Source organism: Oncorhynchus tshawytscha, linkage group LG24, assembly GCF_018296145.1.
Source record: "Oncorhynchus tshawytscha isolate Ot180627B linkage group LG24, Otsh_v2.0, whole genome shotgun sequence".
Lineage (NCBI taxonomy): Eukaryota > Metazoa > Chordata > Actinopteri > Salmoniformes > Salmonidae > Oncorhynchus > Oncorhynchus tshawytscha.
Window position 1 is genome coordinate 7,225,764 of NC_056452.1, and position 72,089 is coordinate 7,297,852.

At 42.7% G+C, this 72,089-nt stretch overlaps 3 protein-coding genes across 7 annotated transcripts; 1 reads left to right on the forward strand and 2 right to left on the reverse strand.

Moving 5' to 3' along the window:
* The first annotated feature begins 4,630 nt into the window (after positions 1-4,630).
* On the forward strand, positions 4,631-23,986 carry LOC112223791 (myosin light chain kinase, smooth muscle). 2 transcript variants are annotated; one of them, XM_024386998.2, is made up of 15 exons: positions 4,631-5,068; positions 5,617-5,807; positions 11,483-11,518; positions 11,744-11,874; positions 12,101-12,257; positions 13,054-13,365; positions 13,568-13,664; positions 14,018-14,221; positions 14,636-14,853; positions 20,834-20,957; positions 21,366-21,518; positions 21,932-22,061; positions 22,370-22,451; positions 22,619-22,759; positions 23,295-23,986. In XM_024386998.2, exons 2-15 carry the CDS (start codon positions 5,642-5,644, stop codon positions 23,492-23,494), a joined length of 2,151 nt encoding a protein of 716 aa, XP_024242766.1. In that variant the 5' UTR covers positions 4,631-5,068; positions 5,617-5,641; the 3' UTR covers positions 23,495-23,986. The 2 variants fall into 2 exon arrangements, with proteins under 2 accessions (XP_024242766.1, XP_024242767.1); XM_024386999.2 differs by lacking the exon at positions 4,631-5,068 and having other exon boundaries at positions 5,254-5,807.
* A 5,087-nt stretch (positions 23,987-29,073) lies between these two features.
* Positions 29,074-47,010, reverse strand: coasy (CoA synthase). Of its 4 annotated transcripts, none has more exons than XM_024386997.2 (10): positions 46,856-47,010; positions 43,906-44,662; positions 42,827-43,041; positions 42,202-42,333; positions 40,920-41,109; positions 40,714-40,778; positions 34,529-34,613; positions 34,181-34,278; positions 32,465-32,611; positions 29,074-30,835 (listed from the first exon to the last, which is right to left on the reverse strand). In XM_024386997.2, the coding sequence occupies exons 2-10, from the start codon at positions 44,612-44,614 to the stop codon at positions 30,764-30,766; spliced, it is 1,713 nt and encodes a 570-aa protein (XP_024242765.1). In that variant the 5' UTR covers positions 44,615-44,662; positions 46,856-47,010; the 3' UTR covers positions 29,074-30,763. The 4 variants fall into 4 exon arrangements, with proteins under 4 accessions (XP_024242765.1, XP_024242763.1, XP_024242764.1 ...); XM_024386995.2 differs by having other exon boundaries at positions 40,914-41,109; XM_024386996.2 differs by having other exon boundaries at positions 40,920-41,112.
* Positions 47,011-63,444: 16,434 nt separating this feature from the next.
* On the reverse strand, positions 63,445-71,023 carry LOC112223788 (zinc finger protein 239). Its single transcript, XM_024386993.2, has 3 exons — positions 70,698-71,023; positions 70,430-70,517; positions 63,445-64,899 (listed from the first exon to the last, which is right to left on the reverse strand). The coding sequence occupies exons 1-3, from the start codon at positions 70,707-70,709 to the stop codon at positions 63,941-63,943; spliced, it is 1,059 nt and encodes a 352-aa protein (XP_024242761.1). The 5' UTR covers positions 70,710-71,023; the 3' UTR covers positions 63,445-63,940.
* Between the last annotated feature and the right edge of the window lie 1,066 nt (positions 71,024-72,089).

Here is a 72,089-nt window from a genome sequence, read left to right on the forward strand (position 1 = left end):
TTCCTGCTGCCTCCATTGTTGGAGTCAGTATTCTGTAACGGAGACAGAGTCAAGAAGCAGGTGAAACAACAAACATTTACCAAGATAACATTAGCACCTACACATAACCACAGGAACAATACTGACTGAGGAAAGAACCTAAGGGAGAGACAGATATAGGGGAGGTAATAAGTGAGGTAATGGAGTCCATGTGTGCCTCATGATGACGTGCAGGTGCGCGTAATTATCGATGCCAGGTGTGCGTAATGATGGATCCCAGGAACTGTGGTTAGTACACCAGCAATGTTGAATGCCGAAGGGGAGGAGTGGGTGTAGATGTGACATGTAGCCTATCATGTCAGCCCACAATGGAATTTTATGAGACCCACCATTTGTAAAGCAAGCCTTTGCTTTAGCTTTATTAGTCCTGATTCCTGTGACTAATAAATCTGGATGTTTAAGCTCTGAATATCGGCTACCCAACTTTATCAGGAGTAGCCGATAACATCTTTTAGTGATGGGTCGTTCACGAATGAGTCGGCTCTAAGAGCTGGCTCTTTTAGGTAAACGTTGGGAGCCGACTCGCATATCAGAAGAGCCGAATCTATTTATAAAAATATTGGAATACTTCCACAGGAGCACAGTAGGTGCTGAGAAACTAAAGTCTACACAACGCCAGATGGGGATGCCTAAGCTGAGGCTTAAACAAAACTGCACTACAAGGTGGAATTCAACATTTTATATGTTGAAGCGGTTTCTTGAGTCAAAGGATGCCATCATCTCTACCCTGGCCATTGTCAATGCACCTGTTGATGCTCTGACCCAAGAGGAATGGGAGGTGGTGGAGGAGGTGTGCAGAGTCCTGGAACCCTTCGAGCAGGTCACTGTGGAGATCAGTGGAGAGAGGTACAGTAAGCAGTTATTACTACATCATTATTTAATCCAGTATTATACATGTATATGAGCAGCAGATGGGAATGTAGTAGACAAAACATGAACCTGAACTAATAAGTTACTGAACACCCTATGTTCATCAATGGACAGAAAGTTCCACAGAATGGAATATAATCATGTGCTATCAGAAACTGCTGCACTTGACCCCAGGTTTAAGAAGTTAGCCTTCAGTGATGCCAGAGCGATTGATGAGGCTCTTAAAAATAATAACCTCAGCAGCAGGGAGGGACAGCCCCAGCAGCCAGCTGGCTCAAGCACCAGGGCAACAGGAAGAAGAGGGATCAGATGGAGCAGAAGCACCAGCAGTAGTGCCACAAACGTCTGCTGTTTAGATGCTGTTTGAAGAGAGAGCAACTGGGGATGCGCACAAAGGAATCCCTCAGCAGATGCCATAATGGAGGTCCGATCCTATTTGGAGGAGCCCCTCCTCCAAAGATCTGCAGATCCTCTGAGCTGGTGGAAGAACAAGGCCTCTGTCTACCCACGGCTTACTAAAGTCATGACAGGGAGACTCTGCATAGTGGCCACATCCGTTCCCTCTGAGAGGGTCTCCTCGAAAACGGGACAAATAATTACTGAGAGAAGAAACCACATCAGCCCTTCGAAAGTGAGGCAGTTTGCATTTCTGAATGCAAATCTCTCATAAAAGCAACATATGTTCACCATTGCTGTATGCTGCTGGTAATAACATGGCAATAAAGAAGAGAGAGAAAAGAGGGACCAGTTTAATGTTTAAAGTGAGATGCCACAGTTTTGCATCATTGTTTTTTATTTTTATTTGATATGGTGCAATATTCTATTATTATGTTGTTCAGATTGTATTCGTTTTGAATTGTTACATTTATATGCACTTTATATACATTTTATATAAATACGTTTATATACATTAAAAAAGTTATACTTTAAATGCACATGTGTAATAGCATCCTTCTTTTTTTACATTTTTTTCAATTTGTGGGATGCTGCAGTTTTACAAATGGTTATTTATTTTTCTTTGATATGGTGCAATATTCTATTATGCTTTTCAGATTGTATTCATTTAAATTGGTTAGATTTCTATGCACTTTGTTTATATACATTAGAAAGTTATACTTTACATGCAAATGTTTAATAGCATTCTTTTTCATAACAAACCAATGAATTTTTAAATACATTGTGGTTAAGGTAGACTATGATTTCATTTAATAATTTAATTTGAATTGTTCTAACACCAATCATAGTCAAACTATCGCAAACGGTTTGACTTGAAAAAATACTTTTTTTAAAGAGACGTTTGGGAGCCAAAAGAGCCAGAATGCCCATCACTAGACTCTATTTGCAATATGTCTACACAGCAGGAAATGCAGATGTATTTTCTTCTTCGCTATGATCAGCTTGTCAAAAACTGACAGATACAAACTTGAAACCACTAATCATGACAATGGGGTGACAACAGTTGTGATTGTCCATTCCATATTGTCCATTTCACTTTGACCTGTCCTGTTTTTAGGATATGTTGTTAAGATAACAATGCATTGTTTTATTTGATTGGGCGCAATTTAGGTTAGGCTATTAGATCGGTGAAACCTGCATGAGGTAAAAAAAAGTGTCTTAGGTAAGGCTATTTGATCGGTGAAACCTGCATGATTTAAAAAGTATCTGTCTCATTACTGTCACACCCTGATCTGTTTTCACCTGTCCTTTGTGATTGTCTCCACCCCCTCCAGGTGTCACTTATTTTCCCCAATGTACAGTTTTATATCTTTATGTTTGAAGCCTGAAATGTGGCAAAAGGTCGCAAAGTTCAAGGGGGCCGAATACTTTCGCAAGGCACTGTATTTATCCCTGTGTTTCCTGTCTCTCTGTGCAGGTTTGTCCTGTATGTTTGTCAAGTCAACCAGCATGTTTTTTTCCTGTACTCCTTTTTCTTCTTCTCTTTGCTAGTCCTCCCGGTTTTGACCCTTGCCTGTTTTCTGGACTCCATTCCCACCTGCCCTGACCTCGAGCCTGCCTGCCCTTCGGTACCTACTGGACTCTGAACTGGTTTTGACCTTTTGCCTGTACACGACTATTCTCTTGCATACCCCTTTTTGGATTAATAAACATCTAAGACTCCAACTATCTGCCCCCTGTGTCTGCATGTGGCTCTCGCCTTGTGCCCTTATACATTACATTGTCATACATTTTATCTTCAGCGTGTAGGCTACAGAAAAGGCCACATACTCTTTCTACCATATCCTCTATCTGCTACATGAATTACGTTAGATATATATATTTTTAACGGAACGTTGGTGGAGCGCCGCAGAGATGCGTTTCTCTGACAGCACCCTGGAGCGGCGCCCCTGCCTTTGACAAAGTGGGCGCTGCTTATCACAGGGCGGCATCAACACTCACCGAACTAAAAATCCCTTATGCCACTGGTTGAGAGAACTTGCCATTGGTTTAGGGCAGAATTGTGAGGTTTTACATGTTGTTGGAGGTGCATATTGGTCAGTTTAGCTCAGAAAAGGCCGCCCTCGTCAATCTGCCGCCGCCTAATCCTGCCTAATGAGCGGGCCTGCCATGAATCAGACTCTCATGTAATTTGTTTTGATAATCTGATATCAAAACCTAAACCTCGATCAGGCCTCCCCTGCCAAAATAACCACAGCAAGTTGGGGTATACAGTACCTTCAGGCTATGGACAGCCTCTCCACACAGCTCACATACATGAGCTAGAAGATAACAGGTACAGGTACATATATACAGATGCCCCCTCCCTGTGGACCATACCCCATGGAGCTCTATTCACCCAAATGTACATATCCCGGCTAAGTAGACATTTAAAACGTTCCTGGCTCAATCTCAAAACAGGAACACTTTTAACAAATGAATATACGCTTCACAATAGTTCTGCAGGTCAACAGGCCGAAAAATGTAGGCGTATTACTAATGAGCCGAGCACCTGCGCACACTAACGAATGACGTGCATGGGACTAGAGCAAGTGCCCATTTGCACCTGCACATCCCATGGACTTGGAGGATTGCAAATGGGTAGACCTAAATTACTGCACTCAAATATGAAACTGAAATGGCCAAAATGTGACTTGACCAAACATTAAAGGGGCAATATGTTTTCGGGCAACCTGACCAAATTCACATTGAAATGTGTGTTATAGATCTGTAATTGTCATTTAACATCTACAAATGGTTAGATCTCTTCTATGGGTGGTATTTCTATGCTCCCTGTTCTTCAATTTAGTTTGGGCTTTTACTTTCGGTTTTGTGCACCAGCTTCAAACAGCTGAAAATAAAATATTTTTGGTTATGTAAAAGGTATTTCAGAGCGGTTTTGATTGTACAATGATTCTCTACACTATACTTGCTTATTTTGTCACAAAAACTAAATCTAAAATATGAACGCTCCAAACCATTTTTAAGGGGAAGTAAACAATGTGCCTTCCAATGATAAGAGTGGCAAGTCGGCTTCTTCACACAGTCCTTTATATATGCATGAGAGAAGATGGACCTAGCAATGGCCCCAGCTAGCAGGCAGAGGGACATTCTGTACTACAACTGTGAACCAGTGTTGCCAGACACTATTGACACTTTCCTGCCCAATGCACAAAAAAGTAAAACAAATTTGCCAGCCCAATGACAAAACAAATGTTTGTAAAAACTGCCCAATTGTTTGTAAAACTGCCCAATCTGGCGAAACTGCTGTAAACCCTGGAACCATGGAACACACCGTGAACGACAGACACAACAAGACACTCTCGGAAACAGCAAGCCTGCATTGGGATTTCCAAAAGCAAGTGAACATATTCAAGTGAACGTATATCACCTGTACCTCAATTCTATCCACAACGTTCTATCGCTGTGAGAAATCCCTAACTGTAAGATTCCTTCAGCTAGAGTGGAGATTGTTATTTGTAGTGTAGTTTGACACAGTGGGTTAGACAAATATAAAAAGCTGTCCTACTTGCTCTCCTAGATTCCTGTGATGTCATTAGTGGCGTAGAGATTGCCAAACAACATGCCACAGAGGAGCACAGCGAGGCTGTTTTTTTTGTTTGTTGTGTTGTGTGTTCTGTGTGTATGTGATTTATTGTGACAGTTGGCTCGGTGTGCTTGGCAGAGGCGTTTGGTGACCGTGTTTGGTGAAGGACATAACCAAGTAGGTGAACTCTCTCTGTTAATTTCTCTCCATGTCTCCCCTTTCTCTTGGTCTCTCTCTATCTCTCTTTGTTTTTGCTGTATGTGTGTGTGTGTGTGTGTGTGTGTGTGTGTGTGTGTGTGTGTGTGTGTGTGTGTGTGTGTGTGTGTGTGTTGTGTGTGTGTGTGTGTGTGTGTGTGAGTCTGTTCTCTCTCTGTCTGTTGTGTTGTGGGAGGGGGAGGCGGTCCACTGGCTAGCCATATAATTGAACCTGATAAATATAGTGGTTTCCTGTGTTGGGGTTGAGAGCTAGCCAGTGGGCTGTAGCCAGTGTGAAAGCAATGCCAGATGAGGTGTGAATTGTGAACCAAAGGGAACATAAGAGAGTTTCACACATCGCTTTGCAGAGAGATGGAAAGTGAAAGAGATAAGAGTGGGAGAGAGAGAAATCAAGAAGAAATAAAAGGAGACAGCCAATAGGAGGAGATTGCGAAAAAGGGGTTGTTGACAGACAGCGAATCGGAAACCTTGTTGTGTATATGCTTAACATTGACTGGTTGCCTCTTCAGATTTGGCTATTTTCACCTGGCAAAGATGGACAAAGGCAGCATGGGCCCCAAGAAGACTTTCGTGTCCACTTTTCGGATGGATTTTAAGCCTGCCGCCCCTCAGCAGTTTGTGTTGAAGGGGATCAAGAATGAGCTGGAGGACAGGGACACTGCTCGGGGGGGTAGCAGCAAGCAGGGAACCATATCAACAGGTAAGGAATCAGTTTGAACTATTTTTAATAGTTTACTGTTGTCATCAATCAAATATTTCTGTCTCTTGAAGAACGGGATTCAGACCTTCTTTAAAAATAGCATAGTGCTTTATCGTGGCAATGGTAGTAATTATTTTAGTCATCATTTTGTAGTTATGTGGACGCTTTTGGGCATTGGTCCTATGTGAATCTCAGTGATTGAACTCAAGCATCTGACCCTCAATGATCATCCGAAACCTAATTAGCATATGATTCCGAGGTGTTTGCCTGACTCTGAGGTAAGCAAGCCCCTAGACTAGTGCTGGATGTTTGTTGTTATTATCCTACCTTGCTGTATGGCCAGAAGGCTCTTTTTTGTTTTGTTGATTTGACAATATCAACATGTTCAAAGGCATTTGTGTATCTATACAACTGAACCACTTATAAAATGTTCTAATAATTCCAGTTATAATTATTACATGTTTGAATGCATGAGCCTATTGCCAAAACATTGGTGACGTAAAATAAATAACACCTCTTTAGAGGTTCAAGCCAGCAAAGCTGCCTTATATTTAAATCTAAAAAGGTGTCACGTCCTGGCCTTAGTTCCTTTTTTTATGTTTCTATTTTAGGTTGGTCAGGGTATGAGTTGGGGTGGGCATTCTATGTTTTGTTCTATGTTTGTATTTTTATGTGTTTGGCCTGGTATGGTCTCCAATCAGAGGCAGCTGTCAATCGTTGTCTCTGATTGAGAACCATACTTAGGCAGCCTGGTTTCGCCCTTGAGTTGTGGGTAGTTGTTTTCTGTCTCTGTACCAGACAGGACTGTTTCGTTTGTTCCGTTTTTGTTATTTTTGTTCTAGTGTTCAGTGTAATTAAAAGATCATGAACACGTACCACGCTGCACCTTGGTCCTCTCCTTCTTCCACCTACGATGATCGTTACAGAGCTACCCACCACAACCGGACCAAGCAGCGTGGTAACCAGGAGCAGAGGGTTCTGGACTCCTGGACATGTGAGGAGATTTTGGATGGTAAGGGACCCTGGGCACAGGCTGGGGAATATCGCCGCCCCAGGGAAGAGCTGGAGGCAGCTTAAGCGGAGCGGCGGCGATATGAGGAGTTGGCACGGCAGCGCAACAGGCACGAGAGGCAGCCCCAAAACTTTCTTGGGGGAGGGCACACGGGGAGTGTGTCTAAGTCAGGTAGGAGACCTGAGCCAACTCCCCGTGATTACCATGGCAAGAGGTTGACCGGGCAGGCACCGTGTTATGCCGTGAGGCGCACGGTGTCCCCAGTGCGCAGGCATAGCCCGGTGCGCTACATCGCAGCTCCTCGTATCGGCCGGGCTAGAGTGGGCATCAAGCCAGGAGTAATTAAGCCGGCTCAGTGCATCTGGTCTCCAGTGCGTCTCCTCGGCCCGGGTTATATGGCACCAGCCCTACACATGTTGTCCCCGGTTCGCCAGCACAGCCCAGTGCGTTCTGTTCCACCCCGCCGCACTTCCCGGGCTACAGGGAGTATCTAGCCAGGACAGGTTGTGCAGGCTCGGTGCTCGAGACCTCCAGTGCGCCTCCACGGTCCAGTCCATCTGGTGCCTCCTCCACGCACCAGGCCTCCTGTGGCAGCCACACGCACCAGGCTGTCTCTACGTCTCCTCCCTCCAGAGTCTCCCTCCTGTCCGGAGCTGCCAGAGTCTCCCTCCTGTCCGGAGCTGCCAGAGTCTCCCTCCCTCCAAAGGCGCCGCCTAAATGGGCCCAGACTAAGGTGGAGTGGGGTCCACGTCCCGCGCCAGAGCCGCCACCGCGGACAGATGCCCACCCAGACACTCCCCTATGGGTTTAGGTTTTGCGGCCAGAGTCCGCACCTTTGGGGGGGAGGTTCCTTTTTTTATGTCTCTATTTTAGGTTGGTCAGTGCGTGAGTTGGGGTGGGCATTCTATGTTTTGTTCTATGTTTGTATTTCTATGTATTTGGCCTGGTATGGTTCCCAATCAGAGGCAGCTGTCAATCGTTGTCTCTGATTGAGAACCATACTTAGGCAGCCTGGTTTCGCCCTTGAGTTGTGGGTAGTTGTTTTCTGTCTCTACCAGACAGGACTGTTTCGTTTGTTCCGTTTTTGTTCTAGTGTTCAGTGTAATTAAAAGATCATGAACATGTACCACGCTGCACCTTGGTCCTCTCCTTCTTCCACCTATGACGATCGTTACAAAAGGATTACATTTGTTTGTTTTTCCCAGCTGATCTACCCAACAAACAAAGAAAAATGATAGACATTTCCTAATATTTATCAAAAAGCATGACTTCTGCCGCGTTCAAAATGCCTGGGAAATCTCTGACTTCAGGGGGGGACAAAGACCGCCGCGCCACCTTCCTGTTCAAATGACCACAGCACAACAAGGTTGTACAAAAATGTAGCTAAGAAATAAATACTAAGTGTATGTTGTGTAGTAAGCAGTTAGTAGCCAAATTAGTCACCCTAATAATTTGGTCCCTTTTCCCCTCATAACTTAGCCTACTGTTCTGACCATTGGTCATGTGAGTACCTTCTGTATGCGGTGTCTCAGCCTGTTCTGCGAGGTTTACCCTCGCTCTTTTGTTTGGGTACATCCCAGTGTTTTGTATATGTGTTTGTTTTGGGTCTATTAAAAACCCAGATGTATTCCAGCGCCTGTCTCCAAATCCTTTATACCAGCGTGACAGGTATATTTTCACCTCTTAATTTCACCGACTTGGTGGTGCACATTTAGCCTATAGCCTATTTTAGAGAAATGTCATCAAATATATTAAAAGCTTCTGACTTGGTGTACAGGGAGAATACTGTAAGAACGGCCCACGTTCAGAATTCTGTGGTTGCACATTTAAAAAGTGCTGAACAAATAGTTCTATTGACCATGTCTGTCCTAGCTCGCTCATTAATGTCTTAATCAAAATTACGGATTGCCTCTTATCCACTCATCGTCCCCTTAAGCCATAGTTTGTACATCTCAATTATCAGTAAAAAACATTTGTTTAAGCCAAGTCAGCCATATCAGCTATGTTTTTTTAAAGGCAGTAAATGAGGCTGAATGAATTGTTTCGCTGCCAGACAAGGCTCAGCTGATAGCCAGGTGTAGCAGTGGTAAGGTGTTGAGACTACTGTTGGGACTTTATGTAGGCCCTAACAGTTTGTGGGCACCGTTTGTCACCTTTATAGTGCAATTAATGTATTGTTTACTGTTGTGTTGTGTAGTGGCTTTGATGGCAATCATCACAATTTTTGGGGGAGTTGGCCCCATCAAAAAGGACTTGCTAAAATCACCACTGGATAGATCCCAAATTAATACAATCACTAGCATCAAAAAACATTTTAAGAAATGAGGCTGAGACAACAGATAAGAACGTTTAGCTTAAAATGTTGATAAACTATTAGGCTATTTTTTCACATTAGCACAGCAATGCGCACAGGGCAATAGGCTATAAGCGCAAATGGAACATTTGCAGGTATAAACACCATTCTCAAAAGTGACCACAAATGTAAATGCTTTTATTTTAAAGGTGCATTTTTATGGTGAAAATGATCTTCCCCAAACTTGAAACTCACGCGCTGTGTATGTATGTCAGTTAGGCTCTACACCCCTTGTAAAACGGATTAATGTCCTTCATTTTAAGAAGTTGATTAGCCGCTTTAGATGTGATATGGGCCGGCAGGTAGCCTAGTGGTTAGACTTGGACTTGTAACCGAAAGGTTGCAAGATCGAATCCCGAATCCCCGAGCTGACAAGGTAAAAATCTGTCATTCTGCCCCTGAACAAGGCAGTTAACCCACTGTTCCTAGGCCGTCATTGAAAATAAGAATTTGTTCTTAACTGACGTGGTAAAGGTAAAATTAAAATAAATAACAAATACAAACCTCATCAAAAAAATATAGTCCTACGGGCTAGGCTACATGAGTGTGTGACTTTGATTTGAAAAAGTTGAGATAAAAAGCATGCGCTGTCTCGTGCTTTAAGCTGAGCACTAAGACGGCACTCAGCGAGCTGTATAAGGCCATAAGCAAACAAGAAAATGCTCATCCAGAGGTGGCGCTCCTAGTGGCCGGGGACGTTAATGCAGGGAAACTTAAATCTGTTTTACCTCATTTCTACAAGCATGTTAAATGTGTAACCATAGGGAAAAAAACTCTATACCACCTTACTCCACAAACAGAGACGCGTACAAAGCTCTCCCTCGCCCTCCATTTGGCAAATCTGACCATGACTCGTGAGCTGCCCAGTGACATGAGCCTACCAGACGAGTTAAATAACTTCTATGCTCGCTTCGAATCAAGCAACACTGAAGCATGCATGAGAGCATCAGCTGTTCCAGATGACTGTGTGATCACGCTCTCTGTAGCCGATGTAAGATCAGACGGATTACCAGGATGTGTGCTCCGAGCATGAGCTGACCAACTGGCAAGTGTCTTCAACCTGTCCCTGACCAAGTCAACCTGTCCCTGACCAAGTCTGTAATACCAACATGTTTCGAGCAGACCACCATAGTCTCTGAGCACAAGAACATCAAGGTAACCTGCCTAAATTACTACCGACACATAGCACTCACGTCTGTAGCCTTGAAGTGCTTTGAAAGGCTGGTCATGGCTCACATCAACACCATTATCCCAGAAACTCTAGACCCACTCCAATTTGCATACCACCCCAACAGATCCATAGATGATGGAATCTCTATTGCACTCCACACTGCCCTTTCCCACCTGGACAAAAGGAACACCTACTTTAAAAAAATTTTTTACTTCAGTTTATTTTAGTAAATACTTCAACTTTTTTTTCCTTAAAACTGCATTGTTGGTTAAGGGCTTGTAAGTAAGCATTTCACTGTAAGGTGTTACATTTGATTTGATTCGCAAGTGAAGGCTAATATTGTCACCCATCAGACTATTCTTGATGTAATCTTGTCTTTACATATACTAAATAATATATGTGTGAAATTAGTTTTGATTTAGAATGGACCATTATCATTCACCTGTCTCAAAACAGGGGCAGAAGAAACATTTTTACTTAATCTATGCACTTAAATAGTGAATAGAGGACGCTTTTCCCATGGTTCATTTTCATGCCAGCCATGTAGGCTATACTCCTGTTGTAAAGAGAAGCAATGTGCTTAATATTAGGAAAGTTGTGAAATAAATATAGTAGGCCTAGCCTATAGAAAGCTGATGGGATCCTCCTCTTTTTAATAGAGGCCTTCAGTCTGTTTTCTCACGCAATTGCATAGCCTATTGAATTGCTGCGCAACGTGTTTGATGAGATGCTCAATTGCATTTGCCTTGATGTCAGAGTGATTAGAGGGACAATAGAGTGCTGAGTACCATGCAGATCGCACGTTTGTTAGGCTACTAATGACCATCGGTAGCATCAGAGCTTGGAGAAGCCTAGTTACCGTGACTAAACGGTCACGTGGAATTTGACTGCCGGCATGACCACCGGTGTGACAGTAATAAGTCACCGTAACAGCCCTGGATGTGTGCACCCAAAAGTTGGATGCGATCCGCCAAACAAATCCCAAAGAAGAAGAAGGAGAGGATGAGACAGGAGAGAGGATGCGAGAAGTAGGCAATTGCGATCTTCCACCCCCACCCCCCCACCCAAAAAAAGTTTGAATATTAATTGCTATCTTCCCATAGTCAATCACCCATGTAATGTGACACTTTTCTTTTCAGATATCACCTCAAAGAGAAGAGTCTCCACTGAAAAGGGTGAGTTGGGACATTGACAACTGCTTGTCTTCCAGTCAGATTTAGAATAACAAGTATCAAGACAAAGGCCCTCCTATTCGTATGTGAACACTTAAAGTACCAAGAACAAGTCAAACTTTACCCAACTTGAAATATGCTTCAAACCGGCAGTTTGCATGCTTTGCAAAAAAAGAGTTGAGCTCAGTGATGTAATGTTAACCAACTCGTTGTCTCTGCCTCTTCCAGGTCCCCTGCTGGAGTTTCTTGACCCCCAAGAGCAGTTGGAGGTGCGGGTGGGAGGGCAGGCCAGACTCCACTGTGCATTCAGGAGCTGCAGTGTTCCTGTGGCTTCCTGCTGGATCTACAACAGAGAGCAGGTCTGGGTTGAATTGGTTTGGGGTCAGAAATAAGGCTGTATGCCTTTCCCATATCTATTGTTGATACTTTAAATAAATGTACAACTTTCACAGATTAAGTTAAATGTCAAAACATCTGGGACCAGTTTACCGGACTCAGATTAAGTCTAGTCCTGGATTAAACACCAATCTCAAGTGCATTTTAGTCCAAGAATAGGTTTATTCTTCCTCTTCTCCCTCTATGCAGGTGGTTTCAGGCGGGCCGAGGACTCGTGTAGAGAGCAGTGACACTGACAGCAGTGTGGAGATATCTCAGGCTTGTCCGGGCGATGCGGGTACATACACTATATTGGTGCGGAATCGCAGGGGCTTGGCTCAGCACACAGTCACCCTCAGTGTTATCGGTGAGTATCCTGGAGCGTGTTCATGATCACTAAAGTTTCAACCGTTCCTTAAACTAGCGTCATATTCACTAGGCACCAAATGAAAGAAAACGTACTGAAACAGAGAGGGACTAGCTGAAATCCAGTTTGTCCCTCTCTATTTAAGGTTTTTGTTGCAAAACATTTTGCTACAATGTACACTAATGAATACGACCCTGCCTTATCCCAATTGACAATTATTGCTGATAGATTGCATTACCACAACATAATACCAATGAGCCTCGATTCTGCTCCTGGAGAACCACAGAACAAGACGAGATGGTTACTCACATGTAACAATTCCAAGAATAGTCCTGCTAGTAAACTCAATGTCAACGAACCCTACGGGTCGGGGAATGTGTCTTCATCTTGAATAGTCTTGTTCAGGGTGAAGTAGGAAAAGTTCACAGCTGCTGACCTCGACTACGTCAAAAGAGGTTATGTATTTGGTCTCTCGGAGCTCAATTGCTTCCATCTAAAGTTGACCATGGGCCCTCTTCCTATAGTTTTAAATGGCTTCCTTCCTTCTTTCCTACATTGAGGTATCATCACTGCTCTAACATGACTGAACTAATGAGTTAAGTCAAGTATTAGGAAACCACATCTAACTTGGGCCCTGTTCAAATTCTATACCACATCTACCTTGGATCCTGTTCCAATGCTTTCAAATGGCATCCTTCCTTCGGAATCCAAATCCACCACACTAGTCATGTCAGATCAGTGCTTTCAAAAGGAAGCAAATGTAATCTCACAGGTGTTTGTCTCCCTGTCTTCTCAGACCGGCCTCACCCTCCGGCATCTAGTCCCGTGGTCTCCCAGCTCTCCTCCTGCTCCCTGGTCCTGTCATGGTCAGGGCCCAGCTACGACGGGGGCACTGCCATCACAGGCTACGTGGTGGAGGTGAGACGAGAAGGCACTGAGAAACCTGAGGACTGGACTGAGGTGACGACCCGCTGCAAGAACACCTCATACCGGATCCGCTCGGTCCTGGAGCCCCTGGGGGAGTACCGCTTTCGCATTCGGGCCTACAATTTGGCAGGTGTCAGTGAGCCGAGTGAGGTGTCAGACTGTGTCAAGATGGACACCAGAGGTTGGTGGATAATGATTTTCTCCAAACAGTGACTTTGATGATTACTACAAGTTTAGATCTTAAAACAGTTGCTGATCTGATTGGTTGTCTCTGTCTATTGGTTTTTCCTTTAAATGTCTCGTATCTACATTCTGTTGAATTCAACTACACATATACTGTACAGTAGTTCTTGTTGACTAATCTTGATTCTGTGCTTTTGAAGGAGAGCCAAAAGAGGAATCCCAATCGTATGTGACTGTCACCATTGACACCACGCACAAAGTCAAGGATCATTACAATGTGCATGAGAAGCTGGGAGTGTAAGCATTAGATGGTCACTCACTCAGTATATTGACTCATTGCTGAACTATGTTGTGTTCAGTTGGCATGAAACGGAACAAAACTGTCCGAAACTGAAGTACTATCTGGGTTGTATTAATTTGTGCTCATCATAGCAAACAAAAAGTGACAATGAGTGTTCTCATTGGACAAGTTCAGGTATTCCCTCCCAGTTTTGTTTAGTTTTCTTCTGTTTGGCGTCTAGTGAATATGACCATGAACTTGTCGATAATTCATTTTCTGTGGCGACCCATTTTAAAACACTTGAAAACGTTTTGCTACTGTGTGTCCTAATGAACACAACCCTGCTAACTGCCTATTGGAACCTCAACAGGGGGAAGTTTGGCCAGGTGTTCAGGCTGAGTCACAAGGAGACAGGTCAGGTGTGTGCAGGGAAGTTCTACCGGGCCCATAGCTCCAAGGCGAAGGCTATGGCGCGCAGGGAGATCGAGCTGATGAACTGTCTCCACCACCCCAAGCTGGTGCAGTGCCTTGGGGCCTATGACACCCGCTCCGAAATCATCATGGTGATGGAGTAGTAAGCACAGGCAGTTCCAATCATTAAGATTATTCTAGGAGTACAATTGCATTGATGTCTTTACTGAGTTTCCATTACAATATATTGTGTGCATGTTTATAGTGTGTTTCTCTTCTTTTCTGCACTTTCCTGGAGATAGGATTGAGGGCCACTGCTTGTAGCCTGGTACCTAGATCTCCTATGGTTGTTGTCATTGCCAAGTTTGGACTTGGCAAAACCACACAAACAGATCTGGGACCAGGCTACACGGCTGTTGAGAGATCTACATAGTTTACATTGAACGTGCATATGCAAGGGATCAGTCTAATAATGGGCTTGTATCATTGAGGCCTATCCAATCCTCTAGAGCTACAGGATCTATGGATTGGTTTGACATGAGGACCTTGGTCTTCCTTATACCATCTATATCTCTAGCATTGCCGGCGGGGAACTGTTTGAGCGCATCGCGGACGACAACTTTGAGCACACAGAGCCTACCAGCGCACGCTACATGCATCAGCTCCTGGAGGGCATGCAGTACATCCACCGGCAGAACATTGTCCATTTGGACCTCAAGCCAGAAAACATTGTGTGCGTGGACACCACGGGCACGCGGATTAAGATCATCGACTTTGGCCTGGCAGCCAAACTGGGTGAGTGGGTTTGGAGAAGAGACTAATAGCATTTTCAAACTATCGTGCTGACCCAAACGTTATTTTGCTACTTTCCTGGCTCAGATATTTTGTTTGCACAGTACAGCTTGGCTGAAGCTCAACCCAGTAGTGTAAAAAGGGTCTTCATAGTGTCCTGCAGATACAAGGGCCATGTGCCAGTAAGGCACAGCGTTGTGGAACATTCAGAATCAGGTCAAAATAAATATTGCGTAGAACAGACCTACAGTGCCTTCAGGAAGTATCACACCCCTTGACTTTTTCCATATTTTGTTGTCTTACAGTCTGAATTTAAAATGGATTACATGGTGTTGTTTGTCACTGGCCTACATACAATACCCCATAATGTCAAAGTGGAATTATGTTTTAAAAAATGACACTAAACCAAAATATTAACATCACATGTACAGTGTTGGTCCCATGTTTCATGAGCTGAAATAAAACATCCCAGAAAGGTTCCATATGCACAAAAAGCTTCTTTCTTTTTTTGTGCACAATTTGTTAACATCCCTGTTAGTGAGCATTTCTCCTTTGCCAAGATATTCCACCCACCTGACAGGTGTGGCATATCACAAAGTTGATTAAACAACATAATCATTACACAGGTGCACCTTGCAGTGAGGACAATATAAGGTCACTCTAAAATGTGCAGTTTTGCCACGCATCACAATGCCACAGATGTATCAAGATTTGAGGGAGCGTGCAACTGGCATGCTAACTGAAGGAATGTCCACTAGAGCTGTTGCCAGATAATTGAATGTTAATTTCTCTACCATAAGCCGCTTCCAACGTTGTTTTAGAGAATTTGGCAGTACATCTAACCGGCCTCATAACCGCAGACCACATGTAACCATACCAGCCCAGGACCTCCACATCTGGCTTCTTCATCAGCGGGATCATCTGAGACCAGGCAATCCGGACAGCTGCTGAAACTTAGGGTTTGCACAACTGAAGAATTTCTGCACAACCTGTCAGAAACAGCCTCAGGGAAGCTCATCTGCGTGCTCGTCGTCCTCAATAGGGTCTTGACCTGACTGCAGTTCGGCATCGTAACTGACTTGAGTGTGCAAATGCTCACCTTCAATGTCCACTGGCACACTGGAGAAGTGTGCTCTGTCAACTGTACCGGGTAGATGGCAGACGTGTGGGCGAGCAGTTTGCTGATGTCAACATTGTGAAAAGAGTGTTCCATGGTGGCGGTGGGGTTATGGCAAAGGCAGGCATAAACTACGGACAACGAACGCAATTCCGTTTTATAAATGTCAATACCGTGACGAGATCCTGAGGCCAATTGTCGTGCCATTCATCCATCGCCATCACCTCATGTTTCAGCATGATAATGCACAGCCCCATGTCGCAAAGATCTGTCGCATGCTGAAAATGTCATAGTTCTTCCATGGCCTGCATACTTACCAGACATGTCACCAATTGAGCATGTTTGGGATGTTCTGGATCAAGATGTACGACAGCATGTTCCAGTTCGCGCCAATATCCAGCAACTTCACACAGCCATTGAAGAGGAGTGGGACACCAGATACTGACTGGTTTTCTGATCCATGCCCCTACATTTTTAACATATCTGTGACCATCAGATGCATATTTATATTCTCAGTCATGTGAAATCCATAGATTAGGGCCTAATGAATGTATTTCAATTGACTTATTTCCTTATATGAACTGTAACTCAGTAAAATCTTTAAAATTGTTCCATGTTGCATTTATATTTGTTCAGTGTCATTAAAAAATGAAAAGCTGAAATGTCTTGAGTCAAAGTATGAATGTCTTGAGTCAAAGTATTCAACCCCTTTCTAATGGCAAGCAGGAGTAAAAATTTGCTTAACAAGTCACATAATGCGTTGCATGGACTCACTCTGTGTGCAATAATAGTGTTCAACAGGACTTTTTTAAAGACTACCTCATCTCTGTACATTACACATTCAATTATCTATAAGGTCCCTCAGTCGAGCAGTGAATTTCAAACACAGATTTAACCAGGTAGGGCACACTTATTGGTAGATGGGTAAAAATGTTTAAATATGACATTGACTATCCCTTTGAGCATGGTGAAGTTATTAATTACACTTTGGATGGTGTGTCAATACACCCAGTCACTACAAACATGCAGGCATCCTTCCTAACTCAGTTGCCAGAGAGGAAGGAAACTGCACAGGGAAGAGTCTTGGTGGTTCTAAACGTATTACAATAAAGAATGGAGGCCACTGTGTTCTTGGGGACCGTCAATGTTGCAAAAATTTTTTGGTACCCTTCCCCAGATCTGTGCAGCATCACAATCCTGTCTCGGATTTCTACGGTCAGTTCCTTCGATCTCGTGACTTGGTTTTTCCTCTGACACGCACTGTCAACTGTGGGACCTTTACATAGACAGGTGTGTGCCGCTCCAAATTATGTCCAATCAATTCAATTTAGCACAGATGGATTTGTAGAAACAGCTCAAGGATGATCAATGGAAATAGGATGCACCTGAGCTCAATTTCAAGTCTCATAGCAAAGGGTCTGAGTACTTATGCAAATGAAGTTTTTCTGTTTTAATTTGAAATAAATTTGCAAACATTCCCCAAAACCTGTTTTCACTTTGCTCTCACTCTGTTTTCCTTATGGGGTATTGTGTGTGGATTGAGGAACATTTGTTTTATTTAAACCATTTTAATAATAAGGATGTAATGTAACAAAATGTGGATAAAGTGAAGGGGTCTGAATGCTTTCTGAATGCACTGTATCTAGATTTGTAAAATAGCTGGACAGCTATTTTTTGACAACAGCTTGGACACACGCAGAGGAGGCTGGTGGGAGGAGATATGTGACAGACTCATTGTAATGGCTGGAATGAAATTAATGGAAATGTGTCAAAGTTGGTTTCCGGCCTCCCGGGTGGCGCAGTGCTTTAAGGGCGCTGTACTGCAGCGCCAGCTGTGCCATCAGAGACTCTGGGTTCGCACCCAGGCTCTGTCGTAACCGGCCGCGACCGGGAGGTCCATGGGGCGACGCACAATTGGCCTAGCGTCGTCCGGGTTAGGGAGGGCTTGGTCGGTAGGGATGTCCTTGTCTCATCGCGCACCAGCGACTCCTGTGGCGGGCTGGGCGCAGTGCGCGCTAACCAAGGTTGCCAGGTGCACGGTGTTTCCTCCGACACATTGGTGCGGCTGGCTTCCGGGTTGGATGCGCGCTGTGTTAAGAAGCAGTGCGGCTAGGTTGGGTTGTGTATCGGAGGACGCATGACTTTCAACCTTCGTCTCTCCCGAGCCCGTACGGGAGTTGTAGTGATGAGACAAGATAGTAGCTACTACAACAATTGGACACCACGAAATTGGGGAGAAAAAGGGGTAAAAAAATGTTTTTTAAATACATTTAAAAAATGTTTTTTTTAAATAAAAAAGGTGGTTTCCATAAGTTTGTGTTTGATACACTCCATTTATTCCATTCCAGCCATTACAATGAGCCTGTCCTTCTATAGCTCCTTCCATTAGCATCCATTGGGCATGTGAGAGCATGTGAGAGCATGTGAGCAGAGTTGAGCGGTTGGAAACTCCTATCCTAGCTCATGGAGCGGTGCTTGCACACCACTTCGCCGCTGACATTTAATCCTAGTAAAAATGTCCTGTTTTAGGTCAATTAGGATCACCACTTTAATTTAAGAATGTGAAATGTCAGAATAATTAGTAGAGGGAATGATTTATTTCAGCTTTTATTTCTTTCAACACCTTCCCAGTGGGTCAGAAGTTTACATACACTCAATTAGTATTATTTGGTAGCATTACCATTAAATTGTTTAACTTGGGTCAAAAGTGTTGGGTGGCCGTCCACAAGCTTCCCACAATAAGTTGGTTGAATTTTGGCCAATTCCTCCTGACAGAGCTGGTGTAACTGAGTTAGGTTTGTAGGCCTCCTTGCTCGCACACGCTTTTTCAGTTCTGCCCACAAATTTTCTATGGGATTGAGGTCAGGGCTTTGTGATGGCCACTCCAATAGCTTGACTTTGTTGTCCTTAAGCCATTTTGCCACAACTTTGGAAGTATGCTTGGGGTCATTGTCCATTTGGAAGACCCAATTGCGACTAAGCTTTAACTGATGTCTTGAGATGTTGCTTCAATATATCCACATAATTTTCCTACCTCATGATGCCATCTATTTTGTGAAGTGCACCAGTCCCTCCTGCAGCAAAGCACCCCCACAACATGATGCTCCCACCCCCATGCTTCACGGTTGGAATGGTGTTCTTCAGCTTGCAAACGTTTCCTCCAAACATAATCCCTCCTGCAGCAAAGCACCCCCACAACATGATGCTCCCACCCCCATGCTTCATGGTTGGAATGGTGTTCTTCAGCTTGCAAACAGTTCTATTTTTGTTTCATCAGACCAGAGGACATTTCTCCACAAAGTACGATCTTTCTCCCCATGTGCAGTTGCAAACCGTAGTCGGGCTTTTTTTATTTGTTTTTATTTTTTATTTTACCCCCTTTTTTCTCCCCAATTTCATGGTATCCAATTGTTAGTAGCTACTATCTTGTCTCATCGCTACAACTCCCATACGGGCTCGGGAGAGACGAAGGTTGAAAGTCATGCGTCCTCCGATACACAACCCAACCAAGCCGCACTGCTTCTTAACACAGCGCGCATCCAACCCGGAAGCCAGCCGCACCAATGTGTCGGAGGAAACACTCCGATTTGACACACTGAACTCTGAGAAGTAGTTGGTGAACCAGGTGAGGCAGTCATTTGAGAAACCAAGGAGACAGAGTTGAAAGCCTTGGCCAGGTTGATGAAGATGGCTACACAGTACTGTCTTTTATCAATGGCGGTTATGATATCTATTAGGACCTTGAGCGTGGCTGAGGTGCACCCATGACCAGCTCGGAAACGAGATTGCATAGCAGAGAAGGTACGGTGGGATTCGAAATGGTCGGAGATCTGTTTGTAAACTTGGCTTTCGAGAACTTGGCTTTTTTAGAAAGGCAGGGCAGGATGGATATAGGTGTGTAACAATTTGGGTCTAGAGTATCTCCCCTTTGAAGAGGGGGATGATCGCGGCAGCTTTCCAATCTTTAGGGATCTCAGATGATACGAGAGGTTGAACAGGCTAGTAATAGGGGTTGCAACAATTGTGGCAGATATTTGGTCCTCATCTTAGTAAGTCACCTTGATTTAGCATCTGTGTGTTTCGATCAATTTCTTTATGAAACTCCATGACAGTAGCTAAAGCAAGCGGCTATTAGCAGCACACAAGTAGACTACAAATGCATGCTGGGTCGGGCAGGCCCTGAGCTCAGTTGTGAAGTGAGGCTGGAGCGGGAAAAAAAGCCTACGCACCAGCCTTTGGTCATCTCGCTCCATGCTCCAGTCAAATTGGGCACGATCCGCTCCTCGCTCACATACTCTGCTGGGCACACACTATCAGCAGGGGGGACAGAGGTTAGTAAACAGGAAAGGGCAGTCCACATATCCTGCAGCTGCACTGGCTAGCATCGCTTGTCAGCAGATGCATGCATGGGACCTACACTACCTGCTATCCAATACCAACTACCCTTTTTCGTTTTTGCATTCTGAGATCCACTACCCATTTTTATTTTTGTATTTGACTACTGGACATTGGGAGAGCATAACTCTTGAGACGCTTGCTGCCATCCTTTAACGTATTATTGTCGATGTATTTTATTGTTTTACTGTAAAGTATACTGTATTTAGATGTGAAATTCACTTTGAGTTTGGTCCATTGTGATTTCATCTGCTCTGTACAGAGATGGATGAAAAATCTTGAACACAATGGGCACGTTACAGGTCATCTTTATTACAGGCTTGCTGCGCAATTGACCAGATCTCACAATACCACATTAACGTGACACAGCAGTCTTCTGAGACTGCATTAAAGGGAACCTGGAATGTGGCCGGTATCAATGTAATAACCTTGACCAGCATGTTTTTCAACTGTCTTCCTCTCTAATGCCAGAGCCTGGTACTCCACTGATGGTGATGCATGGGACACCTGATTTTGTGGCCCCTGAGGTGATCAGCTACGAGCCGGTAGGGCTGGCCACTGACATGTGGAGCATCGGAGTCATCTGTTTCATCTTGTGAGTTATGAACAGGCCCACCGACTTGCTTCTATTCAAGTACACCAGGGTCCGGTGTTCAGTAGGGCGCACTGTGGAATAAAATGTCTAGGTTGCGTTCACACTGGTGCAACATGCTTAACCTTTCAGATAGAAATACCATGAATAGAGCAGTTTTATTTGCTGACTCTACATGTCACAGAGACATGGCTGTTGTACACCATATATTTATATCAGACAGTTTGCTACATTGTGCATTATTGAACATGGTCAAGCGTAAGTTATTTTGTGGCAATGGGTGTAAAGCTTGCCTTTACTGCCATCTGCTGGCTATAAAAATATAACAAACAGTGCCCCATAGGAACTGTCGAATGGTTCAATAAACACAAACAATGGGCAATGTGACCCTGCTTCTCTGCTGCCTCCCAGGTTGAGCGGTGAGTTGCCCTTCCAAGGTAACAGTGACGCAGAGACCCTGAGCCTGGTGACGGCCGCCCGCTATGAGTTTGACCAGGAAAGCTTCGAGGACATCTCGGACCAGGCTAAAGACTTCATCACCTCTCTGCTCAAGAAGGACACAAGGTTTGTGTCTCCTACTGTCAAGATGTTGGCTGACTGGATGGCTGCTTGCTGGCATCCATATTGTCTTATGCACTGGGGACACGTGTACATGCATGCCTGCATGTTTAGTCTGTCAGGCTAGATTTTATACTCCACCAAAATGTTCTCCTTAGCGAAACATTACTGACACTTGCTTAGTTACGACCTCTGACACGCACCCAAATTCTGTGTGGAGACCTGCGGCGTGTGGTGAAGTCACAGAGCCTCTATGTAGTACATCTAGTGGAGTATAAATCCAAAGAAATGGCTAACAATATACTACTGGAGTTGGAGCAGGTTATTCTGTGTTGTGCTTGCAACTGAATGTGAAACCAAGCGAGAAATCGTATAAGGGTGTGCTCTTGCCCCTCCCCAAAACCTGACCCCGTCTTCAGGTGTAGGCTGTTGTGTGACGAGGCCCTTGCCCACCCCTGGATGGCCTCTTTTACCCTTCTGGTCCGCCGGCCCACCAAGTCCCTCAAGAAGGACAAGATTCGACGTTTCTTGGCCAAGCGCAGATGGAAGGTATATTACCTTACACAAATCAATTCTACATCACATTCCATTTCAAACGTTTTCTGCCCTAATGAACACATCCCTGGCCCCATACGGTATGTGCTGAAGCCAACTCTTCAGTCGTTATGTCCAGCCATACAAACATCTTTGGCACGACTATGAACAGAGAGGAGTGAGCTAAAGCACAAACAGACTGGGCCAGCAGGCTAACTCAGTGAATGAACCAACAAGGGGTGTGTTAATAGCGTCTCATTGATTCAAATGGCAGATGCCTGGTTCTCAGTGATGTGGTGTTTTATCTCTCTCCATAACTATAGAAAACAGGCAAGGCTGTCCTGGCACTGCAGAGGATGGCCAACCTCACCAACGGACCTGACTCTCCTGGCAGCCCTGGGGAGGGTAAGAGACACATCCATTGACCATCCAGGGCTCAATGTCAGTGTTTTGCCTTTTTAATGTTAAATCAACTTCTGCAAAGTAGTACGCTCCATGGTAGTGTGCTCCTGTTTACTAACCATTGTTGGAAGATGACAGTATTATTTTCCCTCTCTCCTCCCCCCACCCAGAGGCTAGCTGGAGCCCGGCAGCAGAGCAGGCCATCCAGACCCTGGATCAGGAGCTGCAGAGCGAACCCCGCTTCCAGCAGGTCCTAAGGGACACCAGCCAGCCCCGGGGATCATCTGCCCGCCTGGCCTGCCGCGTCCAGGGTACGTTTGGTTGGAAGCTTAATCAAGAGCAGTGGTTGGGGCCAATTCAAATTGAAGTCAATTCAGGAAGTAAACACATTTGATAATTGAACAAAACATGTAATCTATTTCCAATGACTTCTCAATAAATGGAATAGGAGAAGCTATTTTTAAAAGTGTTTCCATTTTGGAATTTTCAATTCAAATCATTCCAATTTGAGTGACTTCAGTTAGATTTGACCTCAATCAACCCTGCTCGAAACCCATTTGCTACACACGATCAATGAGAGCACTCTGTTGCCAGTGAAGCAGTCTTCCCATCGGCGTGCTCACGGTGACCCTTGTGAACTTCAAGTTTAATTTTAACCCTGGTCTCATGTTGCTTGTTATTGTAACCTTAGTTTTCCGTCGCTCGTCATTTGAACCCGTCACTCACCATTTTAAACGCTATCCCCGTCACTTGCCCTTTGCACCATTGACAAGCCACAGGGCGAGACATTTCAACCCTTCTCGCCCTTTCACTCATCATTTTAACCCTGGTCTCTCCCCATCACAGGCTACCCTGAGCCGGAGGTGGTGTGGTTTAAGGATGAGGTGACCGTGGAGTCATCGTCGAGGGTCACCGTGGAGTACAACGGCATGTGTGAGCTGGTCCTGACTGACCTGGGACCTGCCGACACTGGGGTTTACAAGTGCAGAGCTACCAACGACCTAGGGGAGGCGCTGTGCTCAGCCAAACTTACCGTGGAACTGTAGCCTGAAAACACAAAACAACTACATCTGGATCCCTAATCTCCACCCATTTCCCCAAAGTGTGCACTTTCCGTGGATGGGTAAATTCACTATTGCATGTTGATTTTTGTCATGACTTCCAGACAGTAAACTGTTCCTCAATGGTGCCTCTCACAGCTAGACGCACAAGGAGGTTGTAGAAAGGTCAAACCACACCACTTTCCATTCACTTTGATTCAGTTGTGACACTTCATTTGATACACTAACTTTCAATACCAGCAAAGTACAACACTTTACCAAACCCCTCGACTTTTTCCACATTTTGTCACAGCCCAAATTTAAAATGGATTAAAATGTAGATTTTTTTTGTCGTCACTGGCCTACACACAATACCCCATAATGTCAGTGGAATTATGTTTTTATAAACGTTAACAAATGAATGAAATGCTGAAATGTCTTAAGTACTCAACCCCAAGCCTAAATAAGTTCAGGAATAAAACTTTGCTTAACAAGTTTCATGGACTCTCACTGTGTGCAATTATAGTGTTTATAACTTCTTTGGGATAGGGAGTGGTATTTTGAAAAGCGTGCCCAAAGTAAACTGCCTGTTACTCAGGCCCAGAAGCTAGGATATGCATATAATTGGTAGATTTGGATAGAAAACACTCTAAAGTTTCTGAAACTGTTGAAATAATTGTCTGTGAGTATAACAAAACGGAAATGGCAGGCGAAACCCCGAGGACAAACCATCCCCCCAAAAAAGAATTTCGTCCTACCACTGATTTCAATGGCTGGCACTTTTATAATAGGGCGAAATCATGCCCGATTGCAGTTCCCAGGGCTTCCACTAGATGTCAACAGTCTTTAGAGTTTCAGGCTGGTTTTTGGAAAAATAAGGTGGCTCTAGGTGGCTCCCATTTTGGCTGTCGTGTTTCCAAGCACGTGAATGAGGGCGCGTTCTTTTGTATTTTTCTCCGTTAAAGACAATAACGATTCTCCGTCTTAAATTTTATCATTTATTGGTAACGTTTGGGATTCATTTTTGTATGCATTTTGAATGAGGGAAAACGAGTGGATTAATGACTGAAGCGTGTCAGCTAAACTGAGTTTCTACGGATATAAAGGAATTTATCGAACAAAAAGGACCATTTGTAATGTAACTGGGACCTTTTGAAGTGCCAACAGAAGAAGATCTTCAAAGGTAAGGCATATATTATATCGCTATTTCTGACTTTAATGTCGCAACTCCCTGGTTGAAAATGATTTGTTATGCATGTGTGTGCTGGGCGATGTCCTCAGATAATCACATGGTTTACTTTCGCCGTAAAGCATTTTTGAAATCTGACATGGCAGCTGGAATAACAATAAGTTAAGCTTTATTTTTATGTATTGCACTTGTGATTTCATGAAAGTTTAATATTTATAGTACCCAGTCACGACAAAGATACAGGTGTCCTTCCTAACTAAGTTGCCAGAGAGGAAGGAAACCCCTCAGGGATTTCACCATGAGGCCAATAGTGACTTTAAAACAGTTACAAAATAATGGCTGCGATAAGATGGAAAACTGAGGATGGATGAACAACATTGTAGTTACTCCAAAATACTAACCTAATTGACAGTGAAAAAGGAAGCATGTACAGAATAAAAAATATTCAAAATCATTGCAACTAGTTACTAAAGTAATACTGCAAAAAAAAAAGTGTTAATGCAATTCACTTTTTGTCCTGAATACAAAGTGTTAGTAGTATTGGATTTTCCCAACATATGAGTACCATTTTCAAGCATTGTGTTGGCTGCATTATGTTATGGGTTTGCTTGTAATAATTTAAAACGGGAGAGTTTCAGTATAAAAAAAAGAAAATGGGGCTAAGCAGGCAAAATCCTAGAGCAAAAGCTGGTTCAGTCTGCTTTCCACCATACACTGGGAGATGAATTCACCTTTCAGCAGTAATAATCTAAAACTTAAGGCCAAATCTATACTGGAGTGGCTTACTAAGAAGAAAGTGAATGTTCCCGAGTGGCCGAGTTACAGTTTTGACTTATATCTGCTTGAAAATCTGTGGCAAGACATGAAAATGGTTGTCTAGCAATGATCAACAACCAATTTGAAAATGATAAAAATGGGGAAATGTTGGACAATCCAGGTGTGAAAAGTGCTTAGAGACTTACCCAGAAAAACTCTCAGCTGTAATCTTTGCCAAAGGTGATTCTAACACACTCAGGGGTGTGAATACTTACAGTAATAGTCAAAAGTTTGGACACGTTCAAGGGTTTTTTATTTTTAATATTTTCTACATTGTAAAATAATAGTGAAGACATCACAACAATCTAATGTTTACATGATTCCATGTGTGTTAAACAAATCAAGATATTTTTTTATACTTGAGATTCTTCAAAGTAGCAACACTTTGCCTTGATGACAGCTTTGCACACTCTAGGCATTCTCTCAACCAGCTAACACAAGATCAGGAATAAGTTGAGGGGTATGAATACTTTGAAGGCACTGTATCTACGCTCTCCTAAACTGGTCCCAGATCTGTTTGTCCTGTCATGTTTAATCTATCTTTTCTCAATCTAGAAACAGCACAAAATTACTGCTACATTTTTATTCCACAATTCCTTATAAATATCCCAAACATTATTTTTCACTATACTCAACACTTTAAGTTTATTTTTTACTTAAAGCTATATTAATAAATACTTGATTGACCCTAAGCCCTACAAAAGAAACCGTAGTCAAAATGCCCACCGCTATTTGACTCGATTTATGCATTCTCGTGTCTGAAATATTCGTATTTACAGTACAGTTTGGTCTTTAGAGTATATTATACCTAGGATTGTCTGATGTCCGGTGATCCATTTAAACATCCATATAAAACCAGGTCGCAAGGGACTTTTATTTGTTCGGTAAAACAGCAAATCTTCAAACTTATTCACTAAGTAGTAACATTAAGAGCTCGATTCAATCCATATCACGGAGGATCTGAGGTATAGCGCATTTTAAATGGTAAGGCAATGTTTTTTCCTGCGTTCGCAGAGACTGCATTCACAGTAAATGCTGCATATGTCGGCACAATCGGAAATTATCTTTAAATTTAAATTGCGTTACACCGCAGATCTTCTGCGATACGGATTGAAATCGAGTCCTAATTCTCTGGCCATGTTTCGTCTCCCACTATATCCACCCAAATGACAAAGAAACAACTATTTCTAAATGAGTGTGTGAAAAGTCAATCAGACTGGGGCCATACTTACGAACATTAGAAACAGAAAATCGTAGATGACAGAACATTGCATTGTAGCTAGTCGCATCAGATAACCTGGTACACCAGATGACAGTGATTATTTCCTGGAACAAGTTCTGCATCAGCCAATTGCAAATGTTGACCTAGATGGACGTGAACAAATACTTCTCCATGAGAGCGTCCTTAACAAAGTCTCTCGTTATCATCCCACAGATGACAGTATTGCGGCAATGTTGTTATTTTCAAGATGTATCGCGAGTCCGGACTCGAACTCACGTTAGCAAGCATCCACACTAGAGGAAAGGTTAATTGTTTATCGTTCTACAGCACACCTGTCAATCGTCTGATCAACACATCCTACTGCACGGGGTAGACATATTAATAAGGTCATAAGACAATTCAGTGCTTTCAGAGTGTGTTTGTTGTCATAGCGACAACCGCAAATAATACTTCATTGTACATACATTGAAAAATATAAAAACGTATATTTAAAAATGTACCAATTCAACAGCAAACACCGTTTAGCCTGCATATCTTTTACAGCATGTCATTGCTTGCCTCGTTGCTCAAAGCTCCCCTAATGATTCTACAACACAAAGCAATGAGGAATGTATTATTGTTATCAAGCGAGTAATCTGTGGTCTATAGATCAAATTTTAATAACCGCTCAAATGTCCTGTTTTGTTTTAGCCGAAATAACTGCATAAGACCTAGGCCTGATTATGCAACCATTTGGAACAGTTATGGGTATATTCTAGACAGTTTAGGAGGTCCAGAAAAGGAGTACATTAGCAAGCCACTCATAAGTTGTATTTTGTCAGGATGTATTGGTGCTAAGATAATATGGGCTTCTTCTGACACAAATGTCTCTCTCACCTTTCCAACTCCTATATATATACACACATACATACATACATACATACATACACACACATACACACTGCTCAAAAAAATAAAGGGAACACTTAAACAACACAATGTAACTAAGTCAATCACACTTCTGTGAAATCAAACTGGCCACATAGGAAGCAACACTGATTGACAATAAATGTGTTGTGCAAATGGAAGACAACAGGTGGAAATTATAGGCAATTAGCAAGACACCCCCAATAAAGGAGTGGTTCTGCAGGTGGGGACCACAGACCACTTCTCAGTTCCAATGCTTCCTGGCTGATGTTTTGGTCACTTTTGAATGCTGGCGGTGCTTTCACTCTAGTGGTAGCATGAGACGGAGTCTACAACCCACACAAGTGGCTCAGGTAGTGCAGCTCATCCAGGATGGAACATCAATGCGAGCTGTGGCAAGAAGGTTTGCTGTGTCTGTCAGCGTAGTGTCCAGAGCATGGAGGCGCTACCAGGAGACAGGCCAGTACATCAGGAGACGTGGAGGAGGCCGTAGGAGGGCAACAACCCAGCAGCAGGACCGCTACCTCCGCCTTTGTGCAAGGAGGAGCAGGAGGAGCACTGCCAGAGCCCTGCAAAATGACCTCCAGCAGGCCACAAATATGCATGTCTGCTCAAACGGTCAGAAACAGACTCCATGAGGGTGGTATAAGGGCCCGACGTCCACAGGTGGGGGTTGTGCTTATAGCCCAACACCGTGCAGGATGTTTTTCATTTGCCAGAAAACACCAAGATTGGCAAATTCGCCACTGGCGCCCTGTGCTCTTCACAGATGAAAGCAGGTTCACACTGAGCACATGTGACAGACGTGACAGAGTCTGGAGACGCCGTGGAGAACATTCTGCTGCCTGCAACATCCTCCAGCATGACCGGTTTGGCGGTGGGTCAGTCATGGTGTGGGGTGGCATTTCTTTGGGGGGCCGCACAGCCTTCCATGTGATCGCCAGAGGTAGCCTGACTGCCATTAGGTACTGAGATGAGATACTCATGTGGCTGGAGTGTGTCAGCAGTTCCTGCAAGAGGAAGGCATTGATGCTATGGACTGGCCCGCCCATTCCCCAGACCTGAATTCAATTGAGCACATCTGGGACATCATGTCTCGCTCCATCCACCAACGCCACGTTGCACCACAGATCCCTCAGGAGACCATCCGCCACCTCATCAGGAGCATGCCCAGGCATTGTAGGGAGGTCATACAGGCACTTGGAGGCCACACACACTACTGAGCCTCATTTTGACTTGTTTTAAGGACATTACATCAAAGTTGGATCAGCCTATAGTGTGGTTTTCCACTTTAATTTTGAGTGTGACTCCAAATCCAGACCTCCATGGGTTGATACATTTGATTTCCATTGATCATTTGTGTGTGATTTTGTTGTCAGCACATTCAACTATGTAAAGAAAAAAGTATTTAATAAGAATATTTAATTCATTCAGATCTAGGATGTGTTATTTTAATGTTCCCTTTATTTTTTTGAGCAGTGTATATATATATATATTTTTATTTATTTTATTCAGCAAGCGAGCATCTCTCCTCCAATAGGCTATTATTAAATAATATAAAGTCAAAACAAGTGTCCAACAAGCAATTGTAATTTTGCTTTACCTGGAAATCCACACGATTTAAGACGAATAGCCGAGGCAGCGAAGATGCCAGGTGCATAATTGAGCAACAAAACCACGAACACAGACCGTCTCGAAATGTGTAGCCTAAGTTATAAGTGTATGCATATTAGGCCATAATTCATTAGCTCAATGCTAGGCTTAATACTGCAGTGAATATATCCAGTGAATTTACACACACAAAATTTTAAAAAACGTTAACGAAATCAGATAACGAAATCACAGGTAGCCTACACTTTGAAAAGCTAACCTATTGATTATATTTTATATTCATTTTTATAAATCTACTTTGTCACATATGCGTTATTTGACTCGAGGCCCAACAGTGGAGCGTTTTTTCCCCTTCAATAAAAACCTTGCCCTGAGGGGGATTCGAACTCATGGCCTTCATACCTTGCAGTCTCTGGGCTTACAGCCTTAAGAGGATCACACCACCAAATAGTCAGTGTCTTTACTTTACAAAATATATTTTTCACGATATATGAATATAAAACATACATGTTGTATAATCCTCCTACATCTTTACTGTTGTGAAAGCACATGAATGTGTGAGAAATGGACAGGCCAAATTTGGGATTTTGTCATATTTGAAAATTGAACATTTTGTCTAACGTTAGTACTAGTAGCCTAGTCAAGGATGCATCACTGCAATATTGGCACACAACATTGTTACAGACCAACGGGAACAAAAGTAAACCTTACATTTGTAGGTTTAAAATATCCCTTTAGTGACCTGGGTTGACCTATTTTAAGAAATGCCAAAGACGGGTTCCCTTCCAACGTCACGAAAACAACGCACACTTCAATGGAGCAGAAGTCGGTGTTGTTGTGATTCTGGATGGCCAGATATCTAGCAACAATGACACGAAGCTGCCATGTGGGGAATTGTAGGTGGCTCGTTTCATCTAGTTTTTATCTTGTTCTTGATACAATGTCTTGTTTTGAGATGTTGACTGATGTAACGTCTATGCTAATATGGATCAAAGTTGTGCAAATGTATTAATGTCTTCAATAAATATTGGAGACAAAATGAGTTTACATGTTGTCAACAATCTAAGTTTTGCCCCATAATTGCATACTTGTCGGTTTTGTTGCAAAACAACCAACATGTCTATTGGTTGGTGGAAATAAAGTCTAAAGATCTTTGATAGGCTGATGAGGGATTTTGTTCCAGGAAATAATCACTGTCATCTGGTGAGGTTAGCATAGGGCTAACGTGTGCCAGGTTATCTGATGGAACCAGCTACAATGTAGCGTTCTATTCATTTTAACTGGCTGATGCTCATTGAGACGGAGAAACTGTTTAAATTTAAACTGTTTCTAATGTTCACAAGTATGGCTCCAGCATCTTTTGCAGGCACACCAAAGCAACCACTGTGGTGCTCTTTTTAAGGCAGACACGTCCCTAACAAAACTGCACCCTGGCAGTTTTGGAGCCACCCTCGTCCCTTGCAGGGCTTACAGTCGGTATGTGTGCAGTTCACTGTTGTTGTTGTGGTGTGTATGTACGCGGAGGTCTGACTCAGGACAGTGGCTTGGCTCCTTCCCGACTCTGTTGGATCCGCTTCTGAAGAAGATCCCAGGCCTTCCGTACCTGGGATTTAAATGCAGGGGAAGACGTGAGAAAGGGTTTGTTTACACAATGCATTGACTGGTATCTATATCCTCCCTGAAAGCCATAATGAAAATACTTGATTGTTAAACATTAATGTGTAAGCTGCGTTCAGATTCTTCACTTTTCCCCCAAAGTGTTCACTTCCACACTTCCTGTCATGGATTTAACAATGGTGGAAACTAGGGATGTGCCGAACTTGCCATACTCTTATTTGTAGCCGTAAATTCACAGGGATAATACTCGTAATTGGAAAAACTGCTTTGAAACGCCTAAATAGAGGTTGGCAATACCTAATCGTCTCTCTGCATTTTCATTTAAACCAAGGAAGCTGCAGATCAGGAGCAGCGGGTAGATGCGTTTGCTGTCACTCCGTCAGAACGCAGGGGTTAAAGCAAAAAATAATTTAAAAAATACTAAAATAAAACGTGCCATCTCGATCTCAGATCGATTGTCTGCAGGGCCAAGATAACCTCCCATGTAAAAATGTCATGACCATCATGCTTTTAAGGAAAGACGATAATTTTGTACATTAAACTGCAAGTTTGACCAATTCCAATCTTTTTGAATAATGTAAAACACAAAATCATTGACGGAGAACTTTAACCCCTGAGAACGTGCGTCAGCCTTTCATCTTTTTTCCTACCCTCCCTCCGCTTGTTAGATATTTTTTTAAATCCATGTTTTTCCCAATCATGGAAAATAACAACAACAAAAATACATCCGTTACGATACTCGTTTTGTCCGAGTAGTCACCCCCGAAAGGCGTGCGCATACTAGGTTCGTTTTTCTCCTAGCAGAACTCGGCTACGCGAAGCGAGCATCAGTGCCTCGCATACTGCCTTAAAAATACATTTGCTCTAAAAACAAGGAGAGCAGAAAAATTTGTTTTTCCCCTTGAGACGCCGTAGCAACAACATACAGTAACACTTCCTCAAAATAGCCAGAATCAATCTAAAGATAAATCAAGAACTCTGTCATATTTTTTTTTTTTACTGAGGTCTTAGCCGCAATTTTACATCTAAGTGCAGTATTTTTAAGGTGACAAAATGTGCATGAAAGTTGTCATTCAACAACAGATGACTAGTTAACACTTAATTGAAGAAACCCTACTGTCGACCACTCACCGACGAAGGGATGTAGGGTATCGAACTTGGGCTTGCCTCAAGAAATACATTTGTGTGCTCGAACAGCTGTAAGAAAATAAAAACTGCCGAACACCAAAAAGTCATAGAATTGAGTCATAATTCAAACTGTTTTGACTGGGAAGCATACGGTAAGCTTTAGTGGAAACTCTCCAGCCAATGTTTACACCAATCCAATACTTTTAAATCCATGATTGGAAGTGTGCAAGTGGCATGCCCACTGTGGAGAGTTCCTATAAAAATGCAAGAAGCCTTTATGTGTGGATGGTAAAGGTTTCAGGACTTTTCAAATGTGCTTTATCAAGCCATTTTCCCCCGTCAGTGTGTCTGGCTTCGCCCTGGGTCATGTTCATTAGGGAATACCGTAACAAAATGTTTTTCAATGGGAAAATGGACCAGTCCCTCCTTGTTTTCTTCCTTTTGGTTCCTAATGAACAAGAACCTGGACTCCCTCTCCCTTCCTTACCTGTTTCTGGGTGATCTCAGGCTCCCACAGAGTGCAGAGCACCACGTTGGCCTGCTCCACCTGCTGCGTGTTGGGCCACTGGCTCTGCAGCCGGCGCACAGCATCCTCTTGGCTGACACCGTCCCTCACCATGATCCGAGACACCGCCTGGGGGGGGTAGGAGTGTTGGGGTGGATAATAAATGTAAAAAAAAAATGTTTTTAAGTGTCTGTATCAGTGTTGTGTCTTCAAATCAAATCAAATTTTATTTGTCACATACACATGGTTAGCAGATATTAATGCGAGTGTAGCGAAATGCTTGTGCTTCTAGTTCCGACAATGCAGTAATAACCAACAAGTAATCTAACTAACAATTCCATAACTACTGTCTTATACACAGTGTAAGGGGATAAAGAATATGTACATAAGGATATATGAATGAGTGATGGTACAGAGCAGCATAGGCAAGATACAGTAGATGATATCGAGTACAGTATATACATATGAGATAAGTATGTAAACCAGGTGGCATAGTTAAAGTGGCTAGTGATACATGTATTACATAAGGATGCAGTCGATGATATAGAGTACGGTGTATACGTATGCATATGAGATGAATAATGTAGGGTAAGTAACATTATATAAGGTAGCATTGTTTAAAGTGGCTAGTGATATATTTACATCATTTCCCATCAATTCCCATTATTAAAGTGGCTGGAGTTGAGTCAGTGTCATTGTCAGTGTGTTGGCAGCAGCCACTCAATGTTAGTGGTGGCTGTTTAACAGTCTGATGGCCTTGAGATAGAAGCTGTTTTTCAGTCTCTCGGTCCCAGCTTTGATGCACCTGTACTGACCTCGCCTTCTGGATGATAGCGGGGTGAACAGGCAGTGGCTCGGGTGGTTGATGTCCTTGATGATCTTTATGGCCTTCCTGTAACATCGGGTGGTGTAGGTGTCCTGGAGGGCAGGTAGTTTGCCCCCGGTGATGCGTTGTGCAGACCTCACTACCCTCTGGAGAGCCTTACGGTTGAGGGTGGAGCAGTTGCCGTACCAGGCGGTGATACAGCCCGCCAGGATGCTCTCGATTGTGCATCTGTAGAAGTTCGTGAGTGCTTTTGGTGACAAGCCGAATTTCTTCAGCCTCCTGAGGTTGAAGAAGCGCTGCTGCGCCTTCTTCACGATGCTGTCTGTGTGAGTGGACCAATTCAGTTTGTCTGTGATGTGTATGCCGAGGAACATAAAACTTGCTACCCTCTCCACTACTGTTCCATCGATGTGGATAGGGGGGTGTTCCCTCTGCTGTTTCCTGAAGTCCACAATCATCTCCTTAGTTTTGTTGACGTTGAGTGTGAGGTTATTTTCCTGACACCACACTCCGAGGGCCCTCACCTCCTCCCTGTAGGCCGTCTCGTCGTTGTTGGTAATCAAGCCTACCTGTCTTTTAGCATTAGATGTTATGCAAGGGTCTTACTCACAGTTACTGTGATAAGAGCATCTGCTAAATGACTCAAATGTAAAATGATCATGTAATTGAACTACCACTGTTTAAGTACCATTTTGTCTATTATTTTCAATTCAAAATGTTCTGGTATGTTGTCACTTTGACACTGAGGACAAAGTTGTGTTGAGGAGTTAAGATAAATTCCAGGTTGTGTAATGCATCAAAATGAAAGAGTGCCCTTTGCGCAGTTATCTATGAGGTTATTCTCAGACGTTCAAAGCACAGATGTGGGATACCTCTTCCTCAGGAATGACTGCGACCCAGACCTCGTGCACGATGTCCGTCCAGCCGGCCTCCAGCAGCACAGCCGCGTCCACCACACACACCTGTTTACCTAGGAGGATTAATAGAATACATGCCATTTAGAAGACACTTTTATTCAAAGCGACTTACAGTCATGCTTATACACATTTTATGTTCAGAACCCACTCTTCTGGCGTTGCAAGCACCATGCTCCACCAACTGAGCTACAGCGGAACACAAGCCCGCCGTCTGTACACACAGGTGGAAGCACACAAACACTGACACACACAAACATACATATATACACACACAACTTTGACAAGTATCAATCAGCAACATACCTTCCTCACGGGCCCGTTGGATCCTTCCCTTGACGAGTAGAGCTATCTCCGGCCACACAATGTCGGTGAGGGCTTTCAACCTCTCCTGCAACAATAGTAATACTAATTTATTACATTTGTAAAGCGCTTTCATTACACAAGTGTAATCTTAATGTGCATACAATAAAAATGTTACAAGAAAAAACAAGTACAGAATAACATATCATAAAAGCATACAAGCATAGTTTGAGGATATCAATTGATATAATGATTAACAGAAGCCGTTGCCATTAAGTCACAGAGCCAAACTGACAACACATTTTCAGGCCCGATAATGTTTTGGGAAAGAAGCCCACAAAGTGCCTTTAGAAAGTATGCATACCCCTAGACTTCTTCCACATGTTGTGTGTTGCAGCCTGAATTCAAAATGGATCAAATATAGTGCATTTGAAAAGTATTCAGACCTCTTGACTTTTTCAACATTTTGTTACGTTACAGCCTAATTCTAAAATAAGTTAAATAAAAATCAATCTACGCACAATACCCCACAATGTTAAAGTGAAAACAGGTTTATATTAATGTTTGCCAATTTATTAAACACAGAAATACCTTATTTACATAAGTATTCAGATCCTTTGCTATGAGACTCCGAAATTGAGCTAATGTCTATTGATCATCCTTGAGATGTTTCTAAAACTTGGTTGGAGTCCACCTGTGGTAAATTCTATTGATTGGACATGATTTGGAAAGGCACACATCGGTCTATATAAAGTCCCACAGTTGAAAGTGCATGTCAGAGCAAAAACCAAGCCTTGAGGTCAAAGGTATTGTTAGTAGAGGGTACTGGGGAAGGGTACCAAAATATTTCTGCAGCATTGAAGGTCCCCAAGAACACAGTGGCCTCCATCATTCTTAAATGGAAGAAGTTTGGGGGGGGGGTAACATGAACCTGATGGTCACTGACAGAGCTCCAGTGTACCTCTGTTAAGATGGGAGAACCTTCCAGAAGGACAACCAACTCTGCAGCACTCCATCAATCAGGCCTTTATGGTAGAGTGGCCAGACGGAAGCGACTCCTTAGTAAAAGGCACGTGACAGCCGGCTTGGAGTTTGCCAAAAGACATCTAAAGACTCTCAGACCATGTGAAACAAGATTCTCAGGTCTGATGAAACCAAGATGAAACTATTTGGCTTGAATGCCAAGCGTCACATTTGGAGGAAACCTGGCACCATCCCTACGGTGAAACATGGTGGTGGCAGCATCATGCTGTGGGGATGTTTTTCAGAGGCAGGGACTTGGAAACTAGTCAGGATTGCGAGAAAGAAAATAAAGTATGCATACCCCTTGACTTCTTCCACATGTTGAGTGTTGCAGCCTGAATTCAAAATGGATCAAATACAGTGGATTTGAAAAGTATTCAGACCTCTTGACTTTTTCAACATTTTGTTACGTTACAGCCTTATTCTAAAATAATATATTTTCTAGTTAAGTACAGAGAAATCCTTCACGAAAACCTTCTCCAGAGTGCTCAGGACCTCAGACTGGGGGCGAAGTTTCATCTTCCAACAGGAGAACGTCCCAAAGTACACAGCAAAGACAATGCAGTAGTGGCTTCGGGACAAGTCTCTGAATGTCCTTTAGTGGCCCAGTCGAGCCAGGACTTAAACCCAATCAAACATCTCTGGAGGGACCTGAAAACAGCTGTGTCGTGACGCTCCCCATCCAACCTGGCAGAGCTTGAGAGGATCTGCAGAGAATAATGGGAGAAACTGCCCAAATACAGGTGTGCCAAGGTTGTGGCGTCATATCCAAGAAGACTCAAGGCTGTAATTGCTGCCGAAGGGTCTGAATACTTCCGTAAATGTAAGTTTAAAAACAAAAAAAATCTAAAAACCTGATTTTGCATTGTCAGTATGGGGTATTGTGTGCCGATTGATGAGGGGGGAAAACAATTTAATCCATTTTAAAATAAGGCTGTAATGTAACAAAATGTGGAAAAAGTAAAGGTGTCTGAATACTTCCCAAATGCACTGTAATTCCCTTGTTTTACATCACTCAAATATCCAGGTGACCAATACTGAGAGATATCGTGAGGCTACCCTCACATATCTGAAATTACATCATCAATTGATGTTTACCGATCATGAAACCAGTTACTTGCTGTTTAACTGACGACAGTGCTAATTGTGCACAATTGTTTTGCATGGAATAATCAGAAATATATTTACGATCCCATGAAAATGGCAGGCAGTTGTCAATGTTTTTAGCAGAGGTAAAGCGAATAACTCTGCACCTGATTGTGACGTTTTACTGAAAGCTGTCCCCCTGGAACTTTACAAAGGACTTAACGGTACAGTAGGCATCTACATCTGGTAAATCAATAACAACTAAACGGATGAAGACAGTTTGGTTTCTTATTTGCTAGCTGACGTTAGCAAAGATCAAGGTGTCTTATAGTTATAGAAATAGGACAATTGGAGGAAATATGTGTTGAGCTAGCAAGCCTAAGTTACTTCTTTGTTTATTTGTTAGCTAGTTAATTGCAGCCAATTAGCTGAGGCCGGACAAAGTTGAATGACTATTTCACGGTTGCCCTGCCTCACTTTTCTCCACACACCCAATATATGCGGCTCTTTGTTTATAATGCATTGTCCGCTCTCCCAAGTTGATGCCCAAGAGACCAAACAGTCTCAGATCAAGCACTCAGATCTGTTCCGAGCATCGGATTGGAAAGTGACACACACACGCTCACACCTGCAGATGTTTAATTTCTCTCATGTCGTCATGGCTGAAGCCAGCGCAAAGTCCTACTAGTTATGTGTCCAGGTTAAACGTGGGACGTCCCTCATAAACAAATAGTCAGTTAAATTAATGGTTATTGCATAATTTCCAGATCTATTAGATTCGTCGAATACAATGCAATTTAACCAATTGACTGGCCAGAGAGCATGGCATTCATCAGCAAAGACGCAGTGCAAGCTGATAGTATTTTGGACAACCACATTGTTGTCAAAATTATTAATGCAGTGTCAGCTCTACGGTGATTTGCAATACATAACTTACATTTTACCGGTACTACCAGTAGTAGTAGGCCAACCGATACCACGACGGAATGCGTTTGAAGTGATAATGCGCCACCGAGAACAGCTAGCATGTTCAGCAAAGTACATCGCCAGTGGCACGCACACACTTCGTGTAGATCAGCAGGTGGGGGCTTTTCGAGGCAGCCAGGGGAGACAATTGAAGGAGGATGCAGTGAACAAAGTTACTGTGTTCGAATTTAGTCACGCTTGCTCAATATAGATTGATGCTTCTAATTGTGCATGTTAAACTTTTTTTTTATGATTAAAGGTTACACTCTATGACTGGATTAATGGATTTTTTTCCAATTCTAAATTCATTTGGCAGACCTAACTTGATTGACCCTCTTTCTACAAGGCCTCTAGTCTATGAGGCCTAATCATATTTGTATAAATATTTTGTTAACACCTAGGCTATAGAGACACATTCAGGTAATGAACTCATTATTATACATCAATGTTTTAACTTGATTACAATTATTTATTGTTAATCATTCTTGAATTTGTTAGGCTATACAATTAAGTAGATTAATAAACTGATAATACATTCATAACCTTTCAATAATTTTTGAATATGATAGGATGTATAATAAATAGAATGCAATATTCTATGTGAATAATGTTCATTAACGTTAATTTCTGTATTAATGATAAGAAATCTGAAAATCAATCAAATGGAATATTTTGCCAATTGTTAATGTCCATATAGCCTCGGACAATGTGGTACTGTTATTCCTTATCCACCTAATGATTATTTTTTTCTTCCCTCCCTCGCTCGCCTCACTTTTCTGGGGAAAAATCCGTTGAACTGAATCAATTGTGTCTGGCCTAACGTTAGCTATGATAAATCACAACATTTGCAACACCCCGGATAGCCAACAAGTACAGGTCAACTCCGCATTGATGTGGAGTTGAGTTTTACTTGGCTAACGACGTACACCCCGGAGTAGTCAGCAGACTACAATTTGAAAAGACTACCATAACATACACAAACCATAGCTATCATTGAAGTATATCCCTAGCTGACAAAAAAAACTGGGAAAAACTAGCAAGGTAGGTTGCTGTAAACTAGCTAGAACAGACACTAGGGTTCGTGCGTGGAAATAACAACAAACACGAAGAGTGACAATAGCTAGCTACTTTACCTTGTACAAATATTTTAGCAAGGTAACGTCAGTTAAGTGACAATCTCGTCTGCAGCTGGGTACTCCCAATGGCTAACTACATTATTGTAGTACCATTTGTTATTATTCTTTCAATAAAGACACCTAGATGGCTAGCAGTTGGACATGGACAACATTCATTGGTTGAGAAATGTATTTAGGGACAATATTTGCACATTATTCTTTTAAATTCTACAAGCTCTGTCAAGTTGGTTGTTGATCATAACTAGACAGCCATTTTCAAGTGTTGCCATTTAATTCAAAACTATCAAGGCCACTCAGGAACATTCAATATCATCTTGGTAAGCAACTCCAGTGTATATTTGACCTTGTGTTTTAGGTTATTGTCCTGCTGAAAGGTGAATTTGTTTCCCAGTGTCCGTTGGAAAGCAGACAACCAGGTTTTCCTCTAGAATTTTGCCTGTGCTTAGCTTTATTCCATTTCTTTCTTTTTTTTTCCTTTACCCGGTTTTCTCCTCAATTTTGTGGTATCGAATTGGTAGTTACAGTCTTGTCTCAACGCTGCAACTCCTGTACGGACTCGGGAGAGGCGAAGGTCGAGAGCCGTGCTTCCTCCGAAACACAACCCAACCAAGCCATACTGCTTCTTGACACAATGCCCACTTAACCCGGGAAGCCAGCCGCACCAATGTGTCGGAGGAAACACTGTGCACCTGGCGACCGCGTCAGCATGTACTGCGCCCGGCCCGCCACAAGAGTCACTATTGCGCGATGGGACAATGACATGCCTGCCGGCCAAACCCTCCCCTGCCCGGACGACGCTGGGCCAAATGTGTCTCCCGGGTCGCGGCCAGCTGCGACAGAGCCTGGACTCGGACCCAGAATCTCTAGTGGCACAGCTAGCACTGGCACTGCAGTGCCTTAGACCACTGCGCCACTCAGGAGGCCTATTCCATTTATTTTTAATCATAAAAAAAACTCCCTAGTTCTTGCCGATGTCAAGCATACCCATAACACGATGCAGCCACCACCAAGCTTGAAAATATGCTACTCAGTTATGTGTTGGATTTGCCCCAGTTCATTTCTTTGCAACATTTTTTACAGTTTTACTTTAGTGCCTTATTTCAAACAGGATGCATGTTTTGGAATATTTGTATTCTGTACAGACTTCCTTTCTTTTAACTTGGTCATTTAGGTTAGTATTGTGTACTAACTAGAATGTAGTTGATCCATCCTCAATGTTCTCTTATCATAGCCATTAAACTAACTGTTTTAAAGTCACCAATGTCATGGTGAAATCCCTGAGCAGTTTCTCCTCCGGCAACTGAGTTTGGAAGGACACCTGTATCTTTTTAGTGGCAGCATGTATTGATACTACATCCAAAGTGTAATTAATAACTTCACCATCCTTAAAGGGATATTTTTTTTTTTTTTACCCATCTACCAATTGGTGCCCTTCTTTGCGAGGTATTGGAAACCCTCCCTGGTATTTGTGGTTGAATCAGTGTTTGAAATTCACTGCTTGACTGAGGGACCTTACAGAGATTAGGTAGTCAGTCAAAAATCATGTTAAACACTTATTACACAGAGAGTGAGTCCATGCAACTTTTGTGACTGTTAAGCAAATGTTTGCTCCTGAACTTATTTAGACTTGCCATAACAAAGCGGTGGAATACTTATTGACTCAAGACATTTCAGCTTTTCATCTTTAATTAATTTATAAAAATGTATAAAAACATAATTCCACTTTGACATAATGGGGTAGTCTTGGCAAGTGACAAATTTAAGCTTTGACACATCAAGGGGTGTGAATAATTTCTGAAGGCACTATATCTCTGCTGATATAGTCCATTCCATTGATATTTGAAAAGAAAATGCTAAATACAACTAAATAAACCAACATTTTGTTTTTATATCCCTTGCCATTTGTCTAAAATATCAAATATTATGTTCTCAAATATTATTGGGCTGTATTTCACACATGCCACATACAAACAATACCTTGTTTCCAAAAACTTTCCTGCCTAGTGCGCGTCTGTTGATAGTTTTGTCCTCATTAATAAGATCTGCAAATGATAAGAGTCATTCATTGAAACAGTTGCTTTGGGTAAAGCCTTACTAATATTATATCTGTTAAATCAATTCTCCACTATACAGAATATGATGACAGCTTCTGTCAGCTATGTGGACGGAAGACCCACCCGCACCTGATCCAAACTCCTCCAGCACCCTGTTGTAGGCAACCTCCCCCGGCCGGTAGGTCTCGTGGCCCAGCTGGTCGCTGTCGATGCGGACCGCACCCAGGGCCTCCAACTGCTGGGCAATGGAGCTCTTCCCGCTGCCACTGCCCCCGGTCAGGCCAATCACGTAGGGCACCAGGGGGAGATGGGACTTGTTCTGCTTCACAGGGGATAGGCAAGACGGGTAAAGGTGAACGGGGCATCAAAATGCATTGGCAGTCATATGGGGGCTTGTGTGTGAATAATCACACTAAATGTCTGACATGTCATATATCTACGATACTGACTACACATTGTTTAATCATATACTAACTTAAGGCGCAGGTCCAATTAGACTACAATGAGATAAGGAGGAACTGAATTGTGAAAAATCAGGTCTTGTGATACCTGATGCATCCCAACAACGTGCTTGACAAAGCACTCGCTTGCAATTAGTGAATAGTAGTCCATTGTGTGACTGCAATTGCCACTGAAAGATCATTTGCGGAAGCTGGATGAAAAGCATGTTTCTTCTGCTTGAGGAGAAAGAGTCCCTGAATATAGCCTTCTCTACCCTGGTAACCTTGCTGGAGTAACTATCAGTTGTTCTGAAAAAGCCCTGTCTGGGTCCCTAATGGCCCCCTTTTTTCCTATATGGTGCACTACTTTTGACCAGAGCCCTAGTTAAAAGAATTGCACTATATAGGGCAGGGATCAACTAAATTAAGCCGCTGGTCAATTTTTTTATTGAGTGGATGATCGGGGGGCTGGAACATGATTACAGATAATTATTAAAATTGCAAATAGACCGCAAGCAGCACAAACAGATACAATATTTGACCAAAACAATCATTTCAAATCTTGCTTACATTTGTCTACAATGACATCTCCCTCTATTATGCATGGAAATACGTGGGAACAGATTTCCAAAATTAAAATCACTTGGAGGCTGATTTCCTGGTGTTTTTGGTCTTTTATGTCCAACAATGAAAATTTGGGGGTCAAATAAAACCACCTGAGGGTGAAATTCAGCCCTCCAGTTGGGTAAACCTGATATGGGGAATAAAGTGCCATTTGGGACACAGTCCCTGTTATTTGCATAGAGATCAAAAATACTGAAATTAGCCCCATCTTTTGCCGGTGTCAGCGACAAACTACTCTCAGGGGTAAAAAAAAAAATCACTTTCTGTCTCAAATACCAAGTAGGAATTAGTATGGTATGTGTGACACCCATGAGCAGGCTGGAAGGGAAGAGGGGGAATGTGTGTACTTTTGGGTCTGTGAGGAGGGTCCCCAGGAGGCGTGAGCGGAGGCTGGAGGAGCTGATCTTCTCCTCCTCCATCTCAGTGTGGTGGGCATCCTTCAGCAGCTGGATCTCATGCAGCACCAGTCCTGGAAGACCCTAATAGGGCAGACAGTTGATGACAAGACACCAGACATAACAAAGACAATATATAGGCTACGTTCAGACGTAACACAAACAATACATAGCCAGCCATCACTCAGCCTGTGCTGTATCAAGAGGTCCACTCACAACACTATGACTGTCATTGCCAGCTAGTAGACACCATTGAAGCTTGGTCAAGTTGTACTGTATGTTTCTAAACCCAGAGACGCAACATCACGAGACTTCCGGGAACGCTTGCGAAACAGACCAGGCCTGAATTTGGGATTCGAGAAGTCAATGAGAGAAGTGAAGAATTCTTCCTTAGTAGTTTGATAATTGTCTCGAAATCTAAAGTCACAACCTGGATTTGAGCCAATGTCTTTAGTTCAACATGTTATTACTCCAACCTCTGAAAGTGACAAACTAAAATGTTTTAAATTATATCGAAGGAGCGCCAAACTACATGCGCAGTTTGGCACGAGAAGACCATTAAGCCCAACGCACTTACATTTTCGAGGCGCTTCTTGTTCACAGCCTCTCCTCCCCTGCGGGTCTCCTCGCTGACCACAATGCATTGCAGCTGGGCATCAATAACGGAAGGTCCAAAGGGGTCCGAAAGGGGCACGATCTCATACTGCAGCGAGGGCTTGACGTCCTGCAGGAACTCTTGGAGCCGCTGCACCCGCAGAGCATATGGCTCAATTAGCTCCTTTAGCACCTTCTCTGAGGATAGGCAGAGAAAGATAAGAAAAAGAGGTGGAGAAAGAGGAAGAAGAGAACAAAGAATAAGCGGCAAGGAAAATGGCAGGGTAGGGGACATCAAACAATTTATTCCGCTGTTGTATAAGCGTATCCGTAAATCCACACTCTTCAATGTCAAGGTTGAGTGCAGGGAATTTTCTGCCGCCTAAGCATTTTTTTCCGGGCCTCCTAAATCCAAACAGTGTACAAAAATACATATAATAATAAAAAACAAACTTTATACATTTGTGATGGGAAAACACTTTCAGTGTTAACTTAAATGACTAAAAACAGAAAATATGTAGAAAAGATAATCGACCTCTATGTTTTTCAATAATATCATCTTTGAGAATGAACAATCCCCAAAATAAAAACTAGACAAAATCGGGGAGAATTTAAAATACCAAAACTAATGAATATAGCAGTATTGATTTTGTTATTATGTTTGCGCAAAACAACACAGTATTAGCCATGGCAAAATGCATAGGAAATTAACTTTAAAACAAAACTATTTTCTCTCAGCTCCAAGAATTTGAATAACAGGAAATGGCCTTAAAAATTCAAAAATGTCTACATTGTCAAGATGGGGGACCTCAAATTTTGCAACGCTGACAGTCTGCACCCACTGCCCACCACCTGAAACACTTTTTGATCCAGAGAAAAAAACCTGGAGCACAGTGAATTCCAAAGTCCTTTTAACAATGGCAATCCAGATCAGATTATATAGCCCATTATGGGGTAAGGAACACAATACCTTGTGTATGGATAGAAGACAAAGAGACCTAATAATGCCCAAAGAAACTTGTTTACACAGCAATCATTGTCCTTTCTCATCATTCCACTTACTTTTTAGAAGTTCTTGGTCACACACCCCAATAAGGAACCGCTTGTTCGCCAAGAGGCAAGAGATGTTCAGCAGCGTCTTGTGCGCCCCGTGGAGGCGGTCGAACGTTCCCCCTACCACCACCTCACTGTAAGTCTCCATGCGCTCCGACCTACTATCCCAGTCGTCCTTTTGGCCCTCCTCTACCTCTTCCTCCAGCTTCTGCAGCTGCGGGTGGAGTAGCACTGAGGCCAAGCCGGGCGTGCAGACGTAACAGTGGCCCGTGTACCTCTGCAGACACTGGGCCACCAGCGGGGACTGGCCCGGGTCCTGCAGGGCGTAGTCTGTTAGCACCACCTCGGGGGAGTGGGAGAGGGGCTGTGGGGAAGGGAAGGGGTTACATGCTACCCCTGTCCCACCTGTCTCTGGGCTGGAGGCGTTGTTGGGCTGGGCGCGGACGTTGGTGAGGAGCACTCGTACGTCCAGGTGGCCGCACACATTGGCAGCATTGCTGTAGAGCCCGGTGATAAGGCTGGACAGATCCACCACGGGCTGGATGAAGACAGGCCTGGGCTGGCCCCCACCTGCACCCAGGTTCAGGCCTGGATGGAGATGGACGTAGAGGGTGCGCTCCACCACCTGGGCAGCCGAGCTGAGTACAGGGGCAATGCGCAGAGGGAGGGTGTGGAGGGGAGAGGTGAGCACCAGGATGCCCGTGCTGAACATGGACATGTTGGCCAGATGTGTCACCGGAGCTGGGACACACGCTACGCACAATCTCTGGGGTAGAGCAAAAGGCAGGGTCACACCATCACAAAAAACACTGACAAAACCTATACCTATTAATTAGTTACCTAAGCTAAAGGTCGTTATCAATAAAACGTCACAATACCATGCAGAGCGTTCAATTTGGCTGCTGGGGAGCAAGGAGACCAGCGCTGCTGAAATGTGTATTTATTTCACCTTTATTTTATCAAGGAGTTATTTTTTCATCTATCCAGATATCTGTAAGCAGGGATCGACACCTTTCAAAGTATATGTTGGTACTAATATGGACACCTTTCAAAGTACATATGCTTAAATCAGAGTTATTTTTATGCGCTCTTCAGAACATATACAACACGTACTTAGAATAGACCCCTGTGGGACACCTTTCGTAATATTCAGGAAACCTGATTTAACACCATCAGTGGATACACTAAGTTCTATCTGTCAATTAATTTTTAAACCAGTTACATGCAGCCTGGTCTAGGCCAATTGAGAAAAGCCTCTGAATTAACAGGGAGTGATCAACCGTATAGAAAGCCTTTGACAGGTCAATGAAGATCTGACAACTACATGCCATTTTCAAGGGATTGCTAAACAAATGTTATCTATTTGGCTTTAATATCATCACCTCTTAAAGAGCATAGTCAGAACTACACATTTCCAATTATTCCACATTTAACTATATGATCAGCGTTATACAGAAATGCTTTTCATGATCAGTAAACATCAATTGATCATCTATTTTCAGATTGGATAGGCTACCCTCACCTATTGGCATGTACTGTACCTAGCTAGCTAAGCAAACAACATGTGTCATTTAGCTTGCTTCATCAGAGATTAAGCTTTTGGAAAGAGCTTTACATGGGTAAGCCCTCCTCCTGGTAAAGTTGTAAATCGGACTACTGTCTTCAGCACTATAGATGGCGAGCAAGTATAGCCATCGAATTTATCCCCTGAAAGATAACGTCAATATAACAAGCTATCCCTTATATTCTGCTAGAAAATTTGACACGTAGCCTATAATGTCTGTCAGCTGCAATCTTGATGAAACTCTTAAAAACAAACTTTAGGTCTACTTACCAATATGCTCAACCAACTGTGAAAAGTTTCTACCGGTAGAAATTGCAAAGTAGTTTCTACTATGCAATTATATCTACTGGTAGAAACTTTGCACAATTGGTTATACATACTGGTAAGTAGACCTAATGTATTTTTAAAATAAAGGATGGGAAATTAACCTAAACCACTCATACCTGTCAGGTATAGTTAACTTTTATATCACTCAAATATCCAATTAGTTGTGGCCAATATTGAGAGATATCGTGATGCTACACTCACGTCTCTGAAATTACAAGATCAATTTATGTTTACTGACCATGAAAGCAGTTAATTGCGGTATAACTCTGATAGCGCTAAATGTGCGCAATTGTTTTGCATGGAATAATAAGAAATGTGTCGTTCTGTGATGATATTTCAACCAAATAGTTGACATGTATTTAACAATCCCTTGAAAACCGCACGCAGTTGTCAAAGCTTTTAGCGGAGCTGGGGGGTCTGCACCTTAATGTGACGTTTTATTGATAACGACCTATAAGGGAAAGCTGTCACCCTGGCCTTTTACCAAGGACTAAACCGTAGGTAGCTACGTCTGGTAAATCAATAACGACTAAACAAACGGATGAAGACGAATGATTTCTTATTACTATAGCTAGCCAAGTTAACCATAAGACACATTGACCTTCGCTAAAGAAATAGGAACATTCGAGGAAATGTGTTTAGTTAGCTTTGCTACTTGACTTGTTTTTGTTAGTTAGTTTCTGGTACTTGCAGCTAGCTGGATAGCCAAGTAGCTAACGTGAACTAGCAGGCTACGTTAACGTTAGTTGGTTGGTTATGATCAGGACATTGCCAACAAGTCAACCTCAACTCCGCGTTGTGGAGTAGCTAACTACAGTTTCCATTAGAGTGGAGTTTTACTTGGCAACGACGTACACCCCGGAATATTGTCAAAATACTACACCTTGAATTTACTACCATGACATACACAACCCATAGCTATCATTGAAGTATGTCGCTAACGTTAGCTGACTAAAACCGAGCAAGCTAACGTTAGCTACTGTAGGTTGCGGCGTAAGTAAGCTAGCACGGACAACTGCGTTCGTGCGTAGAAATAACATGAAGAGTGACAATAGTTAGTTACTTTACCTTGTGCAAATGCTGTAGCAAGGTAACGTGAGTTAAGTTTAAATCTGGTCTGTAACTGGCTATTCCTAATGGCTAACTACATTGTTGTACCACTGTCCAATATTGTTATTATTCTTTCGATAAAGAGACATGCCCATTTGACCTAGCTAGCTACCGGTTGCACATGGACAACATTCATTGGTTGATAAATTGATTTGGGGACATCTGGGTAATGCAGTCAGCGAAAATATCTAGCTATTCATTTCGATTTCATAATCAGCCGACAGAGGTCACTATTGATATGTTGGTGCTATTTGTGAAATACGAATTTAAAACAACATTTCTGCTATTGATAGAATAAATCTGGTTCCATTTTATTATATAATTTATATTATACAATGTTGTATTTATTTGTAGGCTATCTATTTTATTGCATCACACAGGAGTGTCATTTAACCAGGCAAGTCAGTCAAGAACAAATTCTTATTTACAATGACTGTCTACCCCAGCCAAACCCTAACCTGGACGACGTTGGGCCAATTGTGCGCCGCCCTATGGGACTCCCAATCACGGCTGGTTGTGATACAGCCTGGAATCGAACCAGGGTGTGTAGTGACACCTCTAGCACTGAGATGCAGTGCCTTATACCGCTGCACCACTCTGGAGAAAGAAAGAATACAATCACAGACAGGAAATGGACAGTAGGCCGACCACCTGTAAAAACCTGCTTGGCATCTCAGCAATGAACTTTGTAATGAACCTCAAACCCAGTCATGTTGCGATTCCCACCATCATAGACTATAATGTTTCTTTTAAAACAGATCAGTGTCCAAACTTCAGTTCAACATTTATAAGTTGCACCACAAAGCATCTAAGAGTCGGAGTCCAGATCTAGGATCAGTTTGACCTTTTAAGTCATATTGAAAAAAGGTAGAACCTGAGCCTAGATCAGCACTACCGCTCTGAGAAGCTTTATACACACCCGTCTCACCGGTCTCAGTCCTTATTTCTGCTGCAGATGAGAAATCATGGCCTTTATCCATTGTCAAAAGATAACAGATCAAATCAAAGTTTATTTGTTACGTGCACCGAATACAACAGGTACAGTACAACCTTACAGTGAAATGCTTACTAACCATCAGTGCAATTTTTAAGTAAAAAAAAAAAAGAGGTATTAGGTGAACAAAAGATAAGGAAATTAAAAAAAGACAGTGAATAATAACAGTAGCGAGGCTATAACAATAGCGGGGCTATATACAGGCACTGGTTAGTCAGGCTAATTGAGGTAGTATCTACATGTAGGTATGGTTAAAGTCAAATCAAATCATCAAATCAAATTTTATTTGTCACATACACATGGTTAGCAGATGTTAATGCGAGTGTAGCGAAATGCTTGTGCTTCTAGTTCCGACAATGCAGTAATAACGAACAAGTAATCTAACTAACAATTCCAAAAAAAAACTACTGTCTTATACACAGTGTAAGGGGATAAAGAATATGTACATAAGGATATATGAATGAGTGATGGTACAGAGCAGCATAGGCAAGATACAGTAGATGATATCGAGTACAGTATATACATATGAGATGAGTATGTAAACCAAGTGGCATAGTTAAAGTGGCTAGTGATACATGTATTACATAAGGATGCAGTCGATGATATAGAGTACAGTATCTACGTATGCATATGAGATGAATAATGTCCCAGCTTTGATGCACCTGTACTGACCTCGCCTTCTGGATGACAGCGGGGTGAACAGGCAGTGGCTCGGGTGGTTGATGTCCTTGATGATCTTTATGGCCTTCCTGTAGCATCGGGTGGTGTAGGTGTCCTGGAGGGCAGGTAGTTTGCCCCCGGTGATGCGTTGTGCAGACCTCACTACCCTCTGGAGAGCCTTACGGTTGAGGGCGGTGCAGTTGCCATACCAGGCGGTGATACAGCCCGCCAGGATGCTCTCGATTGTGCATCTGTAGAAGTTTGTGAGTGCTTTTGGTGACAAGCCGAATTTCTTCAGCCTCCTGAGGTTGAAGAGGCGCTGCTGCGCCTTCCTCACGATGCTGTCTGTGTGAGTGGACCAATTCAGTTTGTCTGTGATGTGTATGCCGAGGAACTTAAAACTTGCTACCCTCTCCACTACTGTTCCATCGATGTGGATGGGGGGGTGTTCCCTCTGCTGTTTCCTGAAGTCCACAATCATCTCCTTAGTTTTGTTGACGTTGAGTGTGAGGTTATTTTCCTGACACCACACTCCGAGGGCCCTCACCTCCTCCCTGTAGGCCGACATGTGACTACGCATACATGATAAACAGAATTTATATTATAAAGCAGTTGCATAAAAGAGTGGGTGGCAGGACACAATGCAGATAATCCGGGTAGCCAATGTGCGGGGGCACCAGTTAGTCGGGCTAATTGAGGTAGTATATACATGAATGTATAAGTTAGTGGCTATGCATATATGATAAACAGAGAGTAGCAGCAGCGTAAAAGAGGGTGGGGGGACACAATGCAAATAGTCCGGGTAGCCATTTGATTGCATGTTCAGGACTCTTATGGCTTGGGGGTAAAAGCTGTTGAGAAGCCTTTTAGTCCTAGACTTGGCGCACCGGTACCACTTGCCATGCGGTAGTAGAGAGAACACTATGACTGGGGTGGGTGGGGTCTTTGACAATTTTTAGGGCCTTCCTCTGACACCATACACACTACCCTCTGTAGTGCCTTGCGGTCAGAGGGCGAGCAGTTGCCGTACCAGGCAGTGATGCAAACAGTGCTCTCGATGTTGCAGCTGTAGAAACTTTTGAGGACCACAGGACCCATGCCAAATCTTTTTAGTTTCCCGAGGGGGGAATAGGCTTTGTTGTCCCGTCTTCACAACTGTGTTGGTGTGTTTGGACCATGTTAGTTTGTTGGTGATGTGGACACCAAGGAACTTGAAGTTCTCAACCTGCTCCACTACAGCCCCATCAATGAGAATGGGGGGCGTGCTCGGTCCTCCTTTTCCTGTAGTCCACAATCATCTCCTTGGTTACGTTGAGGGATAGGTTGTTATTCTGGCACCACCCGGCCAGGTCTCCGACCTCCTCCCTATAGGCTGTCTTGTCATTGTCGGTGATCAGGCCTACCACTGTTGCGGGCGGCCCATCAGGAAGTCCAGGATCCAGTTGCAGAGGGAGGTGTTTAGTCCCAGGATCCTTAGCTTAGTGATGAGCTTTAAGGGTACTATGGTGTTGAACGCTGAGCTGTAGTCAATGAATAGCATTCTCACGTAGGTGTTCCTTTTTGTCCAGGTGGGAAAGTGAGAGTGGAGTGCAATAGAGATTGCATCATCTGTAGATCTGTTTGGGCAGTATGCAAATTGGAGTGGGTCTAGGGTTTCTGGGATAATGGTGTTGATGTGAGCCATTACCAGCCTTTCAAAGCTTTCAAAACTTCATGGCTACGGACGTGAGTGCTACGGGTTTATAGTCATTTAGGCAGGTAGCCTTAGTGTTCTTGGGCACAAGGGACTATGGTGGTCTGCTTGAAATATGTTGGAATTACAGACTCAGACAGAGACATGCTGAAAATGTCAGTGAATACACCTGCCAGTTGGTCAACACATGCCCGGAGCACACGTCCTGGTAGTCCGTCTGGCCCCGTGGACTTGTGAATGTTGACCTGTTTAAAAGGTCTTATTAACATCGGCTACGGAGAGCGTGATCACACAGTTGTCCGGAACAGCTGATGCTCTCATGCATGCCTCAGTGTTGCTTGCCTTGAAGCGAGCATAAAAGTGATTTAGCTCATCTGGTAGACTTGTGTCACTGGGCAGCTCGTGGCTGTGCTTCCCTTTGTAGTAGTTTGCAAGCCCTGCCACATAAGACGAGTGTCAGAGCCGGTGTAGTACGATTCAATCTTAGCCCTATATTGGTACTCTGCCCGTTTGGTGGTTTGTTGGAGGGCATAGCAGGATTTCCTATAAACTTCTGGGTTAGAGTCTCGCACCTTGAATGTGCTAGCTCTACCCTTTAGCTCAGTGCGAATGTTGCCTGTAATCCATGGCTTCCGGTTGGGGTATGTACGTACAGTCACTGTGGGGACGACGTCCTCGATGCAATTTTTGATAAAGCCAGTGACTTGTGGTGTACTCCTCAATACAATCGGAAGAATCCCGGAACATATTCCAGTCTGTGCTAGCAAAAGAGTCCTATAGCTTAGCATCTGCTTCATCTGACCACTTTTTTATAGACTGAGTCACTGGTGTTTCCTGCTTTCATTTTTGCTTGTAAGCAGGAATCAGAAGGATAGAATTGTGGTCAGATTTACCAAATGGAGGGTGAGGGAGAGCTTTGTACGCATTTCTGTGTGTGGAGTACAGGTGATCTAGATTTTTTTCACCTCTGGTTGCGCATTTCACATCTCAGCGATCACTGCCTCATTGCCTGCATCTTTAATGGGTCAGCGGTCAAACGACCTCCACTCATCACTGTAAAACGCTCCCTGAAACACTTCTGCGAGCAGGCCTTTCTAATCGACCTGGCCGGGGTATCCTGGAAGGATATTGATCTCATCCCGTCAGTAGAGGATGCCTGGATATTTTTAAAAAATGCCTTCCTAACCATCTTAAATAAACATGCCCCATTCAAGAAATTTAGAACCAGGAACAGATATAGCCCCTTGGTTCTCCCCAGACCTGACTGCCCTTAACCAACACTGAGCTAAACGACTACCGCCCCGTAGCACTCACTTCCGTCATCATGAAGTGCTTTGAGAGACTAGTCAAGGACCATATCACCTCCACCCTACCTGACACCCTAGACCCACTCCAATTTGCTTACCGCCCAAATAGGTCCACAGACGATGCAATCTCAACCACACTGCACACTGCCCTAACCCATCTGGACAAGAGGAATACCTATGTGAGAATGCTGTTCATCGACTACAGCTCGGCATTCAACACCATAGTACCCTCCAAGCTCGTCATCAAGCTCGAGACCCTGGGTCTCGACCCCGCCCTGTGCAACTGGGTACTGGACTTCCTGACGGGCCGCCCCCAGGTGGTGAGGGTAGGCAACAACATCTCCTCCCCGCTGATCCTCAACACTGGGGCCCCACAAGGGAGCGTTCTGAGCCCTCTCCTGTACTCCCTGTTCACCCACGACTGCGTGGCCACGCACGCCTCCAACTCAATCATCAAGTTTGCGGACGACACAACAGTGGTAGGCTTGATTACCAATAACGACGAGACGGCCTACAGGGAGGAGGTGAGGGCCCTCGGAGTGTGGTGTCAGGAAAATAACCTCACACTCAACGTCAACAAAACTAAGGAGATGATTGTGGACTTCAGGAAACAGCAGAGGGCACACCCCCCTATCCACATCGATGGAACAGTAGTGGAGAGGGTAGCAAGTTTTATGTTCCTCGGCATACACAGCACAGACAAACTGAATTGGTCCACTCACACAGACAGCATCGTGAAGAAGGCGCAGCAGCGCTTCTTCAACCTCAGGAGGCTGAAGAAATTCGGCTTGTCACCAAAAGCACTCACAAACTTCTACAGATGCACAATCGAGAGCATCCTGGCGGGCTGTATCACCGCCTGGTACGGCAACTGCTCCGCCCTCAACCGTAAGGCTCTCCAGAGGGTAGTGAGGTCTGCACAACGCATCACCGGGGGCAAACTACCTGCCCTCCAGGACACCTACACCACCCGATGTTACAGGAAGGCCATAAAGATCATCAAGGACATCAACCACCCAAGCCACTGCCTGTTCACCCCGCTATCATCTAGAAGGCGAGGTCAGTACAGGTGCATCAAAGCTGGGACCGAGAGACTGAAAAACAGCTTCTATCTCAAGGCCATCAGACTGTTAAACAGCCACCACTAACATTGAGTGGCTGCTGCCAACACACTGACACTGACACTGACTCTACTCCAGCCACTTTAATAATGGGAATTGATGGGAAATGATGTAAATATATCACTAGCCACTTTAAACAATGCTACCGTATATAATGTTACTTACCCTACATTATTCATCTCATATGCATACGTATATACTGTACTCTATATCATCGACTGCATCCTTATGTAATACATGTATCACTAGCCACTTTAACTATGCCACTTTGTTTATATACTCATCTCATATGTATATACTGTACTCGATACCATCTACTGTATCTTGCCTATGCTGCTCTGTACCATCACTCATTCATATATCTTTATGTACATATTCTTTATCCCCTTACACTGTGTATAAGACAGTAGTTTTGGAATTGTTAGTTAGATTACTTGTTGGTTATTACTGCATTATCGGAACTAGAAGCACAAGCATTTCGCTACACTCGCATTAACATCTGCTAACCATGTGTATGTGACAAATAAAATTTGATTTGATTTGATTGATTTGAAGAAAAAAAAACATCCTATGGCGTTCTGCATTAGCATCAAACAGCCCCCGTGATATGCAACTGTTCAGGGAAGCTAGAAACCATTATACACAGGCAGTTAGAAAAGCCAAGGCTAGCTTTTTCAAGCAGAAATTTGCTTCCTGCAACACTAACTCAAAAAAGTTCTGGGACACTGTAAAGTCCATGGAGAATAAGAACACCTCCTCCCAGCTGCCCACTGCACTGAAGATAGGAAACACTGTCACCACTGATAAATCCACCATAATTGAGAATTTCAATAAGCATTTTTCTACGGCTGGCCATGCTTTCCACCTGGCTACTCCTACCCCGGTCAACAGCACTGCACCCCCAACAGCAACTCGCCCAAGCCTTCCCCATTTCTCCTTCTCCCAAATCCATTCAGCTGATGTTCTGAAAGAGCTGCAAAATCTGGACCCCTACAAATCAGACGGGCTAGACAATCTGGACCCTTTCTTTCTAAAATTATCTGCCGAAATTGTTGCCACCCCTATTACTAGCCTGTTCAACCTCTCTTTCGTGTCGTCTGAGATTCCCAAAGATTGGAAAGCAGCTGCGGTCATCCCCCTCTTCAAAGGGGGGGGGCACTCTTGACCCAAACTGCTACAGACCTATATCTATCCTACCGTGCCTTTCTAAGGTCTTCGAAAGCCAAGTCAACAAACAGATTACCGACCATTTCGAATCTCACCATACCTTCTCTGCTATGCAATTTGGTTTCAGAGCTGGTCATGGGTGCACCTCAGCCACGCTCAAGGTCCTAAACGATATCTTAACCGCCATCGATAAGAAACATTACTGTGCAGCCGTATTCATTGATCTGGCCAAGGCTTTCGACTCTGTCAATCACCACATCCTCATCGGCAGACTCGACAGCCTTGGTTTCTCAAATGATTGCCTCGCCTGGTTCAGCAACTACTTCTCTGATAGAGTTCAGTGTGTCAAATCGGAGGGTCTGCTGTCCGGACCTCTGGCAGTCTCTATGGGGGTGCCACAGGGTTCAATACTTGGACCGACTCTCTTCTCTGTATACATTAATGAGGTCGCTCTTGCTGCTGGTGAGTCTCTGATCCACCTCTACGCAGACGACACCATTCTGTATACTTCCGGCCCTTCTTTGTGTAAACAACCCTCCAGGCAAGCTTCAATGCCATACAACTCTCCTTCCGTGGCCTCCAATTGCTCTTAAATACAAGTAAAACTAAATGCATGCTCTTCAACCGATCGCTACCTGCACCTACCCGCCTGTCCAACATCACTACTCTGGACGGCTCTGACTTAGAATACGTGGACAACTACAAATACTTAGGTGTCTGGTTAGATTGTAAACTCTCCTTCCAGACCCATATCAAACATCTCCAATCCAAAGTTAAATCTAGAATTGGCTTCCTATTTCGCAACAAAGCATCCTTCACTCATGCTGCCAAACATACCCTTGTAAAACTGACCATCCTACCAATCTTCGACTTTGGCGATGTCATTTACAAAATAGCCTCCAATACCCTACTCAACAAATTGGGTGCAGTCTAACACAGTGCAATCCGTTTTGTCACCAAAGCCACATATACTACCCACCATTGCGACCTGTACGCTCTCGTTGGCTGGCCCTCGCTTCATACTCGTCGCCAAACCCACTGGCTCCATGTCATCTACAAGACCCTGCTAGGTAAAGTCCCCCCTTATCTCAGCTCGCTGGTCACCATAGCATCTCCCACCTGTAGCACACGCTCCAGCAGGTATATCTCTCTAGTCACCCCCAAAACCAATTCTTTCTTTGGCCGCCTCTCCTTCCAGTTCTCTGCTGCCAATGACTGGAACGAACTACAAAAATCTCTGAAACTGGAAACACTTATCTCCCTCACTAGCTTTAAGCACCAACTGTCAGAGCAGCTCACAGATTACTGCACCTGTACATAGCCCACCTATAATTTAGCCCAAACAACTACCTCTTTCCCAACTGTATTTAATTTTGTTTATTTTGCTCCTTTGCACCCCATTATTTTTATTTCTACTTTGCACATTCTTCCATTGCAAAACTACCATTCCAGTGTTTTACTTGCTATATTGTATTTACTTTGCCACCATGGCCTTTTTTGCCTTTACCTCCCTTCTCACCTCATTTGCTCACATTGTATATAGACTTGTTTATACTGTATTATTGACTGTATGTTTGTTTTACTCCATGTGTAACTCTGTGTCGTTGTATCTGTCGAACTGCTTTGCTTTATCTTGGCCAGGTCGCAATTGTAAATGAGAACTTGTTCTCAACTTGCCTACCTGGTTAAATAAAGGTATGTTGATAGAAATTAGGTAAAACTGTTTTAAGATTCCCTGCATTGAAGTCTCCGGCCACTAGGAGCACCGCCTTTGGGTGAGCTGTTTCCGGTTTGCTTATTACAGCTGACTGAGTGTGGTCTTAGCGCCAGCGTCCATCTGTGGTGGTAAATAAACAGCCACGAAAAGTATAGATAAAATCTCTTGGCAAATAGTGTGGTCTGCAGTTTATCATAAGATACTCTCTACTTTCTATACTCTAAAATCTTGAGACTTCCTTACATTTCGTGCACAAGCTGTTTACAAATATGCACAGACTGCCCACCCCCGTCCTACCGGGGTGTGCTGTTCTATCTAGCCGGCGCAGCGTATATCCTGCTAGCTGAATATTCATGTCATCATTCAGCCACGATTCCATGAAACATAAGATGTTAGTTTTTTATATCCCGTTGGTAGGATATTTGTGATCGTACCTCATCTAGTTTATTGTCCAATGATTGTAAATTGGCGAGTAATATTGACGGTAACGGCAGCTTTTCCTCTCGCCTTCTCCGGATTCTTATGAGGCACCCCGCTCTGTGTCCTCTATACCTGCGTCTCTTTCTCTTGCCAATAACGGGGATGTCGGCCTTGTCGGGTGTTCGCAGTATATCCTGTGCTTCCTGCTTGTTGAAGAAAAAAATCTTAGTCTAATCCTAGGTGAGTGATCGCTGTCCTGATATCCAGAAGCTTTTTTTTGCAGTAAAATACGGTGGCAGAAACATTATGTTCAAAATAAGTTACAAATAACGCCTTTGTTTTTTTTTGCACAATTGGTTTAGGCGCCCATAAAATTGCTGCCATTTCTTCCGGCACCATTATACACGGCTGATCGATACAGAATTAAACATCAAGTAGTTTGGTGGATTGAAGACGTTGCATTGTGTCAACCTGGTTGTGCGTCACATCATCAACTGCATAGTCTGCCATATCGTGGTTAGCTGATATGTTTTCAGTTTATTTTATAAAGAAATAAGGAATTATTTAAGAAAACTGGTTATAGAAATACATTTATTGGAAATGAGCATCAAGATCAACACCATGCACTTTCACCCCCCTGTGCAATTCACCATAATATATGTCATCTGTAGCCTAATAAACAGCGTTTACAAATCGTAAAGGGAGGACCAAACAACACAACCTGGACAGCCGCTAAGTGGTCTCTAATTACCTGTCTTTTGAAGGGTCCACTATCGTCGACGCACATCAGGCTACGTCGGCTAGCACATCAATTCGGCCCTTGAGCCAGCAGGTACATTAAACATGTTCTATTCAGACTGCAATAGCATCAGTTTTATCTTTTACCAACTTAGAAGGAAAGTATGCCGACAATCTTAATAAAACCGTTACCACCATCATGCTAGTGCTACACCAGGAAGTTGCATATGGCGTTCAGCCAAACACTGCACAAATGGACCAGGGCATGACTCTTTGTTAAGGGTCACCTAATTGGCTGAACACTGTTAGCTACACCTAGCATAGAGGGGATTCTATTAATGGCTAAGGCCTGGCCCGAGTCAAAGTGTTGAAGTTGATTGCATTCGTTTTGGAACTGGGCTGCCCCGGTGCCCTACTCTGAAAACAAAAGTAACATAGGTTAAGCACGTGGAGTAATGAGTAGAATTCTGTGTTTTCACATGCAAAAGTGATTGCTTTGATAAAAACACTTTATTTACCTTCCAAATGAAAACTAGTTTGAACATTCTTAAACATATTCTGAACTATAAACACAACATGTAAAGTGTTACTCCCATGTTTCATGAGCAGAAATACAATATCCCATTAATTTCCCATATGCACAAAAAGTTTCTCTCAAATGTTGTGCACAATTGTTAATATCCCTGTTAGTGAGCGTCTCTCCTTTTCCAAAATAATCCATCCACCTAACATGTAGCATAAAAAGAAGCTGATTAAACAGCATGATCATTACACAGGTGCACTTTGTGCTAGGGACAATAAAAGGCCACACTAAAATGTGCAGTTCTCACAAAACACAATGCCACAGATGTCTTAAGTTTTGAGGGAGGGTGCAATTGGTGGTCAGGCCATCAAAACATTGGCTTAATACATCACTCTTACAAAATTTCCACATGGGCAAGGATATTGGACATTTAATCAAAGCCTATTGGATGACATCTTGTTTTTAACCAGGACAGAATAATTCATAACTGACTTTTTCCTACATAACATAGGTACAGCAGATCCCCTTATTGTACGGGACTCTTTTAAATGTGCCTTTAGAGGCCATGCAATTTAAAGAATCATCTTTAAAACAAAAGCAATTTAAGTCAAAATAATCCATATTAAGAAAGGAAATAGAGGGACAAACAGTACAGAAAGCAATAAAAACAGTACCATAGAGGTACAGAATACGTTAGAGGAAATACAAAAAGAAATGGAGTAACTTACACAAGAAAGATCAAGTGTAATATATTATAAAAATAAAGCAAACTAGCATAGAATTAAAAGACTATCTGATATTGTTTATCCTAATGAGACAGTTTTTTTTTACATGGATGATACATTGCAGATAATATATGACAAGTACTGGAAACAATAGAACACTTTGAAAAACCAGGCCTGGTATTCATAGCTGCCTTTGAAAAGGCTTTTGTTAAAGTACGAATAGAATTTATAAATAAATGTCTGGAATATTTCAATATTAGAGAATCTCTTATACAATGGGTTAAATTTACAGTTGAAGTCGGAAGTTTACATACACTAAGTTGACTGTGCCTTTAAACAGCTTGGAAAATTCAAGAAAAAAGATGTCATGGCTTTAGAAGTTTCCGATTGGCAAATTGACATCATTTGAGTCAATTGAAGATGTACCTGTGGATGTATTTCAAGGCCAACCTTCAAACTCAGTGCCTCTTTGCTTGACATCATGGGAAAATCAAAAGAAATCAGCCAGACCTCAGAATCTTTTTATTAGACCTCCAGAAGTCTGGTTCATCCTTTGGAGCAATTTCCAAACGACTGAAGGTACCACGTTCATCTGTACAAACAATAGTACACAAGTATAAACACTATGGGACCACGCTGCCGTCATACCGCTCAGGAAGGAGACGTGTTCTGTCTCCTAGAGATAAACGTACTTTGGTGCGAAAAGTGCAAATCAATCCCAGAACAACAGCAAAGGACCTTGTGAAGATTCTGGAGGAAACGGGTACAAAAGTATCTATATCCACAGTAAGAGTCCTAAATCGACATAACCTGAAAGGCCGCTCAGCAAGGAAGAAGCCACTGCTCCAAAACCGCTATAAAAAGCCAGACTACGGTTCGCAACTGCACATGGGGACAAAGATCGTACTTTTTGGAGAAATGTTCTCTGGTCTGATGAAACAAAAATAGAGCTGTTTGGCCATAATGACCATCGGTATGTTTGGAGGAAGAAGGGGGAGGCTTGCAAGCAGAAGAACACCATTCCAACCGTGAAGCACAGGGGTGGCAGCATCATGTTGTGGGGGTGCTTTGCTGCAGGAGGGACTGGTGCACTTCGCAAAATAGATGGCATCATGAGGATGGAAGATTATGTGGATATGTTGAAGCAACATCTCAAGACATCAGTCAAGAAGTTAAAGCTTGGTCGCAAATGGGTCTTCCAAATGGACAATGACTCCAAGCATACTTCCAAAGTTGTGGCAAAATGGCTTAAGGACAACAAAGTTAAGGTATTGGAGTGGCCTTCACTAAGCCATGACCACAATCCTATAGAAAATTTGTGGGCAGAACTGAAAATGCGTGTGCGAGCAAGGAGGCTGACAAACCTGACTCAGTTACACCAGCTCTGTCAGGAGGAATGGGCCAAAATTCACCCAACTTATTGTGGGAAGCTTGTGGAAAGCTACCCGAAACGTTTGACCCAATTTAAACTATTTAAAGGCAATCCTACCAAATACTAATTGAGTGCATGTAAACTTCTGACCCATTGGGAATGTGATGAAAGAAATAAAAGCTGAAATAAATCATTCTCTCTACTATTATTCTGACATTTCACATTCTTAAAATAAAGTGGTGATCTTAACTGACATAAGACAGGAAATGTTTTGTGAAAAACTGAGTTTAAATTTGGCTAAGCTATATGTAAACTTCCGACTTCAACTGTATGTATAATAACCCTAGGTGTAAAATAGTAAATCATGGCTACTTCTCAGAAAGTTTTAAACTGTCAAGAGGAGTAAAACAAGGTTGTCCACTATCGGCATATCTAATTATTATTACGGACATCGAATTGCTAGCTATTAAAATCAGATCCAACAAAATCAAGGGTTTGAAAACAAAATGTGTCATTGTACGCGGATTCATATTTTCTTTCAAATCCACAATTTGGATCCCTCCACAGCCTCATAGATGATCTAGATACTTTTTCTAACCTCTCTGAATTACAACCAAATTATGATGTGTACTATATTACATATTGGATCCCCCAAAAACTTTTCTGACTGTATTCTGACAGTGAAGTGGACATAGGCCTACTCAGTATTCATAACCTGAAAGAAAAAAACTCTCGTTAAAATACATTTTAATAGAAATTTGGCAAAAATAGATAAGCTCTTGCTTCCGTGGAAAGGAAAATCACCATAATACCAGTTTACCTATTTGCTTATGGCCTTGCCTACACCTAGTGACTTGTTTTTTACAGTACCAGGCAAAAGTTTGGACACATCTACTCATTCAAGGGATTTTCTTTATTTTTACTATTTTCTAAATTGTAGAATAATAGTGTTTAAACAAATCCAAATATATTTTAAATTCGTCAAAGGAGCCACCCTTTGCCTTGACAGCTTTGCACACTCCTGGCATTCTCTCAACCAGCTTCACCTAGAATGCTTTTCCAACAGTCTTGAAGGAGTTCCGACATGCTGAGCACTTGTTGGCTGCTTTTCCTTCACTCTGCGGTCCAACTAATTCCAAACCATCTCAATTGGGTTGAGGTCGGGTGATTGTGGAGGCCAGGTCATCTGACAACTGATTGGCTCAAAACACATTAAGAAGGAAAGAAATTTCACAAATTAACTTCTAACAAGGCATACCTGTTAATTTAAATGCATTCCAGATGAGTACCCCATGAAGCTGGTTGAGAGAATGCCAAGAGTGTGCAAAGCTGTCAAGGCAAAAGGTTGCTACTATGAATAATCTCAAATATATATATTTTTTAAAACACTTTTTTTTGGTTACTACATGATTCTATATGCGTTATTTCATAGTTTGGATGTATTCACTATTATTCTACAATGAGGAAAATAGTCAAAATAAAAGAAAAACCCTAAAAATTTGTAGGTGTGTCAAAACTTCACTGGTACTGTATATATTTGCAAAAAAATATGGGGGATTGGAAATAATGCAGACAATTGCTCTGATCGAAGCTACAATCTGCAATATTAAAGCTGATCTACACACTAAAAAGAAATAAAAAGCTGAGGGAGCATACAATTGGTATGCTGACTGCAGGAACATCCACCGGAACTGTTGCCACAGAATTGAAAGTTAATTTCTTTACATTAAGTCGCCTCCAATGTCATTTTAGACAATTTGGTAGTACGTACAGCGCCGTGAAAAAGTATTTGCCCGCTTCCTGATTTCTTTTTGCACATTTGTCACACAAATGTTTCAGATCAAACACATTTTAATATTACACAAATATAACCCAAGTAAACACAAAATGCACTTAAGTGATCATTTTATTTATTAAGTGAAAAAAAGCTACCCGAACCTTCTTGTCCCTATGTGAAAAAGTAATTGCCCCCTATACCTAATAACTGGTTGTGCCACCCTCAGCAGCAACAACTGCAATCAAGTGTTTGCAATAACTGGCAATGAGTCTTTCACATCACTGTGGATGAATTTTGGCCCACTCTTCTTTGCAGAATTGTTTTAATTCAGTCACATTGGAGGGTTTGAGAGCATGAACTGCCGTTTTAAGGTCACGCCACAACATCTCAATCAGATTCAAGTCCAGACTTTGATTAGGCCACTCCAAAACCTTTATTTTGTTTTTTTTTAAAGCCATTTAGGAGGTGGACTTGCCAGTGTGTTTTGGATCATTGTCCTGCTGTAGAACCCAAGTGCGCTTCAGCTTGAGGTCACAAACTGATGGCCGGACATTCTCCTTCAGAATTGTTTTGTAGAGAGCAGAATTCATGGTTCCCTCAATCACAGCAAGTCATCCAGGTCTTGAAGCAGCCCCAGACCATCACACTACCACCACATTTGACTTTTGGTATGACGCTTTTTCTGAAATGCTGTGTTACTTTTACGCCAGATATAACGGGACGCACACCTTCCAAAAAGTTAAACTTTTGTCTCGTCAGTCCGCAGAATAATTCCCCAAAAGTCTTGGGAATCATCAAGATGTTTCTTGCCAAAAGTGAGACGAGCCTTTGTTCTTTTTGGTCAGCAGTAGTTTTTGCCTTGGAACTCTGCCATGGATGCCATTTTTGCCTGCAGTTCTTTAGATGTTGTTGTAGGTTCTTTTGTGACCTCTTGGATGAGTCGTCGCTGCACTCTTGGGGTAATTTTGTTAGGCCGGCCACTCCTGGGAAGGTTCACCACTGTTCCAAATTTTCTCCATTTGTGGATAATGGCTCTCACCGTGGTTCACTGGAGTCCCAAAGCATTAGAAATGGCTTTGTAACCCTTTACAGACTGATAGATGTCAATGACTTTGTTTCTCATCTGTTCCTGAATTTCTTTGGATCGCGGCATGTCTTGCTTTTTGAGATATTTTGGCCTACTTCACTTTGTCAGACGGGTTCTATTTTTTTAAATATATATACTTTTTTAAATTACCCCTTTTTCTCCCCAATTTCGTGGTATTCAATTGTTTTTTAGTAGCTACTATCTTGTCTCATCGCTACAACTCCCGTACGGGCTCGGGAGAGACGAAGGTTGAAAGTCATGCGTCCTCCGATACACAACCCAACCAAGCCGCACTGCTTCTTAACACAGCGCCATCCAACCCGGAAGCCAGCCACACCAATATGTCGGAGGAAACACCATGCACCTGGCAACCTTGGTTAGCGCGCACTGCGCCCAGCCCGCCAGGTCTGGCAGTAATCAAGTCTGGGTGTGGCTAGTGAAATTGAACTCAGCTATCCAAAAAATGTGATTAACCACAGTAAATTCATGATTTAACAAGGGAGGGGGGGAGGGGGGCAATTACTTTGTCACATAGGGCCATGAAGGTTCAGATAGCTTTTTCCCTTAATAAATAAAATTATGACTTAAACTGCATTTTGTGTTTACTTGGGATATCTTTGAAATATTAACATTTGTTTGATGATCTGAGACATTTAAGTGTGACAAATGTGCAAAAAAAATAATGAATCATGAAGGGGGCAAATACTTTTTCACAGCACTGTACAACCGGCCTCACAACTGCAGACCACGTGAAACCACACCAGCCCAGGCCCTCCACATCCGGCTTCTTCGCCTGCGAGCTCCGACTGGGAAAAATCATTTTGAACAGTCATCAAACTTGGAATTCCAACTCGGGAACTCTGACCTCTTTCTAGAGTTTCAACCTGAAGATCACGGATGTCATGATTTGACCTTGTATTTTTCAGAGTATCACAGCTTTTTTAATGTGGCAACTGTGTAGGTGTAGACACATGGTGTTCCATGATCAGAACTCTGTAATCAGAACACTAAAACTGCATGAGCTGTCAAGTCAACCACCTGATAGAGGTCCTAGATGTCAGGGAGCTCAGCCCCAGTGATGTACTTAGCTGTCCGCACAGCCCTTTGTAGCGCCAGGCGATCGAGGGGGGTGCTATTGCCATACCAAGCAGTGATGCAGCCGGTCAGTATGCCATTTAGCAGACACTCTTATCTCTACCAACTGAACTAGTGTCAGAGGACTAAATTAAAGCATAAACGCTTCAAATGAGTTTGCAACTAAAGTTTATTGTCAATATAACTTATGACATTGCATATGTTTTGTGATTGCAATGTAATGTGTCCTGACCCTCTTATGACAAATGCAGGTTATACAACAAAAAGTTAACATAATTTGCAGGAGATTCTTGTTCCCTATAGTCATGTTTTTTTGCTTGTCATTATCAACATATATAGAATAAAATTCACACAACTGGATCTATCTAGTAAACACATTAAAGAGATTTCTGGGTAAAAACAATTCAAGTAGTTTCAGTGTAAAAATAACTATCTAATTAACCAAAACCATCCAATTAAAAACAAAACATTGAATTCCTATGCTGTTTTTAAACCAAGGATTAAACCATGAGAATATTGTGCCTCTAGTATTCCTAAGAAAAATGTGAGCCTCAAGGTTTCCCCATCGGCAGCATTTTGACAGCTGAGTATTTCGCTAGTGTTTGACAATGTAGAGAGACATTACTACCACACGGAGACCATGACTTTTATAATTTGTGAATTTTCTGGTGTGATTTTAGGGAAGATGCCGTTGTGAAACTTCTCCCACAGTCCGAGCAATAGTATGGTTTCATTCCAGTGTGTCTCCTCTGATGATTTTTCAAATCTGTTGAAAAAGCAAAGCTTCTCTCACACTGAGAGCACTGATATGGTTTCTCTCCGGTGTGAATTCTCTGATGCTGTGTTAAGTTTCCAAATGAAGAGAAGGCTTTGCCACAGTCAGAACATCCGTACGGCTTGTTGTCTAGCCTGTGCACTCGCTGATGTGCCGTTAAAGAGTCTGCCCTAGCAAAACCCTTCCCACATTCAGTGCATAAGTGAGGCTTCTCCCCTTTATGAATTTGCTGATGTGTTTTGAGGTGATGTGATCTGGAAAAACCTGTCCCACAATCAGGGCACATGTATGGTTTCTCTCCAGTGTGCACACGCTGGTGTTTTTGCATGTTACCAAAATGTGAGAACCCCTTTCCGCATTCAGGACAGTTGAAAGGCTTCTTTCCTGCATGCACAGCGCTCTCATGCGATTTGAGGTTTCCCAATTGAGAGAACCGCTTTCCGCACTGAGAGCAGGGATAGAGTTTCTCTTTGGTGGGATGCTGCACCCTCTCTGAAGTGTGAACTCTCTTGTGTATGGTTAAGATGTCTGACCTAGCAAATACCTTCCCGCACACAGAGCATTTGTATGGTTTCTCTACACTGTGAATTTTCGCATGTTTTTTTAAATAGTCTGACCTTGAGAAACTCTTCCCGCATTGAATACAGCCATAGCGTTTCTCTCCTGTATGCGTTTTATTGTGTAATTTCAGATGTCCCAATTGAGAAAATCCCTTTCCGCACAGAGAGCAGTTGTACAGTCTGTCTGATTTGGGCAGCTCTCTGTCTGATTCCCCTGACTCCGAGGAAGTCTTCCCACTGTCGGAGTGTGAGTTTGGGCTCCCTCCTGGCCCTGGCAAAAACAAACAAGATCTTGAGTTAGACAGATAGAGCTTAGTAAATCTCCACATGATAAATTGTCATGTGACCAATCCAAATCAGGGCTCTAGACTCCCTATTCCTAGGTTTACGTTAGTGTAGGGGACTGATTTAGACCTGTGACAACAGGTGGGAACAATCAATTATCTGGTAGAACAGAAATCCAGCATTACTCTGGACCTTGCAGGGTAAAAGGCGCTGCATGGTCAATACAACATCTGCATTGGCCGTGCAGTATTTACGCTCATACTTCTTGTGCTTTGCAGAGCAGCTCAGAGCTGTTGTCAAGGAAGTGAGTTTGTGTTTATACAGGAACTCCCCCCCCCACCTACCATCAACCAAACATGTCAATGCAGAGCTATACAGAACCTCCACATTGTTACAAAATTTGGGATGCGCATGGCGATGCGGTTCGGAACTCAATTTGGCCTCTGCATGCCTCCGCCATTGCGTCGCACCCTTTTTACAAGTCACAAGTAAGTCTCAAGTCTTAGAACTCAAGTCCCAAGTCAAGACCGACAAGTCCCAAGTCCTTAAGTCATGTGCTCTTCACCAAATTGAATAGAAATTCATATGTTTAACAAGAGTAATAGTTAGTATATTAAATTTACACAAATCATGAATGCTTTTAAAAATATATATATTTATTACTTTCCAAATAAACTTGATATTTTCATGGAAATATATGGATAGCCATGAGATAAACATCAATGAAACAAAACAAATATTGTAGTGCTCTCTCTCTTCAGATATACTCTAGACACCTAAAACAATCCTGTCATAAAGTTACAATAATTTAATAAAATCTTCTTCGGGATCGGTGTCCCTTCCATGGGACGGTTGAGCTAATGTAGGCTAATTTAATTAGCATGAGGTTTAAGAAACACAAAAATTTCCCAGGACATAGATCTGGCAGAAAGCTTAAATTCTTGTTAATCTAACTGCACTGTCCAATTTACAGTAGATATTACAGTGAAATAATTACATGCTATTGTTTGAGGAATGCACAATTTTGAACATGAAAAGTTATTAATAAACAAATTAGGCACATTTGAGCAGTCTTGATACAACATTTTGAACAGAAATACAATGGTTCTTTGGATCAGTCGAAAATTTTGCACATACACTGCTGCCATCTAGTGGCCAAATTGCACCTGGGCTGGAATAATACATTATGGCCTGTCTCTTGCATTTCAAAAGGTACAATTAAATACAAAATAACTGTTGGTTTATTCTTTGTATTACCATTTACCAGATCTATTGTGTTATATTCTCCCACATTCCTTTCACATTTCCACAAACCTCAGTGTTTCCTTTCTTTGTGCAGCTTCAAATGTCAAACAAAGTTGGAAGTTGTTGCGCCGCAGTCTAATTTTCTTCTTGCATGTTTTCCAAGTTGCAATCTGTTTTTTTGTTGACTACAGCGTAGTCTTTATATCCCAAAATAATAATTTGGGGTATCATCTTTCCAAGGGCTCCGTCTGAATTCACCTGCCGACGTTCCTCTGCACTGCCACTCGCAACTTTTTCTCCGCTGGCACAATTTGATTGGCTGCTCTCTGATTCAAACTGTAATCCGTTAAATGAAGAATTGATGCGCTGAACACTTTTTTAATAGCATCATTTTTATATATTTGGGCTTGGGGAGGGTATCAAGTCAGTTTGAGTCAAAAGGCTCAAGTCCAAGTTAAGTCACAAGTCATTGGTGTTAAAGTCAAAGTCGAGTTGAAAGTCTTTTTTTGATTTTGTCAAGTTGAGTTTAAAATAATCATGTGACTTGAGTCTGACTCGAGTCCAAGTCATGTGACGAGTCCACACTTCTGATATATCATACACTGCATTTGAGGAAACAATGGGTAAGTAATTTGGATTTGAAAGTTGATCAACTTGTAAACTCACTTTTGAGAAATCTTTCAATGTTTTGGTACTACTATTAGAGAGCCCTTCTTTGTCTACACCCATTCACACCCTCTTAAGCCTTAGCCCCACCCATCTCTTTAAGGGTTGATCTGACCATTCTGTACTAATTTGCCAGCTACTTCCAGACACCTAAGAGAGAAAGAACCGCTCACTGAACATTACTCGCCCTAGCAGAGCTGGTTAGGCTGTTATGTTATCTTCTTATGGCTGGGGGCAGTATTGAGTAGCTTGGATGAATAAGGTGCCCAGAGTAAGCTGCCTGCTACTCAGGCCCAGTTGATAACATATGCATATAATTAGTAGATTTGGATAGAAAACACTCTGAAGTTTTGAAAACTGTTTGAATGATGTATGTGAGTATAACAGAACTCATATGGCAGGCAAAACCAGAGGAAAAAATCTAACCAGGAAGTGGGAAATCTGAGGTTTGTAGTTTTTCAAGTCATTGCCTATCAAATATACAGTGTCTATGGGTTCATATTGCACTTCCTAAGGATTCCACTAGATATCAACAGTCTTTAGAACCTTGTTTGAGGCTTCTACTGTGAAGGGGGGGGGGGAATGAGAGCGATTGAGTTAGAGGTCTGCCAGAGTGGCATGAGCTGATCACGCACGCTCATGTGAGAACGATTTTATGCATCGTTTGACATGTTTATACGAACTGTAATAACTTTTTGAACTTTCGCCTGGACTTGCCCGTGCCTCGCGAGTTTGGATTTGTTTACCAAACGCGCTAACAAAAGGAGTTATTTGGACATAAATTATGGACTTTATCGAACACATATTGTGGAACTGGGATTCCTGGGAGTGCATTCTGATGAAGATCATCAAAGGTAAGTGAATATTTATAATGCTATTTCTGACTTCTGATGACTCCACAACATGGCTCGTATCTGTTTGGCTTGTTTTGTTGTCTGAGCACTGTACTCAGATTATTGCATGGTGTACTTTTTCCGTAAAGTTTTTTTGAAATCTGACACAGTGGTTGCATTAATTAAGGAGAAGTGTGTATATAATTCCATGCATAATAGTTGGATCTTTTATCAATGTTTATTATGAGTATTTCTGTAAATTGACGTGGCTCTCTGCAAAATCACTGGATGCTTTAGAACTACTGAACATAACAAGCCAATGTAAACTCAAGATTTTTGGATATAAATATGAACTTTATCGAACAATACATACATGTATTGTGCAACATGAAGTCCTATGAGTGTCATCTGCCATAAGAAGTTATCCAGAGTGTTAGTGACTGCAACTCTGCTGTCAGATAGTCCGTTTGTAAATTCAGAGTGTTTCACGTTCAGAGCGCACACTAGATCCTCAATAAGTAGGCTTGTTCTGAAAGCTCTGACCTCACAACTACAGTCAAGCACCGAAGCTAACTGGCTAACTACTTCCAGACACAATGAGAAAACACCCCACTCTGACCATTTTACTCACCCTAGCAGAGCTGGTTAGGCTTGTTTCATGTTATCCAGAGCATTGATGGCTAACTGTGCTGCTGGCAACAATTGAATTACACTTTGTTTATGACGTTTACTGACACCGGACATATTCAACGGGTGTTGAACGTTAAAATATTATTCTGCGCTCTGGCACACTAAGACAAGCTTCTTTTGTTAAGAAATATAGCTAGATAGCTAGCTAGGTAAACAATGAATCCAATGCATGACGTAATGTTAGTTAACAAGCCAGCCAGCTATCATTAGCTAGGTAGCTAACAGTACACTAACTTAAAATGAAAATACTTTGTCAAAATTATAGTGGAGTCTTTTGTTAAGACACATAGCTAGCTAAACAATGGACCATAATCACAACTCATGACGTTACTACCCTGCATGAATCTGCAGCTAGCTAACCAACCAGGTTATATGGCTATAACTAGTCAAGCAAATGTGTCTGAGATACGAAGATCATACACATAACGTTAGCTAGCGACCCAGCCAGCTAACGTTAGTTAGCTAACAGTACACTTGAAATGAAAACACTTTGTCAAATTTAGAAACGTGTAATATCTGAAAATATAGCTAGCTAGACTATCTTATCAGTATACATGGTTGGACGCATCTCCTGTCTGATGCCATACATGGTTGCTCTTAGTTTGACAATGTATCCAGACTGGTATTTTCTCCATCTCCTTAGCTATCATTCTCTAGCTAAAGTTAACTGGCTAACAGTAAACTTTAACTTGACATTAGATTTATGCAGTTTTACTACAGTATACGTTTTCAAAAAGATGCGTTCGACAGGATTACCTAGACATACTGACCAGCTCCAATAGACAGATATGTGCTGTATGGCAGACCAATCCAAACTCATCTCTCGGCATGTCCAGCCCACTCATTATCTCAGCCAATCATGGCTAGCGGGAAGGTTGCTCACTTCTTCTGTGGCTAAACCAACTAAGCTTGTAATTTAACGATTTTATTTGTATTTACAGATGGCATACAAGTTTGATAAGGCACATGAAAGTTCACATGTTCGAGAATGCATTTCTTAAAATGTTTAAGTCCAAACGGCTCTCCTGTGAAGTCGTCACTTGCGACATACGCCTAGTTTCCTGAATCGGGTCACAAATCTTCAAGGCAAGTTATGCTTGAATGGGAGAGACTAAGGCAGGGGTCTCAAACTCATTCCATGGAGGGCTTGGAGTCTGCAGGTTCTTAGATTTTTCCTTTCAATTAAGCCCTAGACAACCAGGTGTGCGGAGCTCCTTACTAATTAGTGGCATTAATTAATCAATCAAGTATTTTGTTAATGATATAGCCTTGTTCTGTTCAATGTTCTCTACCTATATAGTACTCTTAATACCCCCAAATTCATGTTCAATTCAAAAGAATACAAGATATAAATTGCTGACACCATTCAAACCATTGAAGGTTCGGAACTTTAAAGCCAATTATCTCAGAATCATCTTTTTACAGATAGAACCTTATACTGTAGCTCTCAAATTCCCTTCTCAGAGAAGGACAGGGAGGGAAAGAAGATCGGGACCAGGGTTGCCTACGCCTGCACTGAGTGCTGCAGGCACTTCATGTTTTTGATTTAACTGACCTGGAAGACCAGGTGTGTTCATTTTTAGCTCAGTTGGTCAGGGCTGCGTTCAGTACATAACGTAATAGAGTGTTCAACTGAACTGAAGCCATGCTGCACTGATCGACCAGTTGGAAAACCGGGAAGGGCTGGGTTGCGAGTTCAAAAGGCACCCCTGCCCTTTAAATACGTCACTCGTTGCTTCAAGTCTGTTAAAGAACATTTTGGGAAAACGTTGTAGTTCAGTAGAAAACGTTCCGCAACCCTGATCAGGGCCTAGATGGAACAAAATCCAGCAGTACCTGTGGCATTCCAGGAACAGGATTGCCTACCCCTGCAATAGTGTGTGTCATTTTCAGCGCGTGGGCCACTTATTCTGCCAATATTCATTGATTTGTTTTCTCTATGTAATCAAAATGCAGTTAACCAGTCCTATCTTCCAAATCAGAATAAACTAAAGTAAATAGCAAATTAAGAAAAAAGGTCATTGGGGATTTTTTTTGTACCACAACACTTATCCAGTAATAATCCCCAGCCACCACTCTTACTTTGATAACTGAAATCGCCATGGTCCTCTTCTTCTTTGACTTTCAACTCCGTCGGTTGGTATTTATTCACCAATGTCCTGCCATGAGGCTGCGTAGATAAATGTATAGATTAATGAGCATGAACGCATTCTATAAAAAAGCACGAGTAGCCTATATCGCGCTCAAAATCCTACAAGAGCTCCACGTGAAGTGTGTCTCCTGCCTCAAAGTTGTAGCAGACATTAACCAAAGCAAAGGGGCAATGGTGAAACAGGCATGCCAAATGTACCTCTTCTTCCATCGCGTCCCGCAAAATCTAGTAAAGAACATGAAGCCTATGTAGGAGGCTATTATTTGGAGCAAACTTTGTGTTAAAGTCTAGTCTGTAGGCTAGTCTGTGTCCGGTAAAGCGTCGACTAACAATGTAAACGCTCCCATGGGGCAGAAGTCAGCTTGTTGTTGTGATTCTAGATGGCCGGGACGTCACGCTCCAGGAAATCGATGAATCCGGGAGAAAGAGGGCGCGCGTGTTTGAAAAAGGGAAATCGTCGTGGTAGCTATTGATAAAGAAGAACATCAAGATGAAGCAGCTGCTTTACAAGTGGGACGCACTTTTGAGCGCTACATCCGGAGGGGTTCTTGCTGATTTTAGGGAGATTTGTGAGGTGGTAGTTTTTGGAAAAAGGGGACCCCTTGCCCTTTGGCTGATTCATTTGAAGTTTGGGCTCCCGAGTGGAGCAGCGGTCTAAGGCACTGCATCTCAGTGCAAGAGGCGCCACTATAGTACCTGGTTAGAATCCAGGCTGTATCACATCACAGGGTTGTGATTAGGAGTCCCATAGGGCAGCACACACTTGGCCCAGTGTCATCCGGGTTTGGCCGGAGTAGGCTATCATTGTAAATAAGAATTTGTTCTTAACTGACTTGCCAAGTTAAATAAATAACTATGTTAAATAAATACAAAATTAAAAAGTTGGGTGCTGTGGAATCGATGAGGGTAACCATAAGTGGTCTTGTGATAATTGTATGTGTTTTTGCTGGTCAGAGGGAGCAGGTGCTCCATGTTAAACGAGTGGGGCAAGAGATGTGAATTGTTGTTTTGCTCTCTCAAGAAAAGGGCACCATTGAAAGTAGTGATTACTGGGGTAGTGGTAAATGTGAAAGCTGACCAACTGAAGGGGAAAATTCACAATATTTGTGATGCTCATCATTTGAGGTGACACAGACAGGGTGATGTGAGTGGAGAAACAGAAGTCATTGTCTTTCCTGTTGAGTTTTGATGTTGAGTTTTTGCCCGACAAAGTGATGTTAGGATATAGAAGTGCATTTGTGCTGACTACATTACGTTGTTACAGGTGTCAAGCTTATGGGCATGTTGCAGCAGTGTGTAGGAGGGAGGTTCCTAGGTGTGAGGAGTATGCAGAAGGGCAGGAGACAAAAGAATGTGTAGCATTGGGGAAAGTAGTGGTATGTGTTTAATTGTGGGGGTGCCCATGGGGCTGGGGATCAGAAATGTCCTGTGCGAGAGAGGCAGGTTGAGGTTTCCAGGGTTAGAGTAGTGAAGAAGTTGTCATACGCTGAGGCAGTGAAGAAAGTAGAGGAAGATGGATCAAAGGGGAGGGATCCTGAGGAGTGGTGTGAGTAGTAGATTTGTACCAGTACCAGAGGGATAAACCAACAA

Coding starts and splice junctions, on each gene's coding strand:
- LOC112223788 (XM_024386993.2), bottom strand. Junction 64,900..70,429: donor TGGCGATTTCAGTTATCAAA/GTAAGAGTGGTG, acceptor TGTTTTTGCCAG/GGCCAGGAGGGAGCCCAAAC.
- coasy (XM_024386994.2), bottom strand. CDS start 44,614: ATGTCCATGTTCAGCACGGGCATCCTGGTGCTCACCTCTCCCCTCCAC. Junction 43,042..43,905: donor TGACCAAGAACTTCTAAAAA/GTAAGTGGAATG, acceptor GCCTATCCTCAG/AGAAGGTGCTAAAGGAGCTA. Junction 30,836..32,464: donor CTGAGATCACCCAGAAACAG/GTAAGGAAGGGA, acceptor TTTAAATCCCAG/GTACGGAAGGCCTGGGATCT.
- LOC112223791 (XM_024386998.2), top strand. CDS start 5,642: ATGGACAAAGGCAGCATGGGCCCCAAGAAGACTTTCGTGTCCACTTTT. Junction 11,875..12,100: donor GGATCTACAACAGAGAGCAG/GTCTGGGTTGAA, acceptor CCCTCTATGCAG/GTGGTTTCAGGCGGGCCGAG. Junction 20,958..21,365: donor GGAGTCATCTGTTTCATCTT/GTGAGTTATGAA, acceptor GCTGCCTCCCAG/GTTGAGCGGTGAGTTGCCCT.